This window comes from Triticum aestivum, chromosome 4D (genome assembly GCF_018294505.1).
Source record: "Triticum aestivum cultivar Chinese Spring chromosome 4D, IWGSC CS RefSeq v2.1, whole genome shotgun sequence".
Classification (NCBI taxonomy): domain Eukaryota; kingdom Viridiplantae; phylum Streptophyta; class Magnoliopsida; order Poales; family Poaceae; genus Triticum; species Triticum aestivum.
In genome coordinates this window covers 502520858-502591916 of record NC_057805.1, presented here as the reverse complement: position 1 = coordinate 502591916, position 71059 = coordinate 502520858, and the positions used below count along the sequence as shown (strand labels likewise).

Here is a 71059-nt window from a genome sequence, read left to right as displayed (position 1 = left end):
CTCCTAGCTCCCTCTACCTATAAAAATACCTCCCCCCTCCAAAATCTCGGACAAAAACCACCCTAACCCTAGCCCCGCTCCCTCCGCGCCGCCGGACGAACCAGCCGCCGCTGCCCCGCGCCAATCAGGCGCTGCCACATGGCAAGCCGCCCCCGCGCCGCCGCCGAGGCCCGCGAGCCCGTGGCCGGCCCTCCCTGAGCCCGCGTCGCCTCCACCCCGCCGCCCGTCGCCCAATCCCGCGGGAGCCCAGCGCCGCCCTCCGCCGCCATCGTCGCCGGCGTTGCCGCGCCGGCGAGCTCGCCCGGCCGCCGTCCGAGCCCGCGCCCCGCGCGCCCGGAGATCCCCCTCTCCGGCGAGGTCGACCCCGAGCTCCTCCTCCCTCCGGCCGGCCGCGTCTCCCTCCTCTCCTCCGGCCTCCTCCGCTCCAGCCAGCAGCAGCCCCAGCGTCGGCGAGCCGAGCTCGGCCTCGATCCGATATGGATCCAGACGCAGGGTTGACTTCCTTCTCTCCCCCGATTTCTCTAAGTCTCTAAGTTTTTGCATTACATGCTCATGTTCATTGCATCATAACTCTCTGCATATAACTCTGTTTCGTGTGTGTAATATATCGAAATGTTCGTCTCGTGATGCTCTTCATTTTGTTTCATTGCACCATGCTCATTTGAGTCCAGCTCCCTCCACGCCGCCGGACGTGTCCGCCGCCACCGGACGAACCAGCCGCCGCCGCCCCGTGCCAATCAGGCGCTGCCACGTGGCAAGCCGCCCCGCGCCGCCGCCGAGGCCCGCGAGCCCGTGGCCGGCCCTCCCCGAGCCCGCGTCGCCTCCACCCCGCCGCCCGTCGCCCACTCCCGGGGGAGCCCAGCGCCGCCCTCCGCCGCCTTCACTGCCATCGTCGCCGGCGTCGCCGCGCCGGCGAGCTCGCCCGGCCGCCGTCCGAGCCCGTTCCCCGCGAGCCCGGAGATCCCCCTCTCCGGCGAGGTCGACCCCGAGCTCCTCCTCCCTCCGGCCGGCCGCGTCTCTCTCCTCTCCTCCGGCCTCCTCCGCTCCGGCCAGCAGCAGCCCCAGCGCCGGCGAGCCGAGCTCGGCCTCGGTCCGATCTGAATCTAGACGCAGGGTTGACTTCCTTCTCTCCCCCGATTTCTCTAAGTTTTGAGTTTTTGCATTACATGCCCATGTTCATTGCATCATAACTCTATGAATATAGCTCCGTTTCATGCGTGTAATATGTCAAAATGTTCGCCTCGTGATGCTCTTCATTTTGTTTCATTTCACCATGCTCATTTGAGTCCATCTTGATGCCAAAATCTCTTGTGCAAGAGTGCTAGTTGCTGTTAACTGCTGTTACTTATCAGGACTTGAGGATTTGTTATTTTTGTTGCATTTAATCTGTGCATCTTATGGGCATGAGCTCTACATGTGTTTTGACCTATGCCATGCTATCTTTACATAGGTGTATGCCATGTATTTTTTGTGATCTCTGTGGTGGCTAGCACAAGCATGCAAACTAGGCTTTGTGATGTTTCTGATTTCAGAGACTTAGTAATTTTACTAAGTATGTGACTGCTGTTATTTTGTTGCTATGTATCCATGTGGCTACAGAGAGATCCATGCTCCTTTTGGAGATATTCAGTAAGGATGTTTTGTATATATTATTGTAGTTGATCCACTCATGCCCCTGTTTGCAATTATGGAGTGCCATAGCATGACTCAATCTTTCTCTACTTTTGCTATAAAATATTTCTGGCAGATTGTTTACGTGTTATTCAATTTTGCCAAGCTTGTTGTAGTTGATCCATTCATGATATGTACATGTTCTTGCCATGGATAGCTTCATAAACATGCCATCTTGCTGTAGGTGTGCTTGTTTTGTCATGCATTGCTTTGTGGTGAGTGCATCAAGCTCACCAAGATGCCTTCATAATGTCTGTTTCTGTCATTCTCTGTTTTCTGCTAAGTCTGAAACCTGTTAACAAAACTTGCTATGTTGACATGGTTGCCATCATATCTTCTGGTCTTTTTTGGCTTATGGTCAGTAAGGGACTTTTGTCATATACATTTATTAAATTACTTCCATGCCTTGTTTTACTATGTTAAGTTCATGTACCATGTTGATTTCGTGCTCTGAACATTGCTACCTGATGTTGTTTCAGGCATGTCCAGTAATTTCACTAAGTCTGTGAACCTGATATCTTTTGCACTTTTGCCATGCTTGTTTGAACCTGCTGTGGTGTGATCTAGCCGTAGCTCGTCAAGCATCTCCTGTAGATTACTTTCATATGCTTTGTTGCTACGTTGATGTGCTGTAGCATAATTACTTGTTGCATTCTAAGTGCTATCATGCTGTTAATCGCAGATTCGTGTCATTCTTGTTTTGCTTGCCATTTGCAAACCGTGCATCCGTTTCCGGTGATCTTTATAGTGATTTCAACTGAAATCATCTCATATTTCCAGTGGCATGCTTGGTTCGCCAAGTTACTGCCTTGTTCATCATTTTTCCTCCGGAGCACGCATATGCAGCGCATATCATATCTTGCATATCATTCATGTATTGGATCATGTTGCTTGTGCATTTTCCGTGATTGATTGTGGTCCCGTTGCTTGTGTTCTTGTTTTGAGTAGAGCCGGGAGACGAGTTCGTGAACAAGGAACCTGTTGAGTACGCTTACGAGGATCAAGCTTTCGACAACTCTGAGAACCTTGCAGGCAAGATGACCATACCCTCGAAATCACTTCTATCTTTGCTTTGCTAGTTGTTCGCTCTATTGCCATGCCGCGCTACCTATCACTTGCTATATCATGCCTCCTATATTGCCATGTCAAGCCTCTAACCATCCTTTCCTAGCAAACCGTTGTTTGGCTAAGTTACCGCTTTTGCTCAGCCCTTCTTATAGCGTTGCTAGTTGCAGGTGAAGTTGAAGTTGGTTCCATGTTGGAACATGGATATTATGGAATATCACAATATCTCTTATTTAAATAATGCATCTATATATTTGGTAAAGGGTGGAAGGCTCGGCCTTATGCCTGGTGTTTTGTTCCACTCTTGCCGCCCTAGTTTCCGTCATACCGGTATTATGTTCCTTAGTTTGCGTTCCTTACGCGGTTGGGTGATTTATGGGACCCCCCTTGACAGTTCGCCTTGAATAAAACTCCTCCAGCAAGGCCCAACCTTGGTTTTACCATTTGCCACCTAAGCCTTTTCCCCCGGGTTTTCGCGAGCCCGAGGGTCATCTTTATTTAAACCCCCGGGCCAGTGCTCCTCTGAGTATTGGTCCAACCTGTCAATCGCCGGTGGCCACCAGGGGCAACTCTGGGCTCGCCTATCGGAAGCATGGACAATCCGGTGTGCCCTGAGAACGAGATATGTGCAGCTCCTATCGGGATTTTTCGGCACATTCGGGCGGCTTTGCTGGTCTTGTTTTACCATTGTCGAAATGTCTTGTAAACCGGGATTCCGAGACTGATCGGGTCTTTCCGGGAGAAGGTTTATCCTTCGTTGACCGTGAGAGCTTATAATGGGCTAAGTTGGGACACCCCTGCAGGATATTATCTTTCGAAAGTCGTGCCCGCGGTTATGAGGCAGATGGGAATTTGTTAATGTCCGGTTGTAGAGAACTTGTCACTTGACTTAATTAAAATACATCAACCATGTGCGTAGCCGTGATGGTCTCTTCTCGGCGGAGTCCGGGAAGTGAACACGGTTTGAGTTATGCATGAACGTAAGTAGTTTCAGGATCACTTCTTGATCATTTCTAGTTTCGCGACCGTTGCGTTGCTTCTCTTCTCGCTCTCATTTGCGTATGTTAGCCACCATATATGCTTAGTGCCTGCTGCAGCTCCACCTCATTACACCATCCTTTTCCTATAAGCTTAAATAGTCTTGATCTCGCGGGTGTGAGATTGCTGAGTCCTCGTGACTCACAGATTCTACCAAAACAGTTGCAGGTGCCGATGATGCCAGTGCAGATGACGCAACCGAGCTCAAGTGGGAGTTCGATGAGGAACGTGGTCGTTACTATGTTTCTTTTCCTGATGATCAGTAGTGGAGCCCAGTTGGGACGATTGGGGATCTAGCATTTGGGGTTATCTTATTTTCATTTGGATCTTGACCGTAGTCGGTCTATGTGTGGATTTTGGATGATGTATGAATTATATTTATGTATTGTGTGAAGTGGCGATTGTAAGCCAACTCTCGTTATCCCATTCTTGTTCATTGCATGGGATTGTGTGAAGATGACCCATCTTGCGACAAAACCACAATGTGGTTATGCCTCTAAGTCGTGCCTCGACACGTGGGAGATATAGCCGCATCATGGACGTTACAATCCAGCCATACTGTACTGGACCTCTAAGTAGTGCCTCATCAGGTAGATGAACAGCCAAATGCACCATCACATCAAAGAAGGCTGGAGGATATATCTTCTCAAGGTCGCATAGGATAGTTGGTATCTTGTCTCTAAGACGCTCCAAAGCATCTATCTTGATATTCCTACTGCAGAGTTCCCTGAAGAATTGTCCCAACTCTGCAACTGCTCTATATAAGTCAGGGCGGCCCAATCCTCTAAGGATAACAGGTAAAACCCTTTGAAGTAGGACGTGGCAGTCATGAGTTTTCAACGCTTGTACCTTGTTTCCATCTGCACTGACTCTCCTTTCAGGGTTGGAAGCAAATCCATGTGGGAATCTCACACGTGACAGGACCTCGCAGAATTATTTTCTTTTTACCTTGTCCAACACGTACACAGCTGGTGCCATATCCCATGGTTTACCTTCATCTTGCACCTGCAAATCCTTTCTGATACCCAGGTGTGTCAAATCAATCCTAGATTTTAAGGTATCTTTCGTCTTGCCTTCAATATTAAGAAGTGTGCCGGTAATGCTGTCACATATATTTTTCTCGATGTGCATCACATCAAGATTATGCCGCAGATCCAAATCATTCCAATACTACAAGTCCCACAAAGTGGACCTGCGGGTAAACAATAATCTCTCCTCTACCCTGCCACGCTTCCTTTTCCCGCTACCATTAGCAGGATGGTTTCCTGGCCTGACCTTCTCTAATTCCACTTGCAACTCATCGGCGGTGAGCCTCTTTGGCGAATCACGGTTTTCATGCTTTGCATTGAACACATGTCTTCGGTATTTTCTAGGATGCTGCTTGTCCTTGGCAAGGAAATGGCGGTGTCCAATGTAACAGATCTTGCTAAGTATTGCGTATGACAGCGGATTCCTGTCACAGCGAACACATGCATTGTAACCATGTGTCGTTCGCCCTGACATAGTGCCCAAAAAGCCGGATAATCATGGATGCACCAAATTATAACAGCACGCAGAAAGAAATCAGCTGGTGGGATGCTATATAGGTCTCGAGTGAGAACACCCTTCCATAGCTGTTGAAGTTCCTCCACAAGAGGCTCCATGAACAAATCAAAATCCTTTCCAGGACTTTTTGGACCTGGGATGAGCAAGGCCATCATGTAGTTTGATTCTTTGGTGCAGACATTTGGAGGCATGTTGTAAGGGATAACAAGCACTGGCCACATGCTATATGTGGCGCTCTGGTGGCCAAATGGGTTAAATCCATCTGAAGCTAAGCCAAGTCTAATGTTTCTCGGGTCAGCAGCAAACTCTTTGTGTTTATCATTGAAGCTTTTCCACTCACTACCATGAGATGGATGGCTCATTACATTCTGATCTCTGTACTCCTAGTTCCTAGAATGCCACAGTACATCCTCTCTTGTTTCAGCATCATGAAACAACCTCCGCAATCTTGGTGTAATTGGAAAATGTCTCAGAACATTATGAGGAATCCTCTTCATAGCATCGCCATCTTTCCATCTTGATGATTTGCATTTCGGGCATTCACTTAAGTTGGCATAATCCTTCCGGAACAGAACACAATTATTCTTACAAACATGGATCATATCATATCCAATTCCAACTGCACGAAGGAAATTCTTCATTTTACTGTACGTGTGTGGCAGCTCAGACGCATCTGGGAAAGATTTGCGGAAAGCAGCCAACATCGCATCGAATGATTTGTTGGTCATCCGCTCAGATGTCTTCACCTGAAGAAAGGTGACCATAGCTGAGAATACTGACAGATTATTTCCTGGGGTGACAGCAACGATGCATTGTTCCAACATGCGGGCCCACCGTCTTTCTTCTGCAAGTGAAAGCTCACGGAATGCACGAGCATTTCGTAGCATTGTTTCAATGTTGGTCAAACTCACTGGCTCCGCCACCACCACCTCCTCCTCCTCTTCCACCTGAGCATCAGGCAGATCAAGATGGTGATCTGCTACTTCCACGTAGTCAATAACATATACGTTCACAGCTTCACCATGATGAACCCACCTAGTATATGTGACCGACATCCCATACAAGTGTAGATGATTTTGCACAGTTGACTGGAGTCTTGTAACTGAATTCATACAACTACTACACGGGCAGAGCACATCTGATTTCGGACCACCGTACTCAGCTCTGATAAAGTTCATGAAATTTTCAACCCCCTCGACATATGCAGCGGAGAATCTTCGAGCAGAAGTTATCCAAGTCTTGTCCATCTGTTAGACATACAAATTAGTTCTTCTACTAGATATTACAGGAAAAACATATATGCTTTTTTATGAAGTCTAGAAAAAAATACCTAGGTCGATGTCTAAATCTATGGCAAGATATTTGGACGAGCAGATCTAAGTAACGAAATATATGTAAAGCTAATTCAGCAAACAGATTTGAGTGCCAAATTATGGCAGGCTGTTTCAGCAGTCAATGAGGCCGAGCACACAGCCATCGAACTATCGAAGGCCATCGCAGCAACAAAGATCGAGTATAAAACGGTGTAGAGCTATTTCACCTAACAGATTGGCTACTAGACCATGGCAATCTACGTCACAATAAATATATGGCAGGATATTTTAGCAACTAATCAGCCTTGGCATGCCATCTTAGCTAAGCAGATTGAGTGCAGAACAGGGCAAGGAAGCTTCTTAAGCAGAGCATATGACAGCAAACTATTTCGGCAAACAGTGAGATTAACAGCGTCTATCACCTAACATTCAGCGCTACACCCACATGAATGGATCCTCAGTCTAGAATGCGCGTACCGTGGGAGAAGCTGACCGCCGTGCATCTCCACACGAACATCGCCAGCGGTGGCGGCGCTGACCGCCGTGCGCCTCCACAAGAACGTAGCCAGAGGTGGCGGCGCGGCTAGAGGACGGCAGTCTACGAGAGCGTACTGTGGGAGCGAGAGGATCGCCGAACCGCGGCGCCGACGTATCGGCGCGGCGGGGAGGGCGGCTTTGGCGGAGTGAATGGAGTGGAGGGGGACAGGGTGGAGGGGGATTTGGGGAATATTATTGGCTAGTTGGCCGAAGGGCAGTTGAATCGGATTTGGGGGGAATTTTTGGGTGTGGGGGGGAGAGGATTTTCGCACGGTGGGCGGGGGGAGTTTGGCGCATGGTCGGTTTCTCCAAGTGCAGTCCCACGTGTCAGTGAAGAGGCAAGCCGAAGCGCGTTCCGTTTGCGTGAGCCGTGTGCAGGACCGAACGTGTGTGGGGTGCAATGCGACCGTGACAGGAGTGCTGTGAGTGTACCGCCTTTTTCCTTTTAAACTAGGTGCTTCGCCCCCTCAAAAAAAAATTGTTGCTTCGCGCGATCCATCGATACTACTACTAGTAATCCGGTAATCCCGACTAAAACGGCGCGGCCGGGTCTTTTCCCGCGCGATATGCTGGGAGGTTGGCTTAGTTGGGTTTTTTTTAGGGCGAGTAATGCTACACCTACGTAATCCCAGTTACGTAATTAACGTAATGTGAAACGTGCAAGCTGTTGATTGTAGATTGGGGGGAGGGAGGGGCCCACCACCAGGAAAATCAGGGGAGGAGAGAGAGGCAATTTACGTTAACCCTTTCGTAGGTTCCCGTAGATGTAGAAAGATGTGAAATGCGTGAATGTGTAGTGGACGTACTATTGGAGTGCCTAAGATAATTTGTGTATGTATAGACCCTATGTGTTTATTTTACTTCGCATGTTAGATTTGTCTCAGTTCAATAAAAAGCAGAGTTGGTGATGATGGTGTGCCTGTCATCCTGCAATATAGGCCGTCCGATCTATATCTAACGGATAGGAAGGAAACTATGACAATTTACCCGCACTCCTCTCCACATTTGCAGATAAGGCTTTCCCTCGTTCATCCTTTTCTCCCACAAGATCTTGATCTTCCGTGCAACGCACGGGCATCTTGCTAGTACTCCTACAATATGTATATTATTGTGAAAGTTCATATACACCGGCCGAGATTAATGCAAACACGGCAGATTTTCATTACAATTTGAACTTTTATAGGACAGAAAAATAAAAGAAACCCGACCCTGAACCTATTCTACGGCGGCGACCGACGTCCTCCATCTGCGATCTCTATGTACGGGGGCGGGGTTCAAGACCCGTGAAGTGAAGGTGCGGTCTCCGGCGAGGAAGAGTAGAACACGGGATACGGACCGGCCAGTTGGCACACCATGCCCTGCCGCCTCCCATGCCCTACTCATCCTCGGAGGAGTCCCCGACCTCGGCGGTGCCAGACGTTGGACGGCGGCAAGTAGGACGCGTGGCTGACGGTGCTCCCGTCGTCGGCCGCCAGCGTGGCCACCGCTTGTGCGGTCACGTCCGCGTCCGGCTACGCTGCTATTGCGTCGCGAGAGGTGACTTGAGCGAGGGCGGCAACCTCGAGCTTCATCCCCGAAGACAAGCTCTCCCGTAGAGCGTTCGCACTTGGTCATGGCGGATGTGGTGCCAGGTAGGAGGACGATGCGCTATGGTGTGGAGGTTAGCTGGGCGTTGCCGCTTTAAGTAGCGCATTCCGGTGAGGCCAAGCGTCCGGGTGCGTCATTAAGTCACCGGAGTTGGTTCCTCGGGCACCGAGCCTCTTAACGACGACATACAAACGGACGGCATGAATGCGGGCAGTTGGCGTCGGCTGAGAACGCATCGCGCGACGGCGCGAGGGACGAGGGTTTTGGTGTGCCAGGGTAGTCAGCTGCGGTCGTGGCAACGTTGGAGATGCCCTTTGCTCACATGGGATCCCCGCATGTCATTGAAAAAGCAAGACGACCCGGCATGGTCTCAGGTCCAGAGGATGCAGTTGGCCGCGCTACACGACTCCGCGGACGCGTCGCGGCGCCCCGTGCATCCTCGACGAGTCGGGTGTTGGGGTGTGTTTGGATTGTGGCCAAAGTGCACCTTACCAAAATTTTGGTCATGACCCAAAGATTGGTCTTTGTTTGGATGGTTGCCATTTTTTTGGCATGCCAATGAACTCTAGCCAACTCTAGTTCATTTTTCTTGCCAATGTCGGCCAAATCATGGGCAACCAATACCTCAACCAAAATTTTGGTCATGACCCAAAGATTGGTCTTTGTTTGGATGGTTGCCATTTCTTTGGCATGCCAATGAACTCTAGCCAACTCTAGTTCATTTTTCTTGCCAATGTCGGCCAAATCATGGGCAACCAATACCTCAACCAAAATTTTGGCTACCCAATGCCTTGATGGGGCAACCTTGGGCACAAACCAAACATACCGTTGGTCGTGCCACAGCACTAACGCCACCCTCGGCACACTGAAACCGACCGTGTCTAGCGACGATATGAGCGTGTCGCTCACCGCGGTCGCCGTGTCCAGAGGCGGTGCTGGAGCTGCGCCCCGTTGTTGGCCCCAACGACCCACATGAATGGTTGTCGGTGGCGAGGAGGTCGTGGGCCAGCTCCTCCATTGGACTAGTCTGCGCTACGTAGTCCCGACGGGTGTGCCCCACATGTCGGTTTCCCTGTTTTCCCGGCCATATTCGAGCGTCGGTGCTCCGCGTTGTGCATTAGGCCTTTCACTATGTAGGCCAAGCGAGACAACTTATTGTTTATTTGAGCCGTTCAAGTATAATCATGTGGCGTTTGCTTATTTCTCATTCCTCTCCAACCCTCTTCTCCATCGATCATGTCGCCCTCCAGTCGAGTCCATCCTCCCGCATGCCTCATTTGAACATTCCACCGAGTATCATTCGCATGTACCCACCCTAGTCCTCTTTCAATAGATCTCCGGACCCCGAGATGAAATCGAGAGGGAACGAGTGGGGGCACGTGATACCTAAGGCGGATTCAAAATTTTGAACCGGTGATCATAGCATCCGCAAATCATATATAAAGGGTATTCAATGTTCGTTCCATTTTTGAACGTACAATATACTCCCCCTATCCTTTCTAGTTTACATATAAGTTTTATGTGTAGTCAAAGTATCTCTACTTTGATCAAAAAGGTATCAACATTCAACAACGCCCAATCAATATTGTTAGATTCATACGTACTCCTAGATTTGTACTCGAGATAGTTTCCAATTTGATTATTGACAAGATTAATAGTACATGAGATGTATAATGTGAAAATTATATCACTGGAAACTCCTTTCACATACGAATTTGACCGTATACTTTGTGTAAGTTGCATGTCATATATTATTACTCTAACATTTGGTCAAAGTTAGCCTCGAAAAACGCATTAGACCCTGTATGCTTTGTGTAAGTTGCATGTCATATATTATTACTCTAACATTTGTGTAAGTTGCATGTCATATATTATTACTCTAACATTTGGTCAAAGTTGTATAGTGGAAGTGGATCCTCTGACGTAGGTATCCCTGCCTTACCCTCCCTTTCGGTCACTTACTGGCGGACCCCATGCTTGCTAGGCCCCGCATGTCAGTTACTCAATGGGTTCGGCCACGTCAGGGGATCCTCATCCGTAGTATACTCCCTCTGTTTTTATTTACTCCGCATAAAATGGAGGGAGTGGTGGTATAATAAATGACGCGGGCGGGGGAGGGGGAGGGACGTCGGTTTGCTCTCAACTGCGGTCCCACAAGCGAGCGAAAACGCAAGACGAAGCGCGTTCCATTCGGTGAGCGACGTGGAGGGTCCAGCGTGCCGGGCTGCAACACGAACGCGACAAGAGCGATGTACAGTCAAATCCGATTGACCGGTCGTCACTTGAACCACTATTCACACCAGAACCTTCGCTGCTCGGCCTACGCCAGCCACTGCCCTAAAACCACACCAAATCTCCAGCCCATTCCCCCACCTTTCGATCCCCTAGCCAGCATCAAGCGTCCCCTAGTTCGTCGGAAAGCCATGGTGCGCCGCAAGATCACTTACTACAAGATGCTAACGCCGGAGCGCTGCGCAGAAATCATAGCGGCGGTCGGCGCCACAGACCTCCGTTCCCAAGCTCACTTTGCGGCGGGCCAATCCCCGAGTTCTCTGGATCCAAGCTACGAGGAGGAGGAAGCCGATCCAATGTTCATGGCGGAGGTCGCGGCGCAGAAGGCCCCCGATGGGTATGAGACGATGGACATCGACTTTGTGCCGGCGTCTAAGTCCCCCATGGTGCAGGCGGACCAGCGGTTCAACATGGCGATACTAAAGGAGGACCGGGAGGCAGAGGCTCAACTCGACACGGAGCGCGCGCATGCCGCTGCCATCGAGGCTCTCCTGCAGGCAGAACCGGATGTCGTGGATGTGAACCGGGCGGCGGAGGCTCAACTTGAGGCAGAGCGCGTGGATGCCGCTGCCATCGAGGCCCTCCTGCAGGCGGAACCGGACGTCCTGGACTTGAACCGGGCGGCAGAGGCTTGACTCGACGCAGAGCGCGCGGATGCCGCTCTCATCGACGCCCTCCTGCAGGCAGAACCGGACGTCCTGGACTTGAACCGGGCGGTGGAGGCTCGACTCGACGTGGAGCGCGCGGATGCCGCTGCCATCGAGGCCCTCCTGCAGGCGGAACCGGACGTCCTCGACTTGAACCGGGTTGTGCTCTCGTCCGTGCAGAGCGCCCGCACGCTCCGCTTGAACGAGTAGCTGGAGGCCGAGGACAACCACGGTGCGGAGACACACGTTGGCAGCGACGGCTGGTTCGTGCCGGCAGCCAAAGACGACGAGGCCGTCTCTTTTCGCGAGCAGTGATAGTTTTTCTTTATGTTGTTGTTTTTATGAATTTTTTGCTGTGTAAAAACATATATTTGTTATGCAAGTCGCCTGACTTGGGTCAATCACCATTTCAGGCGGTTGGATGAATATCCTACGTCTCCTAACACTTCTTTCCTTCTTCCTCACCTCTTCTTCTTCCCTAACAGACCACCGCACGGGCCGTACGGATACTCCCCAACATGCGGTTGGATAAACATACTCTATGAACGAAAATTATGTGTCAGCGATAGGATGGCTGAGTTTGGTTTGTTCACATGCGACAACATGTGTCAGTGAGGGTGCGTTCCCTTGGTTGGGTTTGCGGCGTGCAGGAGCGACTGTGTGAGGGTGCGGTGCGACCGCGACGTGCAGGAGCGACCGTGTGAGGGTGCGGTGCGACCGCGACAGCCGTGCGCAAGTGTACCTCCTTCTCATTTTGAAAACTTTAGGCAAGCTTGGCAAAAATGTGTGGCGAAGTTTGGCAATGCAAGGCCTAGACCCAAACAGGATAAGTACGTACGTACTAGGAGTACTAGTGTTAAAAAAGAAAGGCGGGGTTTTCCTTCACGGGATTTGTCGGGGATATACCCCGCGGTATGACCTGGCCGGATGTATGACCCGGCCGGACTTGGCGCTTCACCGTGACCCGCCGGAAGATTGGCGACTCACGGGTCTAGCGGCTCACTGTCAGACGACTCACTGCGAGACGACTCACGGATGACCCCGACGGCGGGTCAGATAGAAGGCTAGGCCCAAGGCCCAAGGCCCAGAAGGCCGGCTCACGTTTATGATGGGCCGGCTTAAGAAGAAAGGGATGACGAATATTTCCTTTACAAGGAAGCAAGACCCGGACTTGTAATTAACTTGTAAGAGAAGATAGACTAGTCCTAGTCCTTTTAGGACTCCACATGTAACCCGCCCCTCTAACTTATATAAGGAGGGGCAGGGCACCCCAAAGAGGGACAGGCAACAAGAAATAATCTCTAGGGCTAAACACCGAGAGCCGGAGTCGATGACTCTCCCATGATCATAATGAGACCTAGCCTCAAACAGCACGTAGGGTTCTTACCGGATGATGTTTCCCGGGGCCCGAAGCTGTCTAAATCCATGTCTTGTGTTGCGTCTCTCATCCCAATCAACCCCTCTCAAGCTACTACATAGATGCGCTGGCCTCACGACTAAGTCCTTACACCTAGGACATCTGACGTGTTAATTCCACGACAGTTGGCGCCCACCGTGGGGCCTGCGCACGGTGGTGTTGAGTTCTTGGAGGGATCTCACACACGGATCGAGAAGCTCGCGATATGTTAGATGAGAAAGCACCAGTATGGAAAGCGTGCAGGGTAACCTGGCGTGAGATGATCTTCGGCAGAACCGGCAAATTCAATGTTTGTGTGCGATCTGTCGAATCCGAATAGGATTTCAATATTGGCGGGTACAACCGCGTATCGCTGAGGCCGACAGGAAGTTTTCTATAGCTGCCGGACGCCCGGTCAAGACAATCTGTATCAGCACACATGTGAGGAGGCAAGGATCAAGTCCCGAGGCAGTTTTGTAAATTGATCCGCTAAAGCCTGCTGCTATTGTTAGAAATTTGGGGGAAGCCGCCTGTCCGGAGAAGAAATAATATTTGTTAAAGCGGCTTCACCTGAGCGTACATCATTAGACAAAGGATTACCGCACCGGATCAGACTGGCAAGTCATCAGGTCTTCTCCAGCGCATAGCCGTCCGGTTCGCCTCTGCTGCTACCCCGCACGCGCGTATACGTACACAGCCATCTGGTTCGACTCTGCGTGCGCGCGTATGGCGACTCACGAATGAACAAGGAAGAAAACCCCTCAATGGCACGGAGTCCTAGGCCAATCAGTACCTTTACAATTGATTTCACATAAAGCATTCCAAGGGGCGGCTCACGTCAGTTTCCGGTTTTCAAATGTTGTACCTGGCTTTTAAAAGAGTCATTGGTCATCTGTATAAATCAGGATAAATTTTCACTACAAAAGTGATTTATACAGCGGGTACGGAGTACACGCTAGCAATATTCTGCACTGGCGCCCGCCCGTATTGTGCTGCTGAATGTATATGTGAGCAAATCGCCGCCCCCGCGGGTCCGGCCCTGAGCCGCCGCGGGCCACCCCCGCTGCTGTCCGAGCGTCGCCAGCTTCTGCCACGTTGCCGCCTGCTCCGTTGCGCATGAGCCGCCGCGGCCCGGTCCTAAGTCGCCCCGGCCTCTGCTCCAAGCTGTCGTCAACCCGTCGCTCTGCTGTCCTCTTTCCCTGCAGCCTTGAGCCGGCCTTGCCTTTTCTATACCGCGGCATTGATGGTTTCACGGGGTACCAGGTCTGGATACTAGTATGCTGATGAAGGGTACGGTGAAGGAGATATCCTGGGCAATGAATGCATGTGTGATGGTTTAAAAGGCGATCTGTTTACAATAATGGAACAAGAGTATCAGTGGTCGAGTACCATTATTAATTTTACAGCAGATCAAGGTCAAAGGCAGTTGAAGCAAGGGGCAGTCGGCAACTTGCTAGGCAATTGTTCTTACTGCATCAATACTCACTGTTACATATGGTGGTCTGCAGCTGCGCAGTGCTTACTACACCGCGCACAGTCTATTGAGATACAGATGTTACTTATGATTCATCGGTCATCCGAACTAATCAGGTGATATCCATCCAGTTTACTTTATCAGTACTAATTAATTTTTTGCAAACAACCACTCTGCCCTATAGTGTTGTTATATACAGATGTCGCCCTCGCGTCCGGTTCACGTGTCCGCGCCAGCTTACAACGCCGTGGCCGACTCGCTGTCCGCGCCGGCTTACAAACGTCGCGGCCGACTCACCCGTCTGCACCGGTTTACCACGCCGCGGCCGGCTCACCCGTGAGCGACTTCAACTTCACCTAGCAATCATTAATTTCATGGCGGATTATTTCCGGCCTGGCACATCAGGTGATATCCATCTAAAATATATTTTATTGGTACATATTATTTTTTATCAAAGAGCAGTTTATCTTTGTCTTGGTCTGCAATAGTGTTGATGCAGGACAATTGTTCACTACATCAAAACAATGTGGTTAACTCGCTCATCCGCACCGGCTTACAACGCCACGGCCGGCTCATCTGTTTGAGCTACCTCTGACACGGCGGTCGTCTTTTCCATCTGTCTATTGCGGCCGGGTCTAAATCGACACAACAGGACTCCACCTGTCTGCATGAGCGGATTATTGAATATGAGCAAGTCACTGCTTGGGAAGCCCGGTTTTTCTTTCAACAAAATGGAGGCAAATTATCATATACTATCAACCGCCGTCTGCACCGGATGGCTCAATGGACATGCGCACAAGTCGCTGTCACTATAGTTTGGTTGAACTTCCAACAGCCAGTTGGAAGGAACCATTGGCCGAGTTGCTGACACGGCTCATACGGGATCATTTATAACCCGCCGCAGTCACCTCAACCTTCTGTGGATACACCTCGTGCTATCAACATCAATGATATACAAGTTATGCCGGTTTATATCATGGTTAAATATGGAGAATCTCAAGCCAACTCCTCGAGTCGTCTTGAGACTCGGGGGCTACAGTGACATGACTCGGGAACCCCGGGTCGTTGGGGGGAATGATAACCCGGTTCCGGAGGCTGCTACCATATTGATGAAAATTTAAAGGCCGTTAGAAGATTGCCGGTTCAAAATAAAGATTCCGGTTTAAAATCCGGTTCAAGAGATATCTCTCTCCCGCAAAGTTTTGAAGCTTTCAAATCCGGTTCAAACATCCGGCTCAAGGTAAATTTATATCTTATAAAGCTTTGAAGCTCTCAATATCCGGTTTACTAATTTCCAGTTCAAAAAGAGGTTGTCTCTCGCAAAGTTCGAGTTCTCAGGAAAAATTAAAGGGACCAAAGAGAGTCTGTTACAAAGCACAATTCAAATATAGGTACCCTGCTTTAATGACCATTGGGAGCTGATCGTATTTGAATTTAGCCTAACCCTTTTGGTGTGACCCTGATCGTATTCGAATCAGAGTCGTTAAATATTCTCATGATCACTAGGGGGCTTCCTGTTCAAACATAGGTCGTATTCGAACCAAAGAGAACATAGCTGTCGATACCCTTTTGATCGGCACACTGCCGAGCTCATTGGGGAGTTTCTTGGTCATATTTGAACCATAGCTCAACCCCCTTTGGGAACCGACATGGATCGTATTCGAATCAGCGTCGTTAAACAACTCTCAAGGTCATTTGGGGGCTTCCTGTTCAAACATAGGTCGTATTCGAACCAAAGAGAACATAGATGTCGGTACCCTCTTGATCGGCAACGCCAAAGCCACTGGGGGCTATATGATCGTATTCGAATCTTAGCTTAACCCCTTTGGGACGGTTTTCTGATCGTATTCGAATCAGAAGCCTCAAGATTTTTTGAAGTTTCTTTTTGCAAATAACTTTTGGGATTTTATTTGAAGCTCTTTTGAACACATCTAAAGTGTATATGAGTGGTTTCTATTTAAACCCGGCTTGATTTTTGATGATAAGTCGCCGGCTTATGACAATCATCATCTATGTGGAAGCATTGGCTTCTAAGGATTGGGTTATCATACTTACTGCACAGGTATCATAAGCCGGCAGTACAATTCAATATCACAGGTATGATATTGTTTATACATGATTATGTTTAAACCGGCCCTGGCTATGGACTTTAAGCCGCCGTTATGTTTTGAATTGCGCCATTGGAATCATGCGCGTATCAAAGATTGGGTTATCACCCTTATTGTGCAGGTCATATAAACCGACAAATGCAAATTCAATATCACAAGTATGATATTATTGTTATGTTTCAAAGTTATGATTCATAACAGGCTTATCTGTGACTCCTTTTTTACACATTCGTGGTCATATGTAAGATATTATGACCCGCCCTGCGGTAAACCGCCAAGGTGTCTTGTGATCTACTGTGTGCAGGATAAGACTACATTTGGGTGGTTACCCGCCCTGGCTTTTGACGTTAAGTCGTCAGGGCATATGTTGTTTAAACTCTGTGCAGGATTTGCAGAACTATGACTTATATAAATGTTTAAGTCCAAGCCCGTCATCGAAAGATTGACACTGGTGTCTCAAAAGGGTTATCAATTCTTGATTTTCTCGAAAGGCTGTAAATAGCCGGGTTATAAAATTTCCGGCTTACAATGGAGGCGTATTAAATCGCCATCGGCCAAGAGGCCCCGGTATTTAAAGCTCCGGATTTTACTTATCAACAGATAAGGTATTTGAATCTTCAAATAGCCAAACTTGGCTGGATTTTCACTATGATATTGAATTTGAAGATTTTCACAAACCGGGTTATTCAAATTTTTAATAGCCAACATGGCTGGATTTTATCAGTAACTAATATTATGATTGAGGTTTTCAAAGTCGCTTTGGCGCAATGGCTATTATTTTATCAATGGATATGGTTTATTCTACAATGAAAGGAATAGTCCCGAGTCGCTGCAGGCTTACAACCCGGCACTTGGGGGCTACATTATTCAAATTGATATTATATCGAATATGCAAGTCCCATGTTACTGCCAGCATATACCATGGCACTTGGGGGCTAATGCAAAGTCTTTTTTGCTCAACTTATTGAAGACCCGGCTCATCACATTCTAAATGAGCCGGCCCTTGGGGGCTACCAATTGCTCCTGGCAACAATTCAAGACAATTCTAGGATGACCCGGCTACACTACTATGACTATAGCCGACTCATGGGGGCTACACAACTGGATTTTATTTAAAGCCATGGTGATAAGGCCCGGCTTATTCATGCTGATTAAACCGGCTCTTGGGGACTACAGGTAATATGGATATAAGGGAGAAATATCTTCAAATTCTCAGTTTTGAGTAAATCAGATTGACCTGGTGTCTGCAAAAATCATAAACCGGCGTCGGCGACAATTATGACTTGGCATCATCTATTTATAACCCGGCAATTTTGGTACTCATAAACCGGCAAGTTTTATATCTTTAAGCTGGATGAATATAAGTTGAATATTTGAAGACCAATATTTTTGTCAAGTTAGAGCATTGAAAGACGGCTCAAGTGGATTATCTCTTACAATATTTCTCAACAAGAGACCAATGTCAGCAAATTGACTCTGAAGCTGGCCTGTTGACCCGGATTTTTTCAAAGGAAGTATCTGGTTTTTTTGCATTGGCAAAATTTGAACATATCTGCTAAAGAGATTTGCTATGAGATTATGGATACAAATCAAGAAGGAAGATGACAAGGACTTAAGGATGATCAAGTGCCGGCTTACAAAGAATATTTAACCCGGAACACAACCTGTCAAATTTGTTCTTGTGTTTATATTGCAGCTTAGTTTAACATGGATGAATCCAAATTAAACTGGGGGCTAATGTCGGGGATATACCCCGCGGTATGACCCGGCCGGATGTATGACCCGGCCGGACTTGGCGCTTCACCGTGACCCGCCGGAAGATTGGCGACTCACGGGTCTGGCGGCTCACTGTCAGACGACTCACTGCCAGACGACTCACGGATGACCCCGACGGTGGGTCAGATAGAAGGCTAGGCCCAAGGCCCAAGGCCCAGAAGGCCGGCTCACGTTTATGATGGGCCGGCTTAAGAAGAAAGGGATGACGAATATTTCCTTTACGAGGAAGCAAGACCCGGACTTGTAATTAACTTGTAAGAGAAGATAGACTAGTCCTAGTCCTATTAGGACTCCACATGTAACCCGCCCCTCTAACTTATATAAGGAGGGGCAGGGCACCCCAAAGAGGGACAGGCAACAAGAAATAATCTCTAGGGCTAAACACCGAGAGCCGGAGTCGGCGACTCCCCCGTGATCATAATGAGACCTAGCCTCAAACAGCACGTAGGGTTGTTACCGGATGATGTTTCCCGGGGCCCGAAGCTGTCTAAACCCTTGTCTTGTGTTGCGTCTCTCATCCCAATCAACCCCTCTCAAGCTACTACATAGATGCGCTGGCCTCACGACTAAGTCCTTACACCTAGGACATCTGACGTGTTAATTCCACGACAGGATTTAATCGATACAAATCCTCGTTTCATGTGTCAATTAATGCGTATTTTTTCCTCCAAAGACCAAAGAGCTAACCATCTCACTCCTCATCTCTTGATTAATGCAGCGCCATGCAAACCAACCTTCTCACTTCCGCATGCATGCAGGGGATATTAATGTCCTTGGTTGCTAACCCCATCAATTTTGCCTCGATTAGTGTTAGTGGCCCTTTGCAAATTGTAATTTTGATATACTGGCCTTGTGTACAAAAAAATGGAGGTAGTAACTATATTTGACTTCCTTCCCCATTGCGGTGACGTCGACGATATCTTTTTTTTTGGTGGTTTGGCGAAGTGCGTTCGACGGAGAACACCATTGAGGGAGACCACGGTAAGTCGTTCGCAAGTGCCGCCTGCAAGCCGAGACAACCGCCTTATTTGCATCCAGGAAGTCCTTTACTAGTACTACTAGGAGTACTAGTGCGGTGAGATGGTTTCTCGAAGAAGACGATGGAGAAGCGGAGTCAGTGAAGAGTGAAATGATGGTTGCTTCGTCTGTGCTTTTGTGATTTGACGCCTCACTGCTTTGTGATTTGTGATAGAAGGGACAGGGGAGTAGACTCTGTGCTCTATACTGTACTACATGCGTCCAAGCATGGGAGAAAGAGGAGAGACGTTGCATTTTTCTATTCCTTCAATCAATCAATCAGGGAGCTTCGGTTCCATCTTTTTGGCTTTGGCAACACCGTCCACAATGGTTCCCACGATGCCAAAAGCTAATTTCACATTTGGCTACACATTGTGGATGCCCTTAACCGTACGACTTGGTGTTGCTCCTGTGTGCTATCTATACAAATCTCAATTATATTGATCTAAAAAATTATAGAATCAAGATTAGTAAAAAGGAGGTGATTTTGCCGCGCGGATGGCGGGGGAGGTTTCTTATTTGAGCAATGCTACATCCACGTAATGGTTTACGTAAAGTTACGAACTGATGTGATGTGGGACTATTTGATTGGATTAAAGGAGAGGATTAGGCCCACCCCACCTGAAAATCAGGGGGGCATATATAGATTAGATGGAAAGTATACGTAGCAGCTACGTAGCCCTTTGTAAGTCTAGGATTAGGCTTCTTATTTTCGGAGGACGTTGTCCTGGCGGTTTGCTAACATGCGGTCCCACGTGTCAGTGCTTTACCAAGCCGATCCGCATCCCACATGAGGCAGAACAACAGCACAAGCAACACGTGGTTAAGTTGAAGAAGATGAGGGAGAAGCGGATTCAGCAACGAGTGAAATGATGTGATGGTTGCTTCGTCCCTCCAACTTAACTGCGGGAAAGGTGCAGCTTTGTGATTTGACGCCTCATTGCTCATTACTATGCCGGCGCCATGACTGGGGTGCTTCACCCCGGCTGCTCTGCACTGTATTCCGGTATGGCACGTGGACCCGGTAGCTTGATGTCCCACATGTCGGCGAAAGGGACTAGAAGATTTATGAAAGCGGGCGCTCCACTCTTACGACGGAGGAGTAGACGACACGACGGCCCAGTGAACTGTCACTTGTAGTACTGTATAGTACTATTGTTTTGCTATTTCGCACGATCCATCGATACAAACCCGATTAAACAGGAAAGGGCGGGATTTTTCCCGCGCAGTACATGATACTGGCCATACATTTCAAAGGCAATTTTAATGTATGCAAACTGGATAATTATAAGTAACAATATGATATCTAGTAAAACTAAAAACACATATGATTTATTGTGTTAGAGTGTAGTAGTAGTGCTGTATTGCATAGTTGTTAGATGTAACATGCGAGAACGTGTAGAGATGTAGTTTTGGAGGGCCTATAGAGAGAAAAGCGTAATACGGTCACCGAACTTCAGAATAAGCTGATTACGGTCACTATATACGTTTTGCGGTGATTATACGGTCACTTGCTCACAGTTCAGCATCGGATTGCACTCTGTTGACCGGCCAAATAGTCTGCGTGGCGCCATGTTGACTAGTTAAATTGACCACGTTCCTTGTGGGTCCCACCTGTCAGTTCGCATAGGCAAAAGGTCAGATAAACACAAATTTACGCAGGCGCGACAAGGCTCCAACCCGTGCGCGGGAATCACCTGGTTGTGTATGTGTCTGTCAGGACCTGATGTGTGCTCATGCACGTGTAGGTTGAGCACTTGAGCGTGAGAGTGTGTGTTGGTCGTGTGGTGTACTGGTGTGTGCATGCATGCATGCGTGTGTGCGTGTGAGTGTTGCGTGCGTGCGTGTGAGTGTTGCGTGCGTGCGTGGCTGCGTGTGTATGTGTGAGTGTTGCGTGCGTGCGTGGGTGCATGTGTTTGTGTGAGTGTTGCGTGGATGCAGTTCGTCTGCATGCGTGCGTGTGTGTATAATCACCACACCAGCTCCTGTGTGTTAAAACAGACGGCTCAGCATACCAATACAAGGCCACCTTGTCCGCTGTGCCCGCGGTCATGACTTCGAACCACCGTCCAAATATTTTTTTGTCGTTTATTTTCATTCTTACTAGCAAGATGCCCGTGCGTTGCACGTAACATCAAGATGCATTTGTATGACTTGTTTATCTTGTGAGAGAAAAGGATGAATGAGGGAAGGCATTATTTGCAAATGTGGAGAGGTGTGTGGGTACCTTTTTGCAAAATTGCCATAGTTTCTTTCCTATCCGTCAGATATAAATCGGACGGCCTATATTGCAGGATGGCAGGCACACCATCATCACCAACTCTGTTTTTTATAAGAGTGTATTTTATGTATTTTATAAGAGTGTAGATGTAGAGTAGATACAAGTCGACAGGTGGGCACGATGGTAGTGAGATAATGTGATGCAACACTAGAGGTGCCACGTGGAGCGTTTAACTGGTCAACTAGTCATGTCATGAACAAATACAGAGTTGTACGGTGAGCCCGTGACTGTATAATAACCACTAAACGTAAATGGTGACCGTAATGAGTGGATTCTGAAGTCCAATGTAAGTATCGTGCTTTCGCTTCAAATACAATGATCGTCATTGCATATATCGCGAGAGAAAGATGAAACATGCGTGAATTTTCTGGGGGCTTACTTTTAGAGGACCTGGAGATAGTTTTGTGTGCATACGTGAAAGGGGCGTACAGGGGGGTATGCGATGGAGAGAGAGATGCTCTTCGTTTCTCTTTATTATGACTAACTTTGTATATAGTATAAAAATATACAAATTCACAGTGCGGAATAAATATCATTGTGGGCACCATGCAATGCAAATTAGTGTTCGTACTCCTCCATATAACTTTGTAATGTTGTATATATGTAGAAACTCTAAAATAATTTTTTGGCCACACTTTATTCAAAAGGAATGTTGTATGCGAAATAAACGTGAAGAGAGGGTTTTTTAGATCAATGGGGTACGTGATGTAACATGTGTGAATGTGTAGTTGATGCATTTGGCGGGGCCTAGAGAGGTATGTGTGTGTATTACGTATTCGAGAGAGGCATGGATAGAGGGGCCGACGGGGGGCATGGGAGATAGCACGAGAAATGAGAGTGGTCTAGAGAGAGAGAGACGAATATGACGTCACGACAAGAGATTCCATTCCCTTGAGTGTGTATATGCAAGGGGGCAGGGAATAGAGGCACCAGGAGAAATTTTCTGTGTGTGTGGTGTTTGTGTTGGTATGTGTGGGTGTGAGAAGATAATGAGACGTGGGGGCAGAGGGTGTGTCACCGCGTGAGGTCCGGTGGGTCGAGGTGAGGCCCTTCGTTCGGTTCCGTCCTGCGCCACATTGGTCGGCCCGTGACGCATTTAGGAAGACCCATGGATGACTAGTCGTACAAGACAAAGATAGCAGAATTGTGGAGGACTTTGTGTCCACTGACAAAGCCGGCTAGGATTTGTAACCCTAGGTTCTCGGACTAAGGTAACCCCTTTATTTCTGATATTACTATTCATCCAACCTAACTTTAAGGGGCATCCTACAGAATGCTCTGCTAGAATCGTACTCGTCGATTAGGAAGAGAGGTGTGAGACAATGCGTGAGAGACAGGCGTAAAGATAATGTGCGTACATGAGACACGTAGGCAGGTACATGTATATAGAAAGGGTCGATGAGGATTGTGCGTGTGTATGTTTGCGAGAGGAAGAGTGTTTGTGATAAAGGTTAGTGAAAACAGTTGTAAATGGTTACGAGAGGGAGGGAGGGTTATATCTAGAGCATGTGTGCGAGAAAGACACCTCGGGAGAGAGTGTGTGAGCATGTGTGAGAGACCACCGATGGAGAGTGAAACTACACGTAAAAGACTGCTCTACACATTGATTAAGGATATAAATTGTATCCAAATATTAGGATGGGATCATGATATTTGCAATTCGCGTAAGGAGCGGTCATTGATCCATCAGACATCTAGATTCTATCAAATTTGAGCATGTCTATGTTATTATTCGACACAATTGATCCACATAGTTAGTATTTTGAACTCCAGACAATGCATCGCTTTAGCAATCGAATATAAACGTGAGTATAGTTCATGTTGTGTGTGTAAAGCACATTATACATACGAAAGTTACACAATGGACATTATAAATAGCTACCTATGAAATAGCATACATTTGAATTCAACTTAAGGTGGTTTAAAAAAATCGAATTCAACATGAAGTCCATTCAATTATTTGAATTTGATATCATGGCATTTGTAAACCATACCTAAATTATGGGGGCACCAATCTTTGCTCTGATTTTGTACATATAGCATATGTAGTCGTGTACAAAATATATTCAAATTTAGCTCCTCCATTCCAAAATAATCGTAGTTATAGGATTTTCAAGTGTCAAAATTTCAAAAAGAAGCGGATAATTTAATGAGGTTTTCGAACATACAAGGTCAAATATAACGTTGTCTATTTAGGTCAATCCTCATAGTTCAAGAGTACTCTAAACGTGAATGCTTGTGTTTAAAAATTTCGAACGAAGCGCCAAAAGAGCCTCTACTCGCCCGAAACCGCGTGAGACCAATGTTTGGTAGTACAAGGAAATTACTTTTCTAATAACTCCGACCCGTGAAACCTACCGGCCGACGTCCAAAGGTCTAAACCAGGGTAGGTTTGTAGCTTCATCTAGATGCCACGCAACCGCATCCGAAAAACATTCATACACAATGGCCGCCTAAGCACACATGCGCGCGGCCGAAATCGCTCCCACCCACTATTTGGGACACCTGGGATTACCATCCTACCCCCGACCCGCAGTAGGTCCGAAATTTAAGAGGGGGCAAAGTTTGTACTTTCCCCAAATTTCAAACAAGCGCGTCCCATCTTCTGTTCAAAAAAGCCAAAAACAAGCGCGACCCAGACCGAAACATGGTTCCCCCCCCCCACCCGTCCGATTCCCCATTTGTCGTGGAATTGTCACGGCAGATGTCCTTAGCGTGAGGACTTAGTCGTGAGGCCAGCGCATCTATGTAGTAGCTTGAGAGGGGTTGATTGGGATGAGAGACGCAGGGCGGATCAACGCACAAGACAAGGGTTTAGACAGCTTCGGGCCCCGGGAAACATCATCCGGTAACAACCCTACGTGCTGTTTGAGGCTAGGTCTCATTATGATCACGGGAGAGTCGCCGGCTCTGGCTCTCGGTGTCTAGCCCTAGAGATTGTTTCTTGTCCCCGTCTTTGGGGAGCCCTGCCCCTCCTTATATAAGTTAGAGGGGCGGGTTACATGTGGAGTCCTAGTAGGACTAGGACTAATCTATCTTCTCTTACAAGTTAATTACAAGTCCGGGTCTTGCTTCCTTGTAAAGGAAATATTCGTCATCCCTTTCTTCTTAAGCCGGCCCACCATCACATGAGCCGGCCATCTGGGCCTTGGGCCTAGTCTTCTAGCTAACCCACCGTCGGGGTCATCCATGAGTTGTCAGGCTCGTGAGTCGTCTGACAGTGAGCCGCCAGACCCGTGAGTCGTCTGACAGTGAGCCGCCAGACCCGTGAGTCGCCAGTCCTCTGGCGGGTCACGGTGAAGCGCCAAGTCCGGCCGGGTCATACTTCCGGCCGGGTCATACCGCGGGGTATATCCCCGACACCATTCGTACTCCGTGGGCACCAAAACTACCTCTCCACCAGCCGCGAAACCCCGGCGTCCTCCGTCCGCCACCCCATCCCACCCATCAACCGCCGCCCTCCTCCATCACGCCGGAGCCGATACCCCGACGTCGTCATCCACCGCAACCTCAACCGCAACGCCCTCCACGGCTAGTAGTTGAAGCCGAAGCCGAGCCGTCCGTACCCGAGCCAGTACAACCACGCCTGTCCTGCGCCTCACCGCTGCCGCTCCAACTTCGCCACCCTCCACCGCACCGGAGTTGTTCCTGCTACGCCGTCCTTCGCCGCCTCGGATCTGCTTCCCCTCCGCCGACATACAGCCACAGCAACACAGTCAATAATTTGGCCATGGGTTCCTCCAAGCCTGCACCCTCCAGAACATCGGTTTCCCCGGTAAAAAGAAGAAGATCGGCGCGACATGTGGAGGTGACCACACCGGCAACCGAAAAAGGTACTCCTCTTCCCTTATTCGTTCAAATCTTGCGTCTCTTCTTGCACGGTATTCATCCCATAGAAGACACTAGTTGACCGCTTCTTCTTGATACTAGATGTTCCTAGTAACTCGCGATGCACAAGGTTTCTCCTCATGTACTATTTCACCTTAGCTAGAGGTCCGTCGCCCCCCTAAAATTCAATTTCTGGCCAGTTGATTCCCAATTAACGGAAGCATTCCCCGGCGTAACAGGCGCTAGTACGCCTATTACGCCGGGGAAGCAGCGCCTTGGTGTTTATCTTAGGGGCGTGTGCGGCCTAGAGCTACTGGCGCCCGATCTGGAGGTCGGCCGGGATTAAAGGGATGGCCTGGGGGCGCTGCCAAGCACGGCGGTGGTGTGAGGTCGATGGGAGGGCGGGGCGACGGAGGCAGGGGTCTGGGCCGGTGGTCGCTGGCGGTTCGAGAAAGATCGTCAACAGTGACTGGCGGGAGGTAGACGAAGGCCATCTGCCCGTTCCTTATAGATCGGACGGTTCATTAAAAAAATCGACTGACCTATTTATTTTCAGTCGACTGTTATCTTAGATATGACCACATGTGGTGGTGTGCTGGAGGAGTACCTGCATTTCCTGTTCTCATATATTACAAAATCATACGGAGTAGAATCTAATTTTGTTTGCCATGCAATGTTGTAGAGCTATTATATGTCTCCTGTCATTTATTTTTCAGCCACCTGCTATCTGCTACTTTTACAGTGCACTAGTTCTGCACACACTTCACCCTTACTCTCACTATTGTGTTTTTATGCAAGGGTATTTCAGACTCTGCTGCCATGAGAGAAGCCAAAAAGAAAAGAGAGAAGTCACTCCAGCTTTGTATGCGGGTAGGCAAGACACGTTGCAACGCTATAAAGGGTGCAGTGTCAGCAGATGGAGACGGTAAACGTAGCTCTGGAGTTGATGACCTCGCTCGCAATGAACCACCATCCCAGGTGCTTGCTTTAACTTCGCGGTGTCATATGTGGTTGCATGTTCCATATGGTGTCTAGCTTGTATTCGAAAGGCCGAAGTCGGTAAGATAGGAAAGATATTTTTTTACATGAACCACCATCCCGTGAGCACCAGAAGACAAATAGCTAGTCAGGGCACTGGCCGAGCCAGTGATAAGCCTAGCAAAGATAGGCATCACCTGGAAGCCAACTAAAAAGCTGCGATGGTGGCGAAGCAGCCCGCCTCCCACCAGGCTCTCAGGTCCTAGATGATCATGCTCACCACTCCAGCCGGATGTCTAGCTTGTATTGCTTCCAATTTGGTTAAATTGCATCTGCTTAGCTTACACATTATACCTTTGAATATGACATACCTTTCTGTTTTTGGTACATACTAGTGCATCTGTGTATTAATCGTGTTCTTACATCAAACTAATGTTCTTGTGTATCCCTCATCAATCACTTATGACGAGGCAGACAGGCAAGGGGACTACTCCTCATTTAAAGAATGCAGCGTCAGCCTCCCGACATGATTCTCAAGAAACAGAAATGCTAGATGAAGATAGTGAACGTAGCTCTGTAGTTGATTACAGCATTTCCCCTACACTAGCATCGCAGGTGCTTGCTCTAACTTGGCAGCGTGATATGTGGTTGCATGTTGCATATGGTGTCTAGATTGTAATTCTTCCAATCTGGTTAAACTGCATGTGCTAGTCTGCTTAGCTTATACATTATACCTGTTAATGTGACATGCCTTCCTGTATTTAGTACATAGTACATTTGTCTATTAAGCATGTCCTTACATAAAACTATTGTTTTTTTGTATCCCGCATCAATCAACATGACGAGACACCTTTAGTATATGCAGTGCGATATAAGTTGTATCTTTCATATGATTTATAGCATGCGCTGCTTCTAATTTGTTGAAATTCCATTTATGATGGGACGCTTTTAGCTTGGCAGAGTCATATTGGTTGCATCTTTCATGTGGTGTCTAGCTTGCATTGCTTCTTATTTGCTGGAATGGTTTCTGCTTAGTTTACACAAACAGTTGTGAACATGTCATGCCGTCCTGTTTTTCGTACATATTCCATCCTGGTATCATGTGTTTGCCTTACATCAAAGTAGTGATTGTCAGTATCATGCATGAATGAGTTCTGAAGAGAGAATTTTATTGCTTTTTCTTGTCGGTTTTACTTGACAATTCAAAATCAATAAAGCGGAAGGAAGTTAGCAAGGCAGCGGATAAAGGTGCTCCTTCCGAACGGAGGGCCCCTACAGTTTCTACTCCTCCACACCCCCAAGATGATTTCCAAGACAACACATGCATAGACACTCAACAAAGATGTGTTTATGATGAGCACGTCTCCCCTAGTGCAGCATCACCGGCGCTCCCTCTAACTTGGCACTGTTATATGTGGTTGCATGTTATGTGTGATGTCTAGCTTGTATTGCTTCTAATTTTGTTGAATTCCATCTGCTTACTTTACACATTATACTTGAATAAGACACGTGTTCCTGTTTCTAGAACATACAATATCTGTCTATCACACCATGTTCTTACATCAAATTACTACTGTTGTGTAACCTGCAACAATCACTTATCATAAGACACGTTTGACTTTGGAGTGTGATATAGGTTACATCTCACATTCTTTTCTAGCTTGTACTACTAATTTGTTGAAATGGCACTTATGACGAGACAGTTTTAACTTGGTAGAGTGATATTCGTTGCATCTTTCATATGGTGTCTAGCTTTCATTGCTTCTAATTTGTTGAAATGCCTTCTCCTTAGTTTACACATCATAAGCTGTAAATATGCAATGTTGTGAATATGCAATGGCACTAATGACGAGAGACCTCTAACATGGTAGTGTGATGTTGTTTGCATCTTGCATATGATTTATTTCTTGTACTGCTTCACATTTGTTTAAACACCATTTATGATGAGACACTGTTAACTTGGCAGAGCGATATTTGTAGCATCTTTCATATGGTGTCTACCTTCCATTGCATTGCTTCTAATTTGATGAAATGTCTTCTTCTTAGTTTACACATCATAGTTCTGGTTATCTCTTCCGTCCTGTTTTTCATACATATTACATCCTCCTATCATGTGGTTGTCTAACATCAAAGTTCAGTTCGTCTGCATCACGCATCAATTTGTTCTGAAGAACTAAATTGTTATTCGTTTTTCTTGTCGGCTTGACTTAACATGGCACAGAGAAAGAGGAAGAAACACAGAATGGCAGGGAATGAGAAGCGGATGAATCCTGCAGATTCTGCTGGTACTGATGGTGCAATAGAAGGTCAAAGTCCAGCGGAAAATTCTACAAACATGGCATCCCATGCTACACGAGTTGCAAAAAAGCCAAACAGAAACAAATAGCTGCCACCAAACAAGCAGAGACAGCCCTAGTTCTTGCAACACCTACCACAGTACTACCAGCTGCACGACTTACTCGTGCGTCAACTGAGCTAGCAGCACGTTCCCAAGCTCCCTTGCCACCTGACACTACTTCCCAAGCACTCTTGACACAAGATGAGTTGGCAATATCAGATGAACCTTGTGAGCTTCAACAGCAAGAAGGTAGTTGCTGGAGTCAAGTTACAGTTGCATGCTTCTTTATATGTAGTCTCACAGTTTGATGTACACTAACACTTCCTATGTTCGTTGTTGGACTAGCACCTAGGCGCAAGAGGAAACAAACATCAGGGATAATGCTCGATAGGTTAACTAAACCTAGAGGAGGAAGAATGGAGATCCGTTTTGAGGCAGGTTTAAAAAGGCCCCGTGATGCTACAGAGTCAGCCAAGTTAGTATCAGAGGCAGCGGTTGCCGTTAGGTGTCATGTACGTATCCTCCCAACATGGATTCAGTACAGGAATGACAAAGACGAAACCCAGTTCAACACCTTCCTCGACCATTTATATGTAAGTATGGTTATGTATGGAAACTAGTAATATCGTCATGCTCTGTCCCATACTTTCTAGGTTGCTGATAATGAGACCCCCATAATTTTCAACAGATGAGGTTCAAGTTGGATAGCCAAGATGATGCAACCAGACAAGCTTGCACCCATGTTTTCAAGTCTGCTCTGCGACAGTATCGGTATAACTTGAGGAAAACTCACTTTGAAGGCAAGGCTAACAGTGAACTTTCCCAAACATCTCCAGTGGAAAATATATCGGATGAAGACTGGAGGGGCCTTGTTAAACATTGGTCTGATCCGAAGTATCAGGTACATTATATATATGTGATCAGATCACATGTTGAAGTCCTATTTATGCATGTGCCACACAAATCTATCTTCTTGTAGGTGAACTGTTCAAAGAACAAGGCCAGCCGTACGAAAGTGCAATTCCAACAGACGACAGGATCTCGTAGCTATATTGCACACTGCGAGGCTCTTGTAATTAGCTGTTGTTTCACTCTTTTCACTGTACCATATTATCAGATCTATATTGACTTGTTCGAAATGCAGAGGAAAGCCCGCAAGGACCAAAAAGTACCTGAACCAAATGTTGTGGAAATCTTCAAGGACTGTCACAACAGCAAGAAGAAGGGCATGACTACACCAGTCAAAGCCGCTGTTGTAAGTTCTTAATCCTCATGCCTTTTAACTACTACTTACTCTAACTTGTGCCTTGAACTGCATGGTTTGCAGCCAATGTCTATTACTCTTTTCAATTTTATACACAATTGTCTTAGTGTATCATTGCACCTTACAAGGTTTAAAAGAGAGGAGTGATGTTCCTTTGATCTTGACCCGTAATCTAGTTCCGTGTTGGACTTGCCCACACAACGTTACAATTGCCTGTTTGTCTGTTCTCAGTTGTTTTGTGATATGAATGATGTCATACTATGCTTACCGTATTATAAACTTCGTCTCTTTATCCTTAGCCCTCAATACAATATGAAGAAATAGACAATACATTAGCGATGGTACATGGTCATATGTTTGGAACCTGGTTTTATTATGTACTTTGCAATAAAATACAACTAATATTTTACATGGGTTCACCAGAATAAGTTCTGTATATAGACCAAAGCTATTTTGTTTGGTTTTGTTGCCTCCTTAATATCTTCTGTTCTGGTACTACTAATGTAAAACCTCAACTTTTCAGCGAGCTATGGAAAAAATGGTGGAACCGCCACCTTCTGAAGGTGGCGAGGCAACTATAACCGCAATGTCAGCTCTTGTTGTAGTGGGTCAGTACCTGTCCACTAACAGTGCCAAAAGCACGTTCCTGCGTAATATTGGGTTGGTTGTTAAGGCAATATCGTCCAAACTGCCTCATGATCAAGATATGCAAGCTCAAAGCAATGTTGTATCTGCGCTTCAGACACAAGTCCATTCCCTAACAGAGACCCTTTGTGAAACAAGGAGAAACATTGCTCAATGTCGTCAAGATATGCATGGTTTTGAAACCAGACTATTAGACATTTGCTATGTTGTTCAGGAGCCTAGGGGAAATGAAGGCGAGGGTTATGGTGCTCCATCGGACAATACAGCATGAAAATGTAACAGTCAGGTCAAATGAATTGAGCTTCTGAACTTCTGGTGGTGCATTTATCTGCTAGACTGTTAAGTTTTATGCCAACCTTCCTTTTGTTATATAGTTGTAATTTGTTTTGGTGCGATACAAAATTTATTCTTAACGTGCAGCCACCGGCTGAAGAAAACAGCAAGCCATTTTTGTATATTGTAGGGTGTTCCCTATATTTGCACTGGTGGCGATCTTTGATGCCGAGTGGATGTAATCTGTGCAATCGCCTTAATAGCCTAGCGTTAGTTTCGGCCTTATTTATTTCCTAGTCTTCTTTTTACCTGGTTTGCTAGTGGCCGCAACTACCATGGGCCATATACGGGCCGTAGGATCCATGGGTCTCCTACGGGCCGTTGATAAATGGGCATGTAATCGGTGGGCCTCGGGCCGTCGGATAAATGGGTCTACATGGGCCGTAATCGGGCGTAATTGGTATCGGCCCAGCACGGTAACATGCCGTTAACAGGCCGTAGGACAGCAAAGGCTTAATTTTGTCACAGGCATAACGGGTCGTTAATGGGCCAGAATATAGGACGGGCTGGAAACGGCGCAACGGGTTAACAGGCCAGAAACGGGCCGACTCTTGCCATGGGCCGAATTTGGCCCATTAGGGTAACAGGCCAGTAACGGGCCGACTCTTGCCATGGGCCGAATTTGGCCCATTAGGGGAACAGGCCAGTAACGGGCCGACTCTTGCCATGGGCCGAATTTGGCCCATTAGGGGAACAGGCCAGTAACGGGCCGACTCTTTCCATGGGCCGAATTTGGCCCATTAGGGGAACAGGCCAGTAACGGGCCGTAAGTAATCGAGGGCCGAAAAGGAGCCCAAGAACGTATGGGCCGTCAATAGGCCGAAAGCTAACACGGGCTGGAAACGACCCATGTAAATCACGAGCCGTTAACGGGTATAAAGAAAATTACTGTTCATTATGGGCTAGAGTCACCGTGGGCTTGTAAAGGGCCGAAAGATATGAAGGCCTCATATGGGCCGAAAGACGTCGTGGGCCATACATGGGCCGAAAGTGAAATGGGCTGGTGTTATATTCGACGGCCCACATGACGTTGTTGGGCCGATTTCCTTTAGGGCCTAACGGGCCGTGAGTTAACGGGCCGTAAAATGGGCTATTTGCAAAGAGACCGTTAACAGGCTTTTCATGGGCCAGCCCGTTAACTTTTGACCAAGTCAAACGGGCCGGCTTTGTAAGCTAATTGGGCCAGTGGTGGGCCATGGCACATGTCGACATATCATAGGCGCCTATCTGACCCACTGACGAGCTAACACGTGTTTCGTCCGGCCAATAAGAATTTTACACGTGGAAATTTCCCATTGGTCGGGGCTGTTAACGGGTTATCGGATCCAAAACCCGACCTGATAGCTTAACAGCGTTCCGTTACGGTGGATGCCACGTGTCGGTCACCCTTGACGAAAGCACTTCTGTGACGCGCGATTTATCGTCATGGAAGTGGACACTTCTGTGATGATAATTTTGGTAATGTCATGGAACACTTCTATGACAGCACAGGTATGACTATCTTGATTCTGTCATAAAATCGTCATGGATGTACATGCATGACAAAAAACGCGACCTATTGTGACAAACACGTATCATCACGGAAGTGTATTTTTTTGTAGTGAAAGGTAAGAGTGTGTATAATCCATGGACTCACATTAGTCATAAAGAACTCACATACTTACTGTAAAAGTTTATTAGCTCTCGAAGCAAAGTACAACTACGCATGCCCCTAGGTGGATAGATTGGTAGGAAAAGACCATCGCTCGTCCTCGACAGCCACTCATAAGGTAGACACTCGATAATAAATCATTCTCCAATCGCATAACTACAGACTATACGTGCATGCTTCGGAAATCACAAACTTTAACACCAATATCATACTAAACCACAATCATTCACTAGTACCCCCCACATATTACCATCTCAATAACACAAAACTATCATATTCAATGATTTACAAGAAAGTTTTTATTATATCCCTCTTGAATAGCTATAATATCAGGACCAATTTTATAACACGTGCATATCGCCATTATATTATTTATTAGACTCTTAAAAAGATACAGGTGAAGAATGAGAGTGCAACTATTTCTTTAAAATATAACCATCATCGTGCTCTAAAAGATATAAGTGAAGCACTAGAGCAACTGTCTAGCTCAAAAGATATAAGTGAAGCACACATAGCATTCTAACAAATCATGAATAAATGTGTCTCCCTCTTAAAAAGTGTGTGCAGCAAACAATGATCATGGCAAACTAAAAAGCAAACAAAGCAAAGATTACTATAATACAAGACGCTCCAAGCAAAACTCATATCATGTGATAGATAAAAATATAGCTCCAAGTGGTATACCGATGGATTGTAGACGAAAGAGGGGATGGCATACGGGGCATCCCCAAGCTTAGATGCTTGGCTCCTTGAATATTACCTTGGGGTGCCTCGGGCATCCCCAAGCTTAGGGTCTCATACTCACCACCCCAGTCAGTTTGCATATCAAGGATTTGGGAGTTTAGTTGGCGTTCAACAAGATTTTTGAAATTGCTAAAGACTTGAAATACATCTGATCATTTGTTTAGCAAATAAATCCAAGTAAACTTACTATAACCATCAATAAAGCTTACATAATATGAGAATCTACCAACTGATGTAGGAGCTGGTCCCCATACATCCGAAAAAATAAGTTGCAAAGGAGCAGTGGATACACTGGTAGAGATAGGATATGGCAATTGATGACTCTTAGCTTGTTGACACGCATCACAAACTGACTCAACACTAGACTCATAAGGAAGTTTATTTCTACTAAGAACATGTTGAACAATAATTGAAGAAGGATGACCCAAGTGACGATGCCACTTTGCCCAAGATGGTTTGGTGACACTCCATGCTTGTTTATTGGACCATGATGAAGAAACTGATGATATGAGTGGGTAGAGGCCTCCTCACATTTTCCTCTAAGAATGACTCTCCTTGTTGCCAAGTCCTTAACCACAAAATAATGAGGATAGAATATTATGAGAACTTGGTTATCAAGAGTAAAATGATGAACTGAGACAAGATTTTTTTGATGCATGAGGAACATCTAAGACATTATTGAGATGCAAATTTTTCTCGGGGGTTTTAACAATTGAGTTACCAATGTGAGCAATTTCCATACCCGTTCCACTTTTCATATGCACTTGGTCACCTCTGTGGTATCTTTCTCGCATCCTCAACTTGTCAAGTACCCCCGTGATGTGCTCGGTAGTGCCGGAATCTACATACCAATTTGTGTCAATGCCATAGGAGTCAATGCCACATGAAGAAGTGAGACAGATACAAAGAGGGGTGATCAACATTGATCCATCAGGACCACATGACACTTGGACGTGCATTTGGGGAGATGCCAAATTTAAAACCATAAAATATTATAAATTCTACTTCAGAGATATAGTTGCTCATGATGCCTTCAACTGGTTATGGAAATCCAAAAGTATGCTCAACATCAAAGTTTTTGGCTGGTTCTTACTGGCTGACCGACTCAATATCAGGAACATGCTCAGAAGAAGACACTACAATACTGGAAACAATCTAGACTACCTGCTATGTGGATACACTGGCCTTTCCTACCTTTTCCATTGTCGAAAAAAGATTACATGAAGAATATTTCTCAAACTCTATTACAGAGGAGCAGAGTTGTGCTCTCCCCGCGACTGTCGCGTGCTCGGATGGCCGGAGCCAAGCTCGAGGTTTGCTAGGCGGATGTCCAGACTCCGTCAAAGCCTCCAGGTTTGCTATCACTTTGCCGGTTCGAACGTCTGAAAGCGTCCACGAAACGGTTGAGGATAGCACTCAATTGGAAAGAAAAAATGTCTAGACTCCCGAAAACATGACATACACCAGTCTCTGTCCGGCCGGGTCAGCGTCAGCGTTGGCGGGTCGCTCTCGCACGACTTCTCTTGATTGGCGGCTTGCCCAGTCCCGGCCGCGGATCGGGTAGCGGCGGCGCATGCGACCTCGTCCAGGAAGCGCCTAGCCTACCTACCATGGTCCAGCGCCAGCCCCAACCTACTCCACGCGTCCAACGATTTAGACCACGCCGGTCGCCTTGGTGCTTCTTCCCTTCCTTCGCTCACGGCCACACTTGTTTATATATCGACACCGTGCAAGTGTGCAACCAACTTGCTCCACTCACCGACCGGCCATGGCGATTCTTGAAGCCACGCTCGTTCTCCTCCTCCTCCTGGTAGCACCGGCGGCCGGCTCCGACGACGCGCTCGCCGCGTCCTGCTCCGGCGCGCGCAGCTTCGCCGCCGACAGCCCCTTCGCCAGCAGCCTGCGCCAGCTGATGTCGCTCCTCGAGACCAAGGCCCCGGCCATCGGGTTCGACATCGGCAGCTCCGGCGGCGTGCACGGCCTGGCGCTCTGCCGCGGGGACGTCGCCAGGGCGACATGCGCCGAGTGCATCCGCTCCGCGGGCGCCCAGGCCCAGCGCCTCTGCTCGTCCAAGAAGGACGCCGTCGTCTGGCTCGACGCCTGCATGCTCCGCTACTCCGACGGGCACTTCTTCGGCGAGGTCGACGCCGACCACAGCGCCGTCGTGCCGGGCGGCGTCCTGGGCGCGGCGAGGTCGGCCGAGTTCGACAACGAGGTCGCCGGCATGATGAAGAGGCTCACCAGGACGGCGTACCTCTCGCCGCTGCTGTTCGCCGCCGGGGCGGCCGAGGCGGTCGCCGGGACGCGGAGACTGCACGGGCTCGCCCAGTGCACCAAGGACCTGTCCGGTGGGGACTGCAAGCTGTGCCTAGAGGCCGCCATTGGTAAGCTGCTGGCGAGAGGGTGCGCCAAGGAGGGAGGGATGGTGTTAGGCGGAAGCTGCAGTTTGAGATACGATCTGTATCCCATTTTTGATTCCTAGCTAGGTGGCGCTACCTTTAATTTGTTCTTGTAATTAAGGTGTCAGACTCTTATACCCACATGCATTGTTCATACAGATTCTCATGAATATGTTCAGATACAAGAAACTTCAGTTTATGTTTGTAAATAAAACAAGGGTGGGAACTAGGAATACTATCTGCCGAATATAAATCACTTTGACATTCTTTGCTTTCATGCGATTGGTCGTTAAATTTAACACTCTCTCCGATTAATATTAATTGTTGCTGTTTTAATACAGTACAACTTTAGGATCGGAAGGAGTAGTAGATATTATACAGGGAATAAAACTATTGCATTTTTTTCTCTTTCTATTTTGCATTTACGACCATTGAATTCAAACAGCTAATCTTTGTTCAACCGTTGATTGAATTCAGATTTTAAATTTTGTTGTAAGGTAGAGTACATCTTGTGCCAACCCTCGAACAATTCTAATGAATTTTTCAACTTTTTGATATGCTCACATTTATGATATGTTTCACCAAGTGGATGAAGTGTGGTGAACATACTTTGAGCAATTCAATTTTGCGTTAATACTTCACACAAAAGAAAAAGTTTGCTTCATTCAACATTTGTTAGTTTATTTTCTGCATGAATGAAAAATAGTTGATGGTGCCTTCAAATCTACTCCCTATGTTCCCTAATATAAGACCTTTAGCTTTTTCTATGTAGTCAATGTTTTGAAATAGCTAAATGTTCTTATAGTAAAGAACGGAGGGAGTAACAAATTAATTGGTTTCCATCATAAAAGAGTGGCAGTATATAGCCATATCATGGTTGTTGACAACTTGACATGGTGGCATGCATAAAAGGTTCTGTTTTGGAATAATTTAGAAAAGGGCAAAAAAAGGCAAGTAAATAAATAGTAAAAGTTAATTTTCTTTGAAAGAGCTCTGAGAGCATCTACAACCGCACCTACCTAGTTTGGGTCCTCAAACATGCGTGAATGTACCCTGTCAATGCTCAGGCGCGTTCGTTTTGATCCCTCATTTTTCCTACAAAATAATCACGCTCCTACTTTGAACCCCCAATTTTTTTCTACTCGTGACATTTCATCGAACATGCTGAGTGCGACACTGCTGGAGCACGTGGAGAGCGCGCACAACAGTGACATCACCCGTAGAACGCACTGCAGCTCACGCACTTACGGCACCTGAAGAACGCATTGCATCTCACGCACTTTCGGCCGGAGCACGCACCCAACGACAGCACACGCTGTCTGGCCGGAGCGCCCACGTAGCGGCAACACACGCGGCCGTCTGGCCGGAGCGCGCATCCTGCACACATGCTTCTTCCGTCCAAAAAAAGCTTGTCTCGAGCTTATCCCTTAACGTCTTCTTTAGATCACAGAATTTGCAAAACAAAAGGAATAGGAAAAATGAAGGCTATGGATTTTTCCAGAGGTCGGACCTCATGCGTAAATTTCTCTGGAATCGGCACCTTGGCGACCCAATCCCGAGGAATTGCAGTGACCCAATCCTGTGATCCAAATGCATTCCATAGAAAACAACCCTAAGGACTGATATCCCGTGAGAATCCTGTGAAAATCCTTCAATCCAAAGAAGGCCTAAATGGATGTATCTAGCACTAACTTGATGCTAGATACATCTATTTGAGGGACAAGTTTTTTCGGACGGAGGGAGTACATAACACACACAACATCTGCACACAGCAGCAGCGGGCGGAGGGTCGAGCCCGAGTAGCGCGCACGTCAGGCTGCTTGAGGCTCGAGGCGCACGTCGGCCGGCACATGAAGCTACGGTCTGGTCTCCAGCCCGGAGCGCGGGCGAGCTCCTGCGAGGGCAGGCGAGACTCTGGTCCGGCCCTACGGACGAGCTCCGCCGTGGCGAGCCTCGACGCGGGGCGAACTCCGGCACCGGCACCCGGCGACCAGCACGCGCAGACGCGGCAGCCACGGACGGGAGAAGCAGACGCATGCGCGGCCAACCAGCCAGCACACGGCGGCCATGGACGCGAGCAGCCGATGCACACGCGGACGACCAACACATGTGGCCAGCTAGCCAGCGTGTGCGGCGACCAGCCGCCTCCTCCGCCCACGTTGGAGCCGCCGCGAGGCACCGCCCCCTTCGTTCTTGCCGTTGCCTCTTCCAAGCGAGAGAGAGATGAGAAAGGAAGTAGGATTGGGTGGCTGTAGGTGTGGGACCATTTGGAGGGGGCTGCCCGGACTTGTTCGGGCGTGTCCGCTAACTCCTTATATTATCCTCATATATGGTCTCAGTGTGAGGTACGCCGGTCAGTTCGAGTTTTTAGGGACGAAATGGGGTTTAGTTGGGTCACTGTTTTTAACATGACCCTGATCGAGCGGATGTTGAGGGAGAAAATAAGGGTCCGGCTGTAAATACTCTAAGGATGACCGAGTTTACATATTCTAACCAGTGGGCCCAGGTGCTAGATAGCAGTGAATAATCACCAAGGCTACAGACACAAGTCATAGCGAAGCCTCCTCCGCATAGACATCAACAACCTTCTTCTCGAATACATGGCAGCCCAAACCAAGGTGCGGCTCAGCAACACGTGAAAGACAAACAACGTCCGCTCATCCCCGGTACTATATCATCATACATGTGCACGATCGTGCAAAGAACCACATGCCTAGTGACCTCCCCTTGATCAGTAGAGCACACGTTTTTGTACCTCTCACCAGTAGAAAAATAGCTAGCCGCAACTTAGTCGGTGGCGCGGCATTCTCAATCAATCAAATAGTGGTGGTGTTAGTATATTTGGTACGTCAGCTTTATTTCTTTAGTGGTGGCGCTAAAAATTATTGTACGTCATTTGTGTTATCTATGTTATTTGTTTTGGGATGTACTTAGTTATGGCGTGGCCTATTAGACCCATGCCAACACTGGTCCATCTCCTTTACCTCTCATACTCAATAAAAAAACCTAGCCATCTCACATTCTTCTATCCTTTTAACCCCTCTCTCTCGACCATCTGCCACCGCCTCCTTCCGACCTCGCCGCTCCTCGCCGCCGGGACCTAGACGCTCATCGCACACACCGCCGGTGACAACAGGTTCGATCCCTCGCCTCGCGCCTCCTTCATCCGCGAACGTCATGTAATCCATGGATTAGGTTTTTGTTGTTGTTGTTGAATTTTAGTAGGGTTTCGCCCATGGATTGCTTTGTGTAGTAGTGTAGAATTCATGGATTGCTTTGTGTAGAAATTTTAACAGTGTAGAATCCATACTTAGTAGAAATTTAGTAGTGTAGAATCATGGATTGCTTAGTAGTGTAGAATCCAATTTAGTAGTGTAGAATCCACGGATCACTTTGTGGGGAGAATATCATACGGAAACCAACATTCTGTGGAAACCCACCACGAGAAAAGGATATTTTAAAGTTTTTAAAAAATCTGAAAAAAACACGGGATGTTAAGAGGATGATTTTTTATTGCCACGCAAAATTTCAAGTTAAAACACATTGCGAGATGTGAGCTATGAAAAAGAAAAAATCAACATTGAATAGTGCCGAACAGTAATGTCACTATTCAGGGCTGAATTTGTCTTTTTCATAACTCACATCTCGTAATGCGTCTCAACTTGTAATTTTGCGTGGCAACAAAACATCACCCTCTTAACATCCCGTATTTTTTTTCCAGATTTTTCCAAAACTTTAAAATATGGTTTCCACGAAGTTTTCATTGAATATTGGTTTTCGTATGATATTCTCCCCGCTTTGTGTAGAAATTTTAGTAGTGTAGAATATTTTTTAGTGTAGAATCCATACTTAGTAGAAATTTAATAGTGTAGAATCCATGGATTGCTTAGTAACATAGAATCCATACTTAGTGGAACACGATTCAGTAGTGTAGAATCCATGAATTGCTATGTGTAAATGAATTAGTAGTGTAGAATCCATATACCGTTGTTCCTCCTACGCCTGCTGGAACACCGATAAAGGCGTCGGCGTAGGCTGCACCTCCGTCGTGGCGGCGTTGTAGTGCGTTTGCGCCTGCTCCATGGTGAAGTCGGAATCCACATGAGGCTCAGGAGCTGGGGCGATGTTGTCGGAGCCCGTCTCCATCGTAGTGTCATCCTCGTCGTCGGAGACTTCGAGCGAGCTGGCCGGCAAGCCGGCCTCGATCTTCCTGGCATTGCCGGCTCTGCCAGGCGGCCACGACATGCTTCATCTTTATGGAAAGGCTCTCCCACAGAGCTTCGCCGCCTGCAGCGGCGTGAATGCGGGCAGCTGGCGCTGGACGGAAACGCACGCGGGTAAGGGATGAGGGACTTGGGTGGGCCGGGGTGGTCAAAAGCGGGCATGGGAGCGGTCCGGACTCCCGCAAAGGCCCCCTCCCCCACAGACACACGTTTGTCTTTGGTTTGCGAGAGAAATTACGTCCTGACCGCGTGCGGACCGATACAGGACCGCGTTAGATGGCTTTCGTAGTCCGGAAAACACGGTCTAGACGGATACGGTAGGTTTGAGGGTTGGCGTCGGAGATGCCGTAACACCAACAAATTGTTGTTGGCGGGAATCACCCACACCGAGAAGAGCATCGCTGCAGCAAGAAATCGTCTGCACTGCCAAGTGGACTCCATCAAGGGAATCCTCCTTGGTTTTTAAGCCGCTTGAGCCACCCGGGTTGTCCGAAATCTTATACCAATGAACTAACATTGGCCAATACGGCAAAGTCCTTGAGCCAACGAGATCTTCATCGGCGAAGAAAGATAGCGTCACCCACAAACCATTGGGAAGGAAGAAGATCATTAAGCATTTTGCAAAAGGCGGACGGGTATTGCGGGGAGTTTCCCGATAGTCCCCCTTGAACCCTTTGCCTTTTTTAACACGGTACAGACGCAAGCGCTCATATACACGCGCATACACTCATTTCTATGAATGCACACGCGTACATCTTACCACTATGAGCACTTTCAAGAAATTAAGCCGACATACCATTTTGAGATTTACGCGCATCGCCGAAAATCCTAAAATAAATTCAGAAAAATGCAAGCGTGAACCGAACTGGGCCGTGGCGAAAATGCGCGAGCGGCGGCATCTTTCCCCCACCGAGCGCGCGGAGAGACGGGGAGATACGGTACACGCCAAGGGCGCGGCGCGGGCCGCCCGGGCCGAACCGAAACGGCAAAGGAGGCAGAGACGGGGCGAGGACCCGCGCGGACCCGGCGGACGGGCAGGCACGAGCACATCGCGGCGCGGCGCCGTGCCCGGGACCGCCAGCCAACTCGGCGTGCCACGTGGCGTGCGGACCGGCGGGCGCAGCCGGACACGACACACACGCGCACGCACACGCGACGCGCCGCAGCAAAAGGCGCGGGGCCCTCCCCCTCCCTCCCTCCCTCCCCTCCCCCGCAAAACCACCAAAAAAAACCAGCGGCCGGTTGCCCCTCCCCCCTCCTCCCTTCCGCAGGCGCAGCCGCAGCGAGCGAGCAACGGACGGAAGCAAACGCAAAGGGGGAGGTCGGACGCGTTCCGCCGTTCCATCCCACTCGCCGCCCCTCCCTTCCTCGCCGTGGTCGGGCGCGGCGCCACCGCCATGGCCATGTCCAAGCCGCAGCAGGGCGACCCCGCGGGCTTCCTCGACCTCGTCGGCCCGGACCTCTCCGCCTGCGTCTTCGCCCGCCTCCAGGACCCCGCCGACCTCGCCCGCGCCGCCACCGTCTCCCGCCCCTGGCGCAGATTCGGTCCGTTTCCCCCCTCCCCTCCCCTTCCCCCTCCATACACAAACAGTTCTCTTGCTAGAAATGGATGAGAACCTCGGCCCCTTTTGCGCGCAGTGGAGGGGAACGGCTTCCTGAAGAAGGTGTGCGTGCGCAAGTTCCCGGAGCTGGCCGTGCTCACGGCCGCGGTGGAGGTGCGCAGGTCGCCCGCCCCCGACCCCGGGCCCGTCGATGCCAACGCCGCCGCGCAGGCGGAGCACAGGATCTACTCCCACCTCTACGGCGCGCTCGTCGCCGCCGGGCCCCCCGCCGACTGCATCCTGCACTGCGTCGGCGCCTCCAGCACCGACAACTTCCCCGACGAGACCATCGACAACACGCTCGAGCCGCAGGACCGCGTCAACAACCGCTTCTCCTACTGGTCCAGCGCCGGCCAGGACGACCCCGACGTGCCCGAGACGCTCACCTACAGGCTCGCCTCCGACATCTGCGTCGTCGACGAGATCAGGATACAGCCCTTCAAAGGTAGTCTTCTCTCTTCTTATATAAACAACTATATATAAGGTGACTGACATCTGAAATTGACCCTCAGGTTAATGCTGCGCCATCAGTCATTTCATTTCTGTGTGTGCTCATGCTGTCGGATGCTTTCCGACAGTGAATCGGACCGTTTCATTGTGTCGGATTCTTTCGGACCGTGAATCCGACTCCGACCGTTTCGTCGTGCCGGGTTCTTTCCGACAGTGAGAATCGGACTGTTCGTTGTGTCGGATTCTTTCCGACCGTTTATTTGTGTCGAATTCTTTCCGACGGTGAATCAGACCGTTTCGTGTTGTCGGATTCGTTCCGACCGTGAATATGAACATTTCGCCGTTGGCAATAAATAACCCGTTGATGGTTGTTTCGTAAAGAACAAATCGGTCCAGCGGGTCATCTAGGTCGACACGACAAATGAGTCCGTGCCGTTATCGAAGGCGCGAAATTTTAGGTTTGAAACTTTACATAACTCTACATCCAAAACGACACGTGTAAAGGGGATTTTAGAAAAGACTAGCAATCTTGTTCCGCAAGTTGACGCAGCTACAGGATCTGGCGAGGATAATTAGGCAATTGGCAGAATGATAAGGAATGTAGGCATTGATGTCAATAGGATTCTGAAAGTCGACGTATCTAGTTTAATGGAAATTATGGGGTGGCCAAACCAAGGATATACAGTTTTCAGATCTGCCTATAAATGGAACAGTATATTAAGTGTAGAAAGCTTCTTAGCTAGCCAGAACAATCTACCCAATGACGTTACGTGGATTGGTGACTAAGGGGTTTACCTATTATAGTCTTAGGTAGAGCTAAATTAAGTTAAAAGAAGGAGGTCCATAACACCACGTAAATTAATGGCTATATTTGGTTAATACTCCCAGGTGGTTGAGCAATGCAAAGTAATGTATTTTGTTAAACATATGATATTGTAAATTTTCTCCCTTGGTTACTTGTCGGATGATTGATTTCATTGCCTTTTGTTTCCAATTGCCAGCATTCTTTCAGATTGGGCATCCTATATACTCTTCAAAGATGGTGCGGTTCCGGATGGGCCATTGCAAACTTCCTCGTCCATCAGAGTCATTTATCACAGATGATGATGATAACCAAGCAGTAATTGCTGATGAAAACTACATCTGGACTTACACCTCGCCTGAGTTCCTTATGTTACAGGTGATTTTGTACCTTCTCTCTTGTTGACCTATCTACAGATTAGCAAATTGACGAATTCTATTACTCCCTCCGTTTCTTTTTACTCTGCATCTAAAATTTGTTTGAAATCAAACTACGTACAGTTTGACCAAATTTATCTTAAAAAATATTAACACTTACAATAGATAAGTTATATAATATGAAAATTAATTCCATGATGCATCTAATGGTATTGATTTCATATTGTGAATGTTGATATTTTTTTCATATATAATTGGTCAAATTTTACGAAGTTTGACTTCTAACAAATTGTATATGCAGACTAAAAAGAAACGGAGGGAGTATTAAACTATTTATAGCCATTCCGCCATGATCAGTTTCTTTAACTGGAAGATATTATTGACTTCATTTCATAAATATTGGTCATATCTTACCAAAAACAAATGATGAACTACTTTCGCATTTTGCGCCTGCACACTTTCCCTCAATATTTCTGTAGCTTCACATCAACCCAATCACATTGACATTTTTTAACCTACACCAACCACACAATCATGAGGGGCATGAAGCTCTCAAAAAAGATTGCCTAAATGGCTAAATAGACACACGTTGTTAAAAATGCCAAGTACTGTGAAACCGAGAAAGCTACAACCTGCATCCTGGTGTAAATAGCAAATGTGTATGGTCTCAGAGCCCAATTTTGAAAATGGTTTTGTTTCACAATTTCAATAGGATTTATTATTGCTTGAGAGATCATTCCTGTAACCGTCTTGCAAGCTAGATGAAGTTGATTTGGACGTATATTGGGGCAAGCAGATTGAGGAAGAAGGCAAGCAGGAGAGATTACTGTACTAAAGCAAAGGATCTGCTGATTAGTTCAGTTCAGACATGGTAACTGCAGAGCGCAGCAGTTGCACCTGCCAGACCAGAATAGGAATTGTCAGAATTAGGAAGGGTCAATTATATGTAGAATCCAAGCTAACTCATAGTGCTTTGTATCGCTTGATGCTACATTTGAGATAATAAAAGTGTCCTTTATCGAAAAATATGTACTCCCTCTGTTCCCTAATATAAGACCTTTTAGCTTTTTCTTGATTCGTATGTATCTGGACACATTTTAATCCCTAATATAAAACCAGTTAAGGACCGGCCTGGTACCCAATATCAAGCATGCTTGTTTTCCCCCAGCTGGATGCATTTTTTGCGTTATGCTATCAGTGATATTGTATTGATAAAATAAATCAACATGCTGTATTGATGTTGCAATGACCTTACTGATGCCATCTAATTTGGTTTTACAGGAAAATAAACTGCAGACGTTTAAACTCCCGCGCCCAGCCCTGTGCATTGGTGGCGTAGTAAAGATTGAGCTGCTGGGAAGAGTGCAGAAACAAGCAACAGATGATAGGTATTACATATGGTAAGTTGAAAATGATGTTATGCAAAGAATATGGCATGGTTATTCAAAATTGGAGATTAGATGTAATTCCACTACTGTCAGGCTGGGTCAAGGCAAGTTTTGGCTTGTCCAGACATTGGCCAGCCAAATTTTGGCTGCAGACCAAGAATGTCAAGCTTATTATTGTTCAGTGCCACCTTAAACAATGAAATTGTGCACCTCGCGGCCTTATTTTTGCTAAATGATGATTACCATGCAGTTTGTCCTTGCACTTTGTTCTTTTGCGCATGTAAACTTTTTGTGGAGCTTGTATGTGCAGCATTTAGAACTTAGAAGATGCACTTGACTATTCGTTGCCTGAACACGAAGACATGCAAATTCCCAATGGTGTATACCTTATGACATGCTATCCTGACACCCTGAAGTAGAGTTTGCTCTAAATATATATGTTCTTGGAACATTTTCTTGGGTATGTAGTATGTACGTCCACAACTACTCACTGACCTATCTCCATTTTACCTGTTCACAGTGTCTGCCATGCTCAAGTGGTCGGGCGTTCGCTCTCACCAGTGTTCATGGTCGACATCAACGACTCGGCTGGCTACTCCATCCTCAAGCACCTGCCAGAGGCCAAGAACCTCAGCGTGGAGGAAGTGATGCAGGACAGCGCTAGTGACTCGCAGGAGTGGAAGGACGCTCTGGCCAGCTACAGGGAGACGAGTCATCTGGCCACCGCCCTCATGAACGTGCTCCACGAGGGGGCCGCGCACCCCGCGCAGGACCAGCAAGGGGACGCGCCGCACTTCCCGCATGGCGCGGCGCTTCTGCAAGAGATCCAAGCAATGCAGGGAGATGCGAACCTCATGCAGCAGCTGCAGGTGGACGCGCAGCTCCTGTATTTGCTGCAAGACGGTGTGCTGCAACTGCAGGACGATGAAGATGGTCTACAGGCCATGGACGAAGATGATGATGCGGACGGCGGCGGCGTGTCGGACAACGACCCCTTCGCCTAGGCTGGTGATGCAGAGAGAGTGAGTGAGAGAGACCGTTCGTTTGTTGTTGTGAACTAGTGGACTTGTGAACCAACCCTTGTATGAACTAGCCGGGGGTGTATAGTTGAGAGTATACAGACAGCTGTTGTGAACTTGTTGTGGTCGTCCAGACAGGGTTTAAAAGAGTTTAAAAGTCATGGTTTGCGACTTTGGTCAGTCTTGGTGCTTCTGATAAGCTGTGGTCCGTTCTATGTTCTTGGTTTGTTGTTTCGTCCATGATGCTGCATCCGTCTGATGGATAACGCAAGAGCGATGGAAGCTGTTGCTCCGACGAACTAGCTCTTATACTTGAATCCTCCTCGACCTACCTCTCATGAGGAAGGAAAATATCTAGTGCTACCACCCTCTTATATGTTGCCATACTACTAATTGAAATTGTTGTTTTAAACATAGACAAAAGGTTTTGCCTCATTCATTAATTAAGAAGGAGCTTAGAGTACAGATCACTGGCTCCACAACATAGCCTGTCAGAAAAAGACTACGTACTTATAGGGATTACTCTCACGGCTCCACAACATAGCCTTTCGGAAAAAGATTACATACTTAATAGGGATTACTCTCGCGGCATGACGGTGCTCAAGTACCTAGCCCCTATGGTGCCCAAAGCTTGGCCTCATCCTGAATAAGCATGAGAATGTAGAAAGGTTGTGTCGCTTTCTTTGTGAAAGCCATGGCCATCCGGTTTGCAGTATCGGTCTCGACACGATGGTCCACCAACTCTTGGCAATGCGCTCTACCACTTATTGATTCATTTCTAGAGCCCCTAATCCGAGCCAATCCTTGACCATTCTCCAAATGCCAAAAGTGAACCGACATTTGTAGAACAAGTGGGGAGCCGTCTCGTTGGTCCTCTTGAAAAGGGTGCATAGGCCACAATTGTCCATTCCCTCTTTTTGATAACATTGATATAATGCCACATGTAAAGGCGTGGCACCACTGAAGATTCATATAAACTTTTTAAGGCATCGTACCAAAGCAAAACTGTAAATTTGACCCCTTCGCTCCTGCCTCCTACAACCTCCGAGTTAGGGTTTCCCCGCCTCCCGGTGGCGCCGTCGCCGGTCCGCCTCGTCTCCTATGGTCCTTGGATTATGGAGGTGCGGTGGATTCCGACCCTTTCTGGCGGGAGGGCCCCGTTTTTAGGTGTTTTTTGTAGTTTTTGTTATGTTTTGTGCCATGCTCAGAAAAAGAGGTGGAGGCGGCTTCTTGAAGATGTAACAAGGTCCTCCCTGCCTAGCCCCCGTCTCGGCGATGTTTCTAGCGTCGTCGGAGTGCATGTGGAGGTGTGTCTTCAGCGAATCTCGTTGGATCTGGTCGGCGTTTGTCTTTGGTGGATCCGCTTCTATCCGGTCTTCGCTCGTCTACATGTCTACAAGTTGGATCCTTTCGATCTAGACTTCTCTTCATCGGTGACAATTGTTGTTCTGGTGTGCTGGTCCTATGAGGCCTTAGCACGACGACTTCCCGACTGTCTAGTACAACAATGTTTGCTCGGCTCCGATGAGGGAGGTGTGATGACGACGACGCGCCTTCGTCTCGTTCCAGTGCTTGTAGTCGTCGCTAGGTGGTCTTCGGAACTGGATGTAATTCATAGTTCTAGTGTTATTTGTACCACCTTGATAGTTGATGAATAGATTCGAAGTTTTTTTTTAAAAAAAATTGTTAATTTGAAACCTTGCAATTTATACGTGCCCTGGATTCATATTCAAAATCCATCTATACAAAGTAAAAAAAAAAAAAATCCATCTATACAGGACGTTCTTCCTCTCCCGACTTTCCCCGACTCCTTCGGTTCCTCACCGGTCACCCCCATCCCTCAGGTCTGAACCCTCTCGCGCCGCCGCCGCCGCCGTCCCCGTCCTCCCTCTCGTCGCGCCTCCGCCGGCCTTTCAGGTACGCCCCCCCTGCCATCCGCCGATTAGCTAATCCCCGCTGGTGCCTCCCCGATTTTAGGATGCGCGCGGCCATCTAGATCCGCCGATGGGGCGGTGCCGACGGCAACTGGATCTGCCGACGTTGTTACTCCGCGAAAACTCGCTGCTGGATCGACCTACTCGTTCTGGAAGCCTGTCGAGCTTGTCAGCGTAGAGAGAAACTGGATCTTGCTGAGGGCGGCACGGTTCTACCATGCCTTGTGTCTGTTTATCCCTATCCCTGGGTTAGGGTTCAGGGGTTCTGGTTATGGCAATTAGGCTTGACGAGTTCCTGTTGCAGCCTAGCTTGGTGAAGGGCAATTGTCGATTCTACTGCCGATTTGTTAGAGACGCTGGTGTAGCACAGGGTTTCACCGATTTAATTAGTTCATCCTCCGACAAACACGTCTACCTGAATTGGACACCATATATATTTTGATTTATGCCAACTTAGCACCCCGGATGATTCCTTGACAGTATGGTGCTGGAACGCTGTTGAGACACACGATTCTGCCCAGTGTGGCACTCTAGGTGCTGTCCTGTAAATCTGAATAACGGTGCTTATATCATCGACGATGACTCGGAACACTAGTAGCCACTTTGTACTGAAGATTTTTGTACGGCGTGTGTGTTTCCTGACATTTCATGGTATATGTGGGTTCATTTGCCACGATCAGCTACTCCAGATAGTGTTAGAACTTAGAACTAACTTGGTTAGTGTCGCTAAAGTAAACGACATCTGTAGTGGTCGGGGTTTCATGCACACCCTTGTGTTCTTCATCTGTTAATTGGAGGTGCCGTGGAGAAAATTCATAAGTTCACTTAGCATTATGTATTGGCATGTGTTATTAATTGATATTCTGTAACACCTCGCAACTTGGCATTTGTTTTTTGTTTGCAGTTTAGGGTGGGATCATGTCTTCTGCAATGGAGTCATCGTACCTTCCTGCTACTACTGAGTCAATTGAAAAAGCTCAGGAGGCTAAGGATGCTTCAGAGTCAATTTCGATCCTTTACCGCGTGATCCAAGACCCGTCTTCATCTGCAGATGCACTGAGAACAAAAGAGCTTGCGATTACCAACCTTACAAACTCCCTCACTAAAGAGAACCGTGCCGAGGATCTGCGAAATCTCTTGACCCAGCTGAGGCCGTTTTTCTCACTGATTCCCAAGGCCAAGACTGCAAAAATTGTCCGTGGAATCATTGATGCTGTCGCCAAGATTCCTGGAACATCTGATCTTCAGATCTCGCTCTGCAAGGAGATGGTGGAATGGACGCGTGCAGAGAAACGTACGTTCCTCAGGCAGCGTGTGGAGGCAAGGTTAGCGGCCCTTCTTTTGGAGAATCAGGAGTACACTGAAGCCCTGACCCTCCTTACTGGACTTATCAAGGAAGTCAGGAGACTTGATGACAAGTTGCTTCTTGTGGACATTGACCTTTTGGAAAGCAAACTCCACTTCTCTCTGAGGAACCTGCCTAAGGCCAAAGCTTCACTGACCGCTGCAAGAACAGCGGCGAATGCCATTTATGTCCCACCAGCTCAGCAGGGCACTATTGATCTGCAGAGTGGAATCCTTCATGCGGAAGAGAAGGACTACAAAACTGCTTACAGCTACTTCTTTGAAGCATTCGAGGCTTTCAACGCACTGGACGACCCAAGAGCTATCTTCAGCTTGAAGTACATGCTCTTGTGCAAGATAATGGTCAACCAGGCTGACAATGTTGCTGGAATAATCTCATCTAAGGCTAGCCTGAAGTATGTGGGTCCTGATGTTGATGCTATGAAAGCTGTGGCTGATGCCTACTCTAAAAGATCTCTCAAGTACTTTGAAACCGCCCTTCGTGATTTCAAAGCCCAGCTGGAGGAGGACCCTATTGTCCACAGGCATCTTTCATCTCTGTATGATACCCTTCTGGAGCAGAACCTCTGCAGGTTGATTGAGCCCTACTCGAGGGTGGAGATTGAGCATGTCGCGCAGATGATTGAATTGCCAGTTGACCATGTCGAGAAGAAGTTGTCACAGATGATCCTTGACAAGAAATTTGCTGGTACTCTGGATCAAGGTGCTGGTTGCCTCATTATCTTTGAGGAGCAGAAAACCGAGGCCATCTTCCCGGCAACACTCGAAACAATTTCAAACGTTGGGAAGGTTGTGGACAGTCTTTACATGAGGTCGGCGAAGATCATGGCTTGAATACTGGTGCTCACATGATAGTTTATCTGTTGGATATGGTTTCATCTTGTTACACAGGTCTGTTAATGTCTTTCAAGACATTTAATCCTGCCAGTTTGACACTTTAATCTGCATGTTGGGTTATTTAGTTAAAAAATCTACCCTTGCTCACAAACAGGATAGTTGGTTATTTCTGTATGATTGAAGTGTACCGTGAAAACTAGATGGTTTAAGATGAACCATGTTATGCCGCCGCGACATTCTTTTGTGATAATTTTCCATTAGCTTTTTATTTTGCCTGTGTATGGCATATATATGCTGAATATACCATGCTGAGAGGTTGTATGGCTTTTCTTTGGCATCGGCGGTTAATATGTCGAATTTGTGCATGGATTGCCCTGGGATTCTCATCTGCGCTGAGGATATATCCTGCATTGTTGATGCTGCTGTGAATATTTGAACCGATGTTTGTAGTTACAATGCTCCTGTGTGATTTCTTAATGCCCTATCGGCAGTGATTTCTGTCTAGCAATCCTGTAGTGCTTTCAGAGTTGTAGACGAAACCAAGTTAAAGGGTACACTAGAGTTCCAAAAAAAAGTTGGTACACCGGAAAGGACCCGCATCATAGCGTGACCGGTATCATTTATCTCTATGAGTATGGTTCTGAAAAAGCCTCTAACAGTATAGTAAGCCACCAGGTATAAACATGAGAGCTTGTCATCAGCTTGCTCATTGTCTAGACCTCTATCAGAAGTGTCATCTTATGCATGGAGCCATTCTTTTCGAAACTCTGCATCGCGTTCTTAGGTCTCGGATCCGCTTTGTCGTTGGCACTTATCTGATTATGAGCCAAGGAATTGATTTAATCCTATTTATCTCTTATGGTGAACAGCTGGAAGATCAAAAACTGTAGTTCTCTTCCTCGAAAAAATGACCTCTAGTTCTCATGATATGTGAATGTGACTTGATCATTTCCTACAAGAACTTCTCCAGACCATAAATCAAGTTCTGCAAAAGATGTAGCGATCTTTTCAGTGAATAAGACATTGTCTCATGTACACCACATGAAAAGTGCAGTGCCAGTTACCTTCAGGCGTATCACCTTCCGTATTGCCAGAATCAGTCCTGGCATTAGGCTCTGGATGTCTGTAACATCATGCTTCAAGGTGTAAACCTGAAAATAATGGTATTGTGGTCAGTTCATCCAAAGTTCAGTCAAAAGTATTATTACAGCTTAAGTACCTCTCCGGGGCCCGACAAAACGACCGACGTGCTCGACGCAAGCCCTGGAAGAACCATGCTGTGCACACGCACCCCATCTTCTCCAAGTACCTGACCTCTTGCCTTTTCAACACTAACCAGTCAGTTTGTGAAGAACACATCATTTACTGTTTTCAAGTTGTTATTATAGAGATAAAAATTTGATAACTCAAATGCACACTGAAAGTAGAATTTCTGAATATTTGTGCTGCGCTTACTGGATTATCGGAATCCATATCTTGTCTGTTGTAGATCTGACCAAGATCAGATATGTTATTCGCAATCTGTATCGCATCTGGCGATGGCAAGTCCTGTCAAAGCCAAAAACATCAGTCTAGCAGTCTGCACATTGCTGATAGCACATCTAGACAACAGTATCTATATATTTTCCTGATGGATGCGCACTGTAAACGTTTTCCTTAGGCATGCATATCATAGTGAATGCAGAGGGTTAACTTGTCGGGAGTGCTTCGTACCGATGGGTTAGGTCTTGATTCCACTATCTCGACGTTGTTGTAGTGGAATGAGGCCTGGATTGCAGCTTGCTGAAGGAGCACCGAGCCGATTGACAGCGTTGGCGCGACCAGGCAACCCTGGTCATGAAATCAATGTAAGATTGCATGTTTGAATATTCTGATCATGGTGAATTTTAGAAACAATCGAGCAGTAGTAGTAGCCTTACCATGCTTGCCTTGTCGCAGAATGCTGACAGTTCAGTTACTGTATCCATCTCGATTTTCGGAACGTATACGACACTGCTTAAGCCAAATGCTGCTGCCTGCGTGTGAACCATTTTTGGGTGGTCAGTAGTGTATTAGGTTTCACATCTCAAGTGCTGATGGAGATGTTACAGAGTCTGAGGCATCCATCTAAGATTCATTAACCTGAAAATCTAAGCATCCACTATGCTCTTCCATTTAGTTTAGATTTGATAAATAAAGATCTCATTGTGCATCTTCCTTGGAGTACTACAAAGTAACTGAACAACGTATGAATTTACTAGTTCTGAAGTGCATTATACTCATTACGATCATGTTTCTGAAATGCTTTCTTGAGGTATTATTAGAGTCGGTTTGCTACTCCCTGAATCTGCATTTGCAATTCTGGATGAATGCGGATGGAGCTCGTATATTCTTGACGTTGGATGATGTACCTGCTTGACATTGTCATAGACGGATGAAGGTTCACTGAAGTCAACAACCACACCAGTTGCTCTTGTCTGAAAATAGCAGAATCTGCCTGCGGTCAGCGACATGCGCAATCATCATTCCACCGGATGAAGATTCTGGCAATTGGTACCTGTGCTATGGAGCCGAGGACCATGGTGAGGTCATTGAGCACCGGGATCTCCAGGGCTTCTTCCATGCCGCTTAGCTGAAGAAACAACACCAGCACTTCACAAACCGCAACAGAGCAAAAAACAGAGGCGGCAGAGCACGCACCTCTCCTGCATCCATCCCGATGCACTGGGTGTCAATGGCGCCCGCGAGCTCCATCCCCCGCGCCCTGCTCACCGCCGCGATCGCCGCCCTCCCCATCTCCTTGGTCGCGCCGACGATGACCACCTTAAGCAGTCAGTCGCCACGGGAACAGCAGGGCGTCAGAGACGACAGTCCAAGCAGAAGACAAGCAAGCGGCCACGACTCCCCTTCTGCATGTGGCAGTGGTACCTTGATTGTGCTCTGCGACGGCGGCGCCTGCGCGGCGGCGGCGGAGCAGGACACCCTGGCGGCCGCGTTTCTCCTCGGGCCGCGCGCTCTGGCGCGGTGGTGGTGGACGGAGTGGCGGCATGACGACGAACCGGGCGTGCCGACGCCGACGCCGACGCTGTCTTTGCAGGGGGTCGTGGAGCAGGGGAGGAGGTTCAGGAAGCAGCGCCCTCCCATTGCCCCGTGGCTCATGCTCCTGTGAGCTATCTTATCTTGTTGCCAAAGCTGGAAACGCCCATAGTGAGTGAGCGAGTGGCTTGGGACGAGTGATCACTTGGGCAGCAGCAGCTCACACAGTCACGCTGCATGTTTGTTACAAGCCTCTTTAAATCTTAATTGATCTGAATAGTTCTCTTCTGTTTGGAAAACTGAAAGCAAGCAAAGTTCTGAATAAAACTGCTACTAACAAACACTGAAAGACCGTATCTATTTCAAAAAGAAAAGATCATAGTATAAAAAAACACACACTAAAAGATGAGGAGAGCAAGAGGGACGCAGGGACTGGAGCTCCGTATACAGGTCGGGGAAGTTGGCGTGGCACCAATTTCCACCCACCACCTCGCGGAAGCAGCTCCACACGAATTGCGCGGACACACAGGAAAAGAAGATGTGGTTCGAGTCTTCGGGTGTGGCGCAAAGCGGGCAAAGGCCAGAGCCCGGGTCATTACGCTTGCGGACCTCAACGCCCGACGGGGTCCGCCCGCGAATCCACTGCCACATGAAGATCCGGATTTTCAGAGGCAAGCGGATGGACCACACCGTCGCAAGGGGGGAGGGGCGGAGGAGGGGGCGATGGCATGGTAGAGAGACTTAGTGGAGAATTGGCCCGATGGCTCGAGCCGCCATCTCACCTGGTCCGGGCCACCGTCCACCACAGGTTCGTGGAGAGCCACACAATCTAGTAACTCACGCCAAGCGGCGGACTCAGGGGGGCCAAAGGGCCTCCGGAAAGCAAGGCACACTAAGTCAATAAGGGCCCTCTCAACTGAGATCAAGGGGTCTACCACTATGGAGAAGAGGTCGGGGAAGCGCGCAACGAAGGGGGAGTCTCTGGCCCACCGGTCAAACCAAAACAAAGTCTCCGTGCCGGACCCCACCGAGATGGAAGTCCCGATGCGAAGGACTGGGAGAAGCTGGACGACCGACTGCCAGAACTGCGAGCCGCCAGTTCTCTGACAAAAGGCAAGGGGTTGTCCACGCAGGTACTTGCTCCGGATGATATCGAGCCAGAGACCACCCTGGCCTTGCGAGATGCGCCAGAGCCAGCGGGATAGGAGGGTGATATTCATGCGCTTGGAGCACATGATACCGAGGCCGCCTTGTTCCCTGGGCTTGCAGATGTCAGGCCAGCTGACCATATGATATTTCTGCTTATTGTTGTCGCCAGCCCAATAGAAGCGGGACTGGATTTTGGCGATCTCATGGTGCAGAGTCTCGTGCAGGCTGTAGAAGCTCATAAGAAACAAGAGGAGACTGGAGAGGGATGAGTTTATGAGAATAGTCCGAGCCGCCTTTGACAACCACCTACCCTGCCAAGGTTTGATACGTGTCTGAAGCTTGGACACGGTCGGTCGGAGGTCCGCGACGGTGAGCCGAGAGTCGCTAATGGGCGTTCCCAAGTAGGTCGTGCGGAAGGATCCAAGGCGGCAATTGAGCCTGTTAGCAATGGCAAGGGACTCAGTCTCAGAATAGCCCATCACCATCACATCACTCTTGTCGAAGTTTATCTTGAGGCCAGACATTTGTTGATAGCAGAGGAGGAACTTAAGATTGGAGATGTCCGACTCAGAGCCTTCGACCATGATGATGGTGTCATCAGCGTACTGGAGGAGGGAGATCCCAGCGCCGCCAGCCAGGTGGGGGGTGATCCCATGAATGTGGCCAGCAGCCTTAGCCTTATCCAGGATGGCGGCAAGCGCGTCCACCACCATATTGAACAAGAAAGGGGAGAAGGGATCGCCCTGTCTAACCCCGCAGAGTGTGGGGAAGTAGGGGCCGATCTCCCCATTGATGTTCACGGCAGTGCGACCGCATGAGACCATCTGCATAACTCTGGTGATCCATTGGTCGTCGAAGCCCTTCCGGAGCAGAACTTCCCGAAGGAAGGGCCAACTAACAGTGTCATAGGCCTTATGAAAATCAATCTTCAAGAAAACCGCCTTGAAAGAAAAGGAACGTTGTTCGATGAGGACAGAAAATGATTCAAGTCTATCATGTGTACTCCCTCTGTAAAGAAATAAAAGATAGTTTAGATCATTAGTTTAGTGATCTAAACGATCTTATATTTCTTTACAGAGGGAGTATTTAGAAAAAAAGCAAATATTGCAGTAACTTTTTGTGATGAAGTAATATAAAAGAGGTTCTGGAACATACTCCATGGCTTCTTCTAAGCCTCGGTAGAAGCATGCTTGCTTGCATTTGGGATGAGATGCAAGGAAGAAAAAATGGCATTCAGAAAGTGCACCGCATGCTTCAACTGATTGAGAAAATCAGAAGCGCCTCAACTAACATCTGAAAAAGGTGTCCTGAAATAGAATCCCAGAGATAAAGCTATAAGCATAAATAACAAGCAAGGCAAAATCAAAAGAAATAAAAGTCTGTGCTGCACATAATTCTTTTACACTATAGAATTCCTATATATATTGCAAAGACATGAATCACATGATAAATGGTCAACATGGCAATATTGTTCAGTGGTCAAACAGTCCCAAATTGGTACATATTGGCCTTCCAGGTAATAGAAGAATAAGAAAGAGAACTTAGATAGACTTTTACGCAATGCTCATTTAACCAATACTTCTCTGTTGGGAAATGTTTCACCCTGAAATATAATGTAAGCGATCATTTTCATTGCAGAACTCTGTGTTCTAGTTCGATGAGGGATACAATAGTTAAATTTTGAAAACAAGCTATTGCAATTACACCAGTGTTCATATTTTTTCTGAACTACTATTTTCTTCTACATACTTTATTTTAACAGTTGCTTTCACATACTTCCAGTTTGCAAATTCGGTATCACTAATGTATGGCAGTACACACACAAACAAATAAACTAAACTTGGTTGTACTTGAATTTTGTGTTGTTGTCCCTCCTTTTTCATTTATCTAAGCTGCAATGGATTGAAGCAGTGTACAAAGCTGTCACATTGCTATTCCATTTCTGAAGAAGTGTATTTTCTACCACAACTTAGTTCTGTACTTTTTGTCAGAAAATATCCACCCGGAGATTTTTCTTTATATCTACATAATAATACCTATCCTCTAATTGCTGGTGCTCTGTAGTGCGATTCAAATTTGGAGTAATACATCTTGCCCAGTTTTGCCATGTAGAAGCACACTTTTAAGGTCAAGATCCCAACAAGATCAAAATGGTAGAAGGTAATGGTAGAAGGTCTGGCGTGCTGGCGCTGCTTTTGAGCGTGGCGCAGATGGGCTGGATCCTCAGCCACATCACCCTCATCGTCTGCGCCTACATCACCTATTACACCCCGTCCTCCTCTCCTACTGCTACCGCTGGCCGGAACCCGTCCACGGCAAACGGAACTACACTTGTACATGGACGCCGTCCGCTCCTGTCTTGGTAACAAATAATCCTCAAATTAACTTCTACTGGCATATATGGATGGACATTGGCAGCAGGCATACCTAGAGATGTAGCTATGTGTGGCATAGGCAGAATAAATGGGTCTCACAGTGTTGATCATGTCCATGCAGGACCTAGAGATGTACTCCCTCCGTCCGGAATTACTTGTCGCATAAATGGATAAAAATGTATGTATCTATAACTAAAATATGTCTAGATACATTCATTTCTCCGACAAGTATTTCCGGACGGAGGGAGTAGCTATGTGTGGCATTGCACAGTACAAGATTCTCTATGCATCACAGTTGCCACGGGCATCATGTAAGCACAAGCAGTTTAACTACTTAAGCCTCTTTGGCTTCTGAAGATCTGTAAATATTTGTTCAGAAAAGTCATGGTACTGAAATAATTTCCTTGCCTTGAGAGTGCAGGTCCGTGGTGCCCAGCAACTGCCGCCATTAAAAGGGCCAAGACGCAAACTGCAGCCAGGATGGGACGATGTGCCTGGTGCTGTGCAGCCTAGCCAAGGTCATCCTCTCGCAGTTGCTGGGCCTGGAGATCTGTTACCTTCGTCTCCATAATCGCCGCCGTCATGTCCTTCACCTACTCCTTCATCGCCCTCTTCCGGGGTGCCAGACCTGCGCGTAAGGAGAGGCCAGTGGAGGCGTGCGTTGGTCGGCGGCCAAACGAAGGAGCGGCAGGCGGTGACCTGTGCGTAAGGAGAGGCCGGCCAGCAGAGGCGGGTGCGGAGGCCAACGCGGATCCGCCACCGCCGCCTCTCGCCTTGCCTCTTTTCGTCGTCGGCTCGTCGCCACCGGCGCGCAGAGGCAGGCGGCATGGGTCGCGGGGTAGTTGTTTTGAGCGAGCACGAGCAACGCATCTCACAAATTAAGGGGATCTGATTGCGATCAGTTTCCTATTCTCATGCCTGATTGCGGACGTGGGACGGGCGGGCGGCAGAGTTTTCGTCCGCCAGCGGAAATTGCTAAGCGCACAGTTGGCTAACGATAGGGTAATTTGGACGGTTAGATGAAATTAAGTGATTTTGATCGTGAGGCTGTAATTGGTCGGGGATGTTGTGTGTAGGTCTGATTGGGTGCGTTTAGCGATGAATATGTTTGCTTGTTTAATAGTACTAATATATATAGAAAATTGTTTGCAGGAAATTTTGATGTACACCCATGACCCACAGTGGATCCACCCCTGCAGTGAAGCTCCTCCTTATACTTTCGCCTGCATGAGTAGGCTTGGGGATATCCCTGTGAAGATGACGTCATTCCTGGTGTTCCAAACAGCCCACAGAACTAGAGTGATAATCTCCAAGAAAAAAAGGTACTTGGAGGTAAGATTTGTGATCATCTAGCTTCTCCTGAATGTTGCCAGAAATAGGATGTCAGTTTGGGTAAATGTGCTTCCATCAAGTTTGAGTAAATTGGCGATGGTAAAAATAGATGTCTCGGGAGTCGGGTCTCAAGAGCTCTTTGATCACATATGACACATGTAAAATCCTGGATGAAAAAGAAAAACCTTTCTCCGAAGCATTTCCTTGATGTTGAGCCTGTTATATAGAAATAACCAGAAAAAGATCTTGTGTCTTAGCAGACAACATGAGTTCCAAAGCCATGAAATTGCAGGAATGGTCTCAAATTCACCAAGCATCTTTTGATAAGCCCTTTTGTCCCGAAAAGAGGTTGCACAGCTCGAAATTTGTTCGGTGCACAAATTATGTTCTCTTTCGAGAAACGGTGTTGATGATTGCCTTGGAGATGCCATGTATTACATCCTGAGCACGTCGAACCCATCTCGGCAAACCATGTTCCCAGAACTGCACACAATAAATACTTTGGGTTCCTTAGTCGACGGTGATGGGCAAAATAACAACCTTCAACGTCACCTTATCGGCTTCTTCTTTACCCGACTTCTTATTTAACATGTCTTCAATGATATCCTCGGCCGTGAGACCCTCACTCACGGCGGCACACCGCAAAATGAACAACTCGTCCTTGCACACCATAGCATGCGGTACCCTCTCATGTGGTTGCAGTGTTACCATGACATTGCACTTTGATCGTGGTGGCACAACACGTTTCTCCGGTTCAATGCAATACCGTAGTATGCCCATCATTTCAATATCGAAGGCAACGTAATCATCAGTTACGTTAGTTAGCTGAAGTGAGCATGGTATCTGCTTGTTTATCTCGAACGGGAAATTCAGCTCGAGCAAGTCAAACTCAAGTAGCTCCCACGGGTAAGCGCTTATCTGCGTGAAAAGATTTGGCACTTCCATAAGTACTACTTTCTAAGCTAACAAGGTTATGCAGTAAATGAAAATTCTAGAGCATGCGACGAGCATACCTGGCCAGCTGGAGAGTTACCAACATTGGTAATGTGCTCCTTCGTACTTTCCATTGTATTAAGCATACTGACTATATCCGATATTTTAGGCCTCTTCTTTGGGGAGTCTGACAAGCACTTTAACGCTATTTCAATGCATTTACTTACCTGTTGGTATCCAAATGGTGGATAGTTCGCCGATTCATTCCATCTATACCTCCACCTTCTAAGTACCTATCATTTCACAAAAGCGATTTATAATCATCCCGTAAATATTTTTCCAAACAAAATACAAGTTTTGCACAAGCAACCCAAGAACATCAACACGATTTCAAGAAAAGAAAAATAGCATCAACTGGATCTCAAATATTGAGATAATCCCTATGTAAATTTCACAAAACAAGAACTTTCGAGATTTTTCTATGAAAAGAATTTATTAATATCAAGGAGAATCAATTGCACCATACCTCTGCACGAACACGATCTAGCTATTCAAGATATCAATGATGCACACAGTCAAATTAAAGAAGAAAAATGAGTGGCTGACACTGTGACACATGAGCCACAACAATTAATAATGGTAATCGCAGGGAACGCCTCCACTTTACCAATATAACTTGTTGCAGAGCTAGTTATACTTATTTCAGTACAGGCGTATAACATTGTTGGGAATTTGATTAGTACATTAATAATAGAATTTCGTGGCTATGGACTCTATTACAGTTTATTTTTTGTTGTACGCAGTCGCTTCATACGTGGTCTATGCTACACCGAACAGAGTACTAGCCATTGTTAAAGGCGGTGTGTATGCGGTTAGAGCAGGTGACTAGTGAGATTTTTTGCCCAACATGGATGACAAAATAATTTCCAGACCGGTCCACCACCTCCTTCAACATAGGCATAGTGTCAGTCCTTGGACTTTACTGTTGCCGATATGTTGCTTTTTTATCATCTTTTGTCACAGTTGATGTTTGACTATGTGCATCTTAGTTATGCAGAAGTGAGTGTTGCTCATCGTGCTTTGTATCCACGTGATGCTACATTTTAAGTTGATATAAAATCGTCTTTTATCAAAAATATGAACACAGCAAGATGTGGGTTCCATTAAGATTCTATGCAAAGTATTTGGAAAAGAAAATAACATAACAAACTTAAACTATGAGTTGAATAATTCTTACATTTTGAATATGAGGTTCATCCTTACATCCAGTCACGAGCTCTGTGATTATAACGCCCAGACTGTATATGTCTGACCTGGTTGACACCTCACCACGAGCTATGAATTCCGGAGCACAATATCCACTGCATGAAAGCACAATGTTCAATTATATTATCTATCTATGGTGTTGGATGAAGTGAAAACGTTTTAATTGGGTGCACATGAGACAGAGAATTGAGTTCTCTGCATGCAGGCTTACCGTGATCCTGTGGGGTCACTAGTGACAGCGTGTGTTGCTCCATCAAGGAGTTTTGATATACCAAAATCTGTAATTTTTGGTATCATAAGATCATCAAGCAGTATATTCTCAGGTTTCATGTCCCTATGAACAATACCCTTTTCTGTGTGAAGATAAACCAAACCATCACATATTCCTCGAATTATCTGGTAGCGCGTATGCCATTCAAGTCCCCTTAGTTCGTCTACATAAGTTAGAAACAGTAAAACTGAGGAAATGCAAAGGTAAATCAAATAAGGAATGGAACTTCATCACACCACATGCATTGTCGTACCAGTAAGATATCTGTCAAGGCTTCCATTTTTTATATACTCGAAACAGAGTAATCTTTCCCTCATTTCGGCAAAAACATACTTCCAAGGTTCTCCTGATTCTGAATGTTTCATCGCTTTATTCTCTGTATTAGCACAGTAGCCCAGAAGCCGTACTATATTTTTGTGTTTTACACTGATTAGAAAAGTAATCTCACGATTAAATGCTTCATCGTTGAATGTATGGCAGCTTAAAATCCTTTTAACAGCAACACTCCTGTTTTGAAGATCGCCCTGTTTAACTCGTCTTGTTAGCACAATCAAGAGAGAGTAAGTTCAGCTCTGCTGTGAAAAAGCCTTTACGATTGGGGATTTTAGAATTTACTTACCTTGTAAACGATTCCGAATCCACCACGGCCAATTTGTCGCTTATCATTGAAATCCTCAGTGATGTCTTTTAAAAGTGCTAACGGCAGATTAGTCGGCTCCGCGCTTTGGTCAAGTACTATATGCTCCAGGTCATTTGATGCTGATTCTATCTCCACCCTGATTACAGCATCCACTTCCATATTCAGACCATACAGAAATTAAGTTGCTTTCTAAACGCATAATGTTCAGTGATATAGGGTAATCACTGAACATACTTGACTGTCGGTTGGAATGATTTTCTATTGTAAATCCTCCATCTCCTTCACAGCGTGGGCTGGGCTTAAAAGCCTTTTTCTCTAATAAACTATGCTTTTCATCATGTATGTTCACTATGGGTTGAAATCGAGAGAGTACTCCAGGATCTAGTATACATTGCTCTTGCATAACCTTAAACTAAAACCACGACACTTATTATGGATCGAAGGGAATACTTGTAAGAGAAGAAATGTGACTTCTATGGCCTATCAGTTGTCCCGGAATTAGCGTGCACTTGCATCAACCATTGTTAGCACATACACGCAGCAGAGAATAGACACGAGAGCCAGTCTTACCTTTCTCTGTAAGCCATACTACGTGAAATCCCAAAGCCTCCTTCCTCCTACATAGAAAGAGATGTTCGGTAATTATTTCTTGCTAATTCTCTGTAGCATGAGACAGCCTACCATATCAATCTTATCATAAATACCGAATAAATAAATACCTATATACCACTATTTTCGAATAAATAAAGAATAATTCACTTCATCATAAATACCTATATACCACTATTTTCGAACTAAAATTTCTACGTACCAAACTATCGTTTCATCATGACTGTTAATTTGCTCACAAGACCGACCGCTTCGCCTCAATGTAAGGCTCCTACAGTTCTAAAAAAATTTGGGCTTCTCAAGATTTAATCTGGATTTTCTCAACAAAAAATAGAACTCAATCTGGACATCTGAATATCACTGTTTGGGCAGAAAACAAGGGCCTGCTATTTATGCAGCAACAACTGTCTGTAGACAGAAAAAAGTCTATCTAATGAAAGTGGTGTATATATAGTGAATAATGGATGTATAAGGATCAAGGAGTTAGCTTCTTATCTTATTCAGTGATATAGCAGGAAATTTCAAAAAGGGGGTAAGCCGACATGCACATCTAGTTTTCTCGGTCTGATGACCAAAATGTAGTACGGGCCAAGTGTTCCAGCAACTTCAATCCAAAACTCTGATGGCAATTGCAAAGAATTCAGAGGAAGTAAATTGGTACCTTCTCTTTGCATGTCTCCCTCTCTGGGCTAAAATAGACACCAATTGCGTCAATCACGTCTGCAGCATTGACAAAGAAGCCAACTATACTACCATTGCTATGTGAACTTCGGAAACGAGTTCCTCCTCCTTTTCCGTATGGTCCATAGCCACCAGTGTTGGTGACAAAGTAAAGTGATGTTACAACATCTGAATATCCGGAGTTCCAACCAAGTGTTCCAGAAACTTCGGTCAAAAACTCTGACCGCCCAAGAATAATCTACAGGTGAAGAAAGTTCATTACCATCCTAGCTATTTGTATAAAGTGATAGTTAAGAACACTGACACACACGTATGCTGCCTTTTCTTGATATGAACCTTGTTTAACTCGAGTTGAATGCAATACATCACACCCACACTAAAATGCTAGTCATATGGTTCAACTCAAATCATAGCACCAGAAGTTCCACAAGGGCTGGAAGTTCGTTAAACCATATATACTACTACTTCCGTTTCAAAAGTGATTACATCCTACAAAGGAATTGAACTTTTGTTTTTGCGGGGAGAAAGCAATGGAACTTAATTGTCTCACTTTGGCCACAATATAAAAGGATGGAGTATTTACATTGCTACTGAGGTAAAAAACAACATTACTATATTTTTCAATTTTCAAGTACTTTATAATGCCGTAAGTTAACTACCTCTGCTTTAGTATAACATGTAATAGTCAATGTTGCATGCTGAAGACTGTAGTCAGTAAAAAATGTCATCGACTTTGGAACCCAAGGATTACCCTTCAGCCATTATAGATAGTGGGAGAACTGATTCATACATACAAAACCCAAAGGAAAGTGCAACTGAGAAAGTTATTAGTAAGAATGTACTCACCGTGTCAACTTTCCCGTCGAATGACTCACCCAGCCCACCCCATGGACCAGCGGTCTGCGGTTGTCCATCCCAGTCAATGTATGTAAACGTAAGTGAACTGATTACAGTACTATTACGAACTACCACACTTAACAGACGACGAGGTAACACATTCACGTCATTAGGCCTCCCTGAATCACCACCCCATGGCCCAATTTTTGTAACCGAGTCCTGAGTGCAATCCGGTTAATGAAACGTCAGAAGATTGACATTGTGAAAAGAAGAGAAAAAACAGACAAACGAAATTCATTTGAAGCTATTTGGCACCTGTCCTTTCATTGGTTCCCAGAGTTTACTCTCAGAGTTCACATAAAGACCAATTGACTCAACCACCCACTCAGCATGGGCGAAGAAGCCAACGATGCTGCCATTGCTCATCACTGGACTCTGAAAAGGAATTCCTACTCCTCCTCCAAAGGGTCCATACCGACGAGCAGTGGTGATAAACATGACAGATGTTATAACGTTGGAAGAATATTGGGCAGAGAAGGCAATTGTTCCAGAAACTTTAGTCAGGAACTCCGAGGGTCCTAGTTGAATCTACAAGAGGAGAAAATATGATTACCAGCCTAGCTATATGTACACGGAGGTACTATAGATTTCTTCCATGAAAGCAGAACTTGAGTTTACATTTACACACCGTATCGAAGCTGCCATAAGAGAAGTCTTTACAACCCCCCCATGGACCTGCATGGTGCTGCTTTCCATAGTTATCGCTGTACGAAAATGCAAGTGAATATATGACCTCTCCACTACGGATTGTGATACTATTCAGACGCAGAGGTGACACCTTGATGTCATTAAAGTTGCCTCTGTTTCCACCCCATGGCCCTATCTTCGTAATATATGCCTAAGGAAACACATTAGTGAAGCATAACATTACAAGGAGAAGTGAAAATTAAGTCTTAAGTGAATACAAGGAGTAAATCATGCATGTTTTCATTGATTTTAACTAAGTATATTCTACTTTTCAATCTGATTGGTTGGATATTTGGTAAAAAACTTCATGATTGATAAATATGCACTTATGCAGAGCTCAACATAGCGTTAAGTTTCGGCTAATTAACACAACTGTCTTTTTTGATGTCAGGGCTCTGCACCTAATCATTAAGATTAAGATAGGCAAAAGGTAAAACAAGAGTGTTTTTATGTACAAAAGAGAAAGAGAAAACCATGTCAAAAGCAGTAACCTCACCTTATCTAGTATCTCCTCTACACTATCACCTTCTAGGTTTACGTCGGGACATGCGAACCCATCGCTCCCGACGGAGAGGAGGTTGAAGCCTCGGTGGTGCGGGGGCGGCAGGACCACGTCGGGGCCGCGGCGGCGCCGCCAGTCGATGAAGAACCTCCCCCTGGCGGCCTCCCCGACTCCGCGTTTGAACGAGACGATGTCGCCGGCCTCGAGGCGCGTCTCCTTGACGAAGCGGCTCCACCCCTTGGTCATCACGTAGCTCTGGCTGCTGTTCCAGTAGGAGTAGCGGAAGCGCCATGGCTTCCCTGCGCTGTCCTCGAAGTCTAGCAGGAGGCCGTTGTCGTTGGAGGAGGCGTCCAGCGGGAAGTACTTCTCCGCGTGCTGCTTCGGTATCACCAGCCGGTTCAGCTTGCCCGTGTCGCTCGGCGTGACCACCTTGTCGAACATGCACTCCTTCTCCACCTCCGCCGCCGCGGCTTCCTCAGCCTGATGATCAGCTGGCAGCGGCGGCGGCGGCGGCGGCCAAGGGCGGCCACCAGCCGCCGTGGAGGCCGTGATTGCGGTGAACTCCATGTGCGCTAGTCTAGAGATCCACACCACCGATCGAGAGGTTTCTCCTTGACCTTTGACCAGCCCGATAGCTAGCTCGTGCTCCCCTGCTCCTAGTGTTGCGCTGTCACTGTTGTTTATTATAAAAATAGGGTATTGGGAAGTAGTGCTGGTCCTAGCGCATCGCCGGAACGTCTGACTTGAGATTCGTCCCCCCACGTGAGAGAACCATTTTGATAGAGCTTATTTGGAACACAGATGTTGACATCAGATTTTGGCACACTCAAGAACTAAATTAATATGGCCTCAAATGAAGAAATGATCTACATAAAAAAGTTTCATATTGTCGATATAAACATCTTTGAAGTTTGGGCCATCGCCATTCGATCTCATCTCGAAGGCTGAAGTTGTGTTTGAAATACTGAGATTTTGTATTCAGAATACTATTCGGCTGATTACGCCGCCAAGACTGCCTTGTATGGAAAAATAATCTACAAGGATTATCTTCGTCTCGTCGAATCGATCGATTTTGATATAAAAATCGTTCTAATCCGAGTAAGTATGCAAAAGTTAGAGCCATCCGAATGCAGCTCTGTCACGAGCCAAAAGTGGCGCGCCCCACCACGCCCTGTCTGATGGGTAGCGCGAATAATAGCCTGTTTTGCGCGAGCGATTTGGCCCTTAACATGACCTCTGATCAAAAAGCGTTCAACATGAAAGTTGTTCGCCTCGTCGAAACGGTCAAGATTGCTTTTGGGCTCGTTTCCATCCGAGGTCGTTTACCACCTCAAAAGTTACCCGCAAGGTCCATCTAGTTTAAACCGAACAGTTTTGGAAAGTTCGGACAAAACGAATCCGAATTTGACTAGGGTTTTGGACGTGAATCCAAGCGTTTTCCTTGCACGGGAAGTCCAGCCACCTCTTATATACTTAAGGGGTGACGGCCGATTGAACAACACACAATCGATCAAATCATCTAGCACTTTTTATCTTTTATCTTTCTCCTTAACCCTAGTTCTTTTTCTTCCTTGTTCTTCGTCTGTTCTTCTTGTTGTAGGGCGGCGAACCTCGAGGCCCTAGGGGCGATCAGGTCGACCTAGGGCAGTCCATAGCCGCCGCGCGCCCTGAAGGGGTCCCTCCCGGATGCGTGGGGTTTCGGGTCCTCAAAAGCACCTGCCGGATTGCTTGCGTACCGCGCTTCCGGCGGGTCTCCTTCGACATGAGCTGCGGTGCATCACCCCCGGCGTCGAGGGTACACGGTGACGTGTTCGTGTGCGAACACACTTTTTGGCGACTCCGCTGGGGACGAAGCTTTGAACGGTCTCTGGCCCGTTCTTGCTAGGAAGAGATCGTCATCTAGGGTTTGACATCTACGAAGGTAATATGAATACCCAATTCACTTATGTAGATGCAAATAATGCATATGGTGTTGCTAGATCGTCTAATGAGCATAATGTATCGGCTAGCCCTAGTTTTATCAATCATGTATCTAATTATGTGCAACAGCCGATTCAGAATAATTTTCATGCTTCAACTTCATATAATTTCAGCAACATGCAACATATGTATCCGAACTCCCATGCATCGGCAACCCCACAAATCTATATGCTGATGAACAACATGATGAGTTCGGTTAATCAAGTTGAGACACCCCATGTAGGAACTTCCAATAGGATGCAACAAAGTGTTTCAACTTTTTATTCATCGGCAAATAACTTGCAGTTTGTTAATCCAAACGTGCCGGTGGATAGGGGAATTGGCCATGCTGCTACTAGTTATTCGGCCAATTACCCTCAAACATCATATGCTACACCTCATGCTACTAATTTTCTGGCACCATACGCAACTATTGATGTCCATAATTCGGCTCCGCACCTTCATGGTCATGGCCGAATAAGTGAAACTTCTACAGGAGCACAAATGCCTTCACCTACTACCGTGGCATATCATGTCCCCCAACACAATTACAGAATTTCGGTGACATATCGTTACCGAAAGAGTCTAAAAGTGTCGGGGGGCAATTCTATCCAGATTGGGTCATTAAGAAAAATCTTACGTCTTTTTGGGACGAATACAATGTTGTTCTACATGAATTAATAAAAGAGGGAAGGCCTATTAATTCTACCGCAATCCAAGCTAGATTATGCCAAAAAGAGAAAGCATTGGGTGTTGATAGAATTGTCAAAAAAGGTGGTGATTCGGATAACAAATTTGATTCGGCTATTGAAAGGACCGAATCAAATATTACGTATGCCGAATCTTTTCTAGAAAAACAGGACGACAAGGTGTTGGGGAGCTATTCGAAAAAGGAACAACATATCGTTCAAGTAACACAACCATCATGCTCTCCCGACGTGTTTGAAAAGGTATGTCTAGCAAGTGATTTACCTATCTTTCGATTTGGTCGCAACTTTCTTGTTGATGCTTCTATAAGAAAAATTCTCATAAGTAATTTTAAAAGACCAAGTTTATAAATACCGATAGTGACCTATTATTAGCAATAAAACTATTATAGAGCATATCGGTCAACCTATTGCGCCATTTATAAATACCGATAGTGACCTATTATTGCAGACAAAGTTTTCCCCATTGCTTTATCAAAATTTCATATCTAATTGGGTAGCTTTGCTTGTTTCATACTTGGCTTGCACTTGGTCTCAATTGAGACATGTGTATTCTCACTATTTTCGTTTCAGTAATTTAAAGCCAAGGTCAAATTCTTTTGAGAAATCCGATGCTAATATAATATCTTATCCAAATACATCGGAGATAGGGTGCAAAACACAATGCATAGCCGAATGGGGTTATTCCAAATTTGAACCATTCGTTTGCTTAACTCCAAAGCCGTTTGCACACCAAGATCGGCTAGAAAACAAGAATTATACCTTCAATTCAAGCATGTGTGATCAAATATTTGATTTGTTGCTGAAAAATAATTACATTAGATTTCTTGATCACCATGTGAAGCCATCAATCCAAGGACGAATGTATTGCAAGTTGCATGATTCGTCCAAGCATAATTTTGAGGATTGCAACATGTTTCGTCAAATAGTTAAATCAGCCATTGATAAAGGACGATTAAAATTTGTTGAAACACCAAGGGATGACCAGTCTATTCCAATTGGTCCTAATGGAAAAAAGTTTTTGAATCGGCTGCTTCAAGACGATTTCTTTAAAGATGAGAAGGTAAAAATTATAGATGATGGGATCAAGCTTTCAAGTAAAGAAGTTGTTCAAGAGCACAATGAAAATATTCTTGAAGGCATGAGTTCTATCGAAGATACAATGAAGACGCCAAGGACTGGGGGACAACAAAGCAATCCAAAGGACGATGCAAGCAAAACAAAAGGAGATAAAGGCCGCAATAAGCACAAGCATAAGAAATCCAAGGTCACTTTTGCACAGTTATTAGATAAACATCAAAAGAAAAGTGAAGAGAATGGTGCTTATCGACCGAGTAATGCAAAAGCATCGAGATCACCCCCTAGGCGCAAATCCAAGGATCGGTATTGGCAAGAAAAGAATTTTAATGCAATGTGTTCATATCCTTATTTTTGGTCGACAATGCCGGTGCCGTGGATGCCTCCCTATGCTCATGTAGATCGACATTCATCATGGGACAGGTATGATACAATGGCACGTTCTCCATCATATTTTAGACCATCTCACCATTATTATGCAGCTTCAAGAAGATCAATGTTCAGTGAGCTGTCATATGTTCAAGTCCGTTTCAATAAGAAAGAATCGGTCCGGAGCTCAAGAAAGAAGGAAAAGGTGATCAAACAAGTATATCGAGTTAAAAAAGATGGTCGCAAGAGTGCCAATTCAGATTTTATCTTAAAGGATAAAGAGCCAATTAAAGTGTTAACATTGGCTACTAAAGGCAATGAGATGAAGCAATCAATTGTCGAGAATCAAAGTGCTAAATCCGAAGAAAAGAAGTTGAAAGTGCACAAGGTAAAACAAGAATTGTCATTAGTTCAAACAAAATCACATACGGGGCGCTCACTCGGCTTATCGTATTGGCAAAAAAAGAAATTACAAAAACTTAGTGCATAAGAGCTCGAAAAGAGAAACATGGCATGGGTTCCCAAAGGAAATAATCAAAACAAGAGTGATGTGCAAGGTTCCATTGCAAGAAGTGCGACAAAGGTAAAGAAGGAAAAGAGTGAAAATTATGAACAACCAAGCCGAAGGTTTCAACGTCTTCGGTGCACACATTATCCACATTCTCCAACTATGCCATCGATGCCAATGACATGGAACTCATCCTCAGGTATGATTGGTTACCCTCCATGGACTTATTTTGATCCATGGACGCAATATAACTTCTTACAACATGCAAGGGTTTTACCTCATCACCATACATTCGATTAGCTGTATTTTGTTCCTAATCAAAGTGGCCGATATATAACTATCGCCCTAAACAAAGACATGGCCGATATATAATTATCTCCCTAAGCACATATAAATGGACGATGGAGTGTTGACATCGTCCTTAAAACAAACTCTGGGCAAATTATTTTTCGGCATCCAAGTTTTGCCGAAAAACAGGGGGGCATGTGTTGACACCAGATTTTGGCACGGTCAAGAACTTAATTAATATGGCCTCAAATGGAGAAGTGATCTACATAAAAAAGTTTCATATTGTCGATATGAACATCTTTGAAGTTTGGGCCATCGCCATTCGATCTCATCTCGAAGGCTGAAGTTGTGTTTGAAATACTGAGATTTTGTATTCAGAATACTATTCGGTTGATTACGCCGCCAAGACTGCCTCGTATGGAAAAATAATCTACACGGTTTATCTTCGTCTCGTCGAATCGATCGATTTTGATATAAAAATCGTTCCAATTAGAGTACGTATGCAAAAGTTAGAGCCATCCGAATGCAGCTCTGTCACGAGCCAAAAGTGGCGCGCCCCACCACACCCTGTCTGATGGGTAGCGCGAATAATAGCCTGTTTTGCGCGAGCGATTTGGCCCTTAACATGACCTCTGATCAAAAAGCGTTCAACATGAAAGTTGTTCGCCTCGTCGAAACGGTCAAGATTGCTTTTGGGCTCGTTTCCATCCGAGGTCGTTTACCACCTCAAAAGTTACCCGCAAGGTCCATCTAGTTTAAACCGAACAGTTTTGGAAAGTTCGGACAAAACGAATCCGAATTTGACTAGGGTTTTGGACGTGAATCCAAGCCTTTTCCTTGCACGGGAAGTCCAGCCGCCTCTTATATACTTAAGGAGTGACGGCCGATTGAACAACACACAATCGATCAAATCATCTAGCACTTTTTATCTTTTATCTTTCTCCTTAACCCTAGTTCTTTTTCTTCCTTGTTCTTCGTCTGTTCTTCTTGTTGTAGGGCGGCGAACCTCGAGGCCCTAGGGGCGATCAGGTCGACCTAGGGCAGTCCATAGCCGCCGCGCGCCCTGAAGGGGTCCCTCCCGGGTGCGTGGGGTTTCGGGTCCTCAAAAGCACCCGCCGGATTGCTTGCGTACCGCGCTTCCGGCGGGTCTCCTTCGACGTGAGCTGCGGTGCATCACCCCCGGCGTCGAGGGTACACGGTGACGTGTTCGTGTGCGAACAATAGATCAATGTATTTCCAGTGTGCCTAGCTCGCACATAACCCTACACGCTGTTTGCACACGGAGTGGCAGACGCCCGTTGGACCATGGTGACCATGGCGTGCCTTCGTGTTGTCGCCGGCGGTGAAGCTGTGTCTCACCCGGACGCCGATCGGGCCGCACGGCTCGCCAACAGACCCCCACACACACGCATGCCTACGGTGTATACTTGCACGATCACCCCGTGCACCACACAGCACGCACGCACACACAAACACCCACAGCCCCGACGCGCCCGACCTGGTCAGCTCGCGCCCATACACGCGCTGGTCGCGTCCGGTGCATCGCCGCGGCTTATTCGCCCAACATAGCTCCCCTTCATACTCCTCCTCGTGCATCCGTGCTCCTGTCCGAGCTCGCCCGATCGCGGACGTGGCCGCGCCGCCGTCTTCCACGCGCCGGAGTTTGTCCAGCAGGACCACAGTGCCCCGATGTTCTGTTTGGACCAACAGATCGATGCCGCGGAGCTCCAACGCAGCCGCCCGCTTCAACTTCTTCCTCAGAGGCCACCGGTCCTCCTCGACAAATTCGCCGCCGTCCGCCGCTCGATTTGCCCGTCCCCGACAAGATCATTCGCACCCTTCCCCGGAGTGAGCCCTCCTCTCGCTCCCGG

General features: G+C 46.8%; 5 protein-coding genes across 5 annotated transcripts; 3 read left to right on the top strand and 2 right to left on the bottom strand.

The window, feature by feature from the left end:
• Window positions 1-35257: 35257 nt before the first annotated feature.
• LOC123100614 (cysteine-rich repeat secretory protein 38) lies at window positions 35258-36068 on the top strand. The gene has a single exon (XM_044522512.1). It carries the CDS (start codon window positions 35297-35299, stop codon window positions 36008-36010), a length of 714 nt encoding a protein of 237 aa, XP_044378447.1. The 5' UTR covers window positions 35258-35296; the 3' UTR covers window positions 36011-36068.
• A 5277-nt stretch (window positions 36069-41345) lies between these two features.
• On the top strand, window positions 41346-45967 carry LOC123099056 (F-box protein At4g00755). The gene is made up of 5 exons (XM_044521176.1): window positions 41346-41695; window positions 41789-42196; window positions 43203-43381; window positions 44662-44780; window positions 45289-45967. Exons 1-5 carry the CDS (start codon window positions 41548-41550, stop codon window positions 45770-45772), a joined length of 1338 nt encoding a protein of 445 aa, XP_044377111.1. The 5' UTR covers window positions 41346-41547; the 3' UTR covers window positions 45773-45967.
• Window positions 45968-47544: 1577 nt separating this feature from the next.
• Window positions 47545-50191, top strand: LOC123099054 (26S proteasome non-ATPase regulatory subunit 11 homolog). The gene is made up of 2 exons (XM_044521173.1): window positions 47545-47704; window positions 48626-50191. Exon 2 carries the CDS (start codon window positions 48640-48642, stop codon window positions 49918-49920), a length of 1281 nt encoding a protein of 426 aa, XP_044377108.1. The 5' UTR covers window positions 47545-47704; window positions 48626-48639; the 3' UTR covers window positions 49921-50191.
• Window positions 50192-50502: 311 nt separating this feature from the next.
• Window positions 50503-53162, bottom strand: LOC123099055 (dihydrodipicolinate reductase-like protein CRR1, chloroplastic). The gene is made up of 10 exons (XM_044521175.1): window positions 52831-53162; window positions 52603-52725; window positions 52460-52534; window positions 52314-52379; window positions 51843-51938; window positions 51637-51753; window positions 51379-51471; window positions 51143-51244; window positions 50988-51074; window positions 50503-50908 (listed from the first exon to the last, which is right to left on the bottom strand). The coding sequence occupies exons 1-10, from the start codon at window positions 53059-53061 to the stop codon at window positions 50876-50878; spliced, it is 1023 nt and encodes a 340-aa protein (XP_044377110.1). The 5' UTR covers window positions 53062-53162; the 3' UTR covers window positions 50503-50875.
• A 4403-nt stretch (window positions 53163-57565) lies between these two features.
• LOC123100613 (uncharacterized) lies at window positions 57566-64881 on the bottom strand. The gene is made up of 12 exons (XM_044522511.1): window positions 64275-64881; window positions 63720-63929; window positions 63347-63619; window positions 63041-63250; window positions 62175-62432; window positions 61475-61521; window positions 60884-61040; window positions 60518-60788; window positions 60205-60427; window positions 59965-60088; window positions 58808-59020; window positions 57566-58712 (listed from the first exon to the last, which is right to left on the bottom strand). The coding sequence occupies exons 1-12, from the start codon at window positions 64845-64847 to the stop codon at window positions 58305-58307; spliced, it is 2967 nt and encodes a 988-aa protein (XP_044378446.1). The 5' UTR covers window positions 64848-64881; the 3' UTR covers window positions 57566-58304.
• Window positions 64882-71059: the final 6178 nt, after the last annotated feature.

Coding starts and splice junctions, on each gene's coding strand:
- LOC123099055 (XM_044521175.1), bottom strand. CDS start 53,061: ATGAGCCACGGGGCAATGGGAGGGCGCTGCTTCCTGAACCTCCTCCCC. Junction 52,726..52,830: donor CGTCGCAGAGCACAATCAAG/GTACCACTGCCA, acceptor TGACTGCTTAAG/GTGGTCATCGTCGGCGCGAC. Junction 51,472..51,636: donor AATCAAGACCTAACCCATCG/GTACGAAGCACT, acceptor TGGCTTTGACAG/GACTTGCCATCGCCAGATGC.
- LOC123100613 (XM_044522511.1), bottom strand. CDS start 64,847: ATGGAGTTCACCGCAATCACGGCCTCCACGGCGGCTGGTGGCCGCCCT. Junction 62,433..63,040: donor TCGACGGGAAAGTTGACACG/GTGAGTACATTC, acceptor CTTCACCTGTAG/ATTATTCTTGGGCGGTCAGA. Junction 59,021..59,964: donor ATGAACCTCATATTCAAAAT/GTAAGAATTATT, acceptor GTGAAATGATAG/GTACTTAGAAGGTGGAGGTA.
- LOC123100614 (XM_044522512.1), top strand. CDS start 35,297: ATGGCGATTCTTGAAGCCACGCTCGTTCTCCTCCTCCTCCTGGTAGCA.
- LOC123099056 (XM_044521176.1), top strand. CDS start 41,548: ATGGCCATGTCCAAGCCGCAGCAGGGCGACCCCGCGGGCTTCCTCGAC. Junction 41,696..41,788: donor CCGCCCCTGGCGCAGATTCG/GTCCGTTTCCCC, acceptor TTTTGCGCGCAG/TGGAGGGGAACGGCTTCCTG. Junction 42,197..43,202: donor CAGGATACAGCCCTTCAAAG/GTAGTCTTCTCT, acceptor TCCAATTGCCAG/CATTCTTTCAGATTGGGCAT.
- LOC123099054 (XM_044521173.1), top strand. CDS start 48,640: ATGTCTTCTGCAATGGAGTCATCGTACCTTCCTGCTACTACTGAGTCA.